General features: G+C 40.5%; 5 protein-coding genes across 6 annotated transcripts in view; 3 read left to right on the top strand and 2 right to left on the bottom strand.

Annotated features, from left to right (window-relative positions):
• The window catches only part of fndc5b (fibronectin type III domain containing 5b), a 13,614-nt gene extending 12,155 nt beyond the window's left edge, over positions 1 to 1,459 (top strand). The window contains exon 5 of the mRNA XM_029514645.1: positions 1,320 to 1,459. Coding sequence (XP_029370505.1) covers positions 1,320 to 1,459 — 140 coding nt within the window. The remainder of the gene's footprint in view (positions 1 to 1,319) is intronic.
• Positions 1,460 to 14,655: 13,196 nt separating this feature from the next.
• On the bottom strand, positions 14,656 to 26,847 carry ldlrap1a (low density lipoprotein receptor adaptor protein 1a). Its single transcript, XM_029514349.1, has 9 exons — positions 26,690 to 26,847; positions 21,417 to 21,559; positions 20,664 to 20,776; positions 20,465 to 20,579; positions 19,516 to 19,588; positions 19,160 to 19,255; positions 17,723 to 17,850; positions 17,151 to 17,185; positions 14,656 to 15,306 (listed from the first exon to the last, which is right to left on the bottom strand). The coding sequence occupies exons 1-9, from the start codon at positions 26,772 to 26,774 to the stop codon at positions 15,186 to 15,188; spliced, it is 909 nt and encodes a 302-aa protein (XP_029370209.1). The 5' UTR covers positions 26,775 to 26,847; the 3' UTR covers positions 14,656 to 15,185.
• A 920-nt stretch (positions 26,848 to 27,767) lies between these two features.
• On the bottom strand, positions 27,768 to 38,112 carry maco1a (macoilin 1a). 2 transcript variants are annotated; one of them, XM_029513846.1, is made up of 11 exons: positions 38,033 to 38,112; positions 36,871 to 37,012; positions 36,510 to 36,636; positions 36,215 to 36,338; positions 35,918 to 36,096; positions 33,875 to 34,418; positions 33,400 to 33,558; positions 32,650 to 32,832; positions 32,401 to 32,521; positions 32,089 to 32,263; positions 27,768 to 30,013 (listed from the first exon to the last, which is right to left on the bottom strand). In XM_029513846.1, the coding sequence occupies exons 1-11, from the start codon at positions 38,110 to 38,112 to the stop codon at positions 29,811 to 29,813; spliced, it is 2,037 nt and encodes a 678-aa protein (XP_029369706.1). In that variant the 3' UTR covers positions 27,768 to 29,810. The 2 variants fall into 2 exon arrangements, with proteins under 2 accessions (XP_029369706.1, XP_029369707.1); XM_029513847.1 differs by lacking the exons at positions 33,875 to 34,418; positions 35,918 to 36,096 and having other exon boundaries at positions 29,811 to 30,013.
• Positions 38,113 to 38,340: 228 nt separating this feature from the next.
• On the top strand, positions 38,341 to 41,115 carry srfbp1 (serum response factor binding protein 1). The gene is made up of 4 exons (XM_029514388.1): positions 38,341 to 38,409; positions 38,596 to 38,680; positions 38,811 to 39,269; positions 39,364 to 41,115. The coding sequence occupies exons 3-4, from the start codon at positions 38,811 to 38,813 to the stop codon at positions 40,612 to 40,614; spliced, it is 1,710 nt and encodes a 569-aa protein (XP_029370248.1). The 5' UTR covers positions 38,341 to 38,409; positions 38,596 to 38,680; the 3' UTR covers positions 40,615 to 41,115.
• Positions 41,116 to 46,183: 5,068 nt separating this feature from the next.
• On the top strand, positions 46,184 to 53,692 carry e2f3 (E2F transcription factor 3). Its single transcript, XM_029514190.1, has 7 exons — positions 46,184 to 46,313; positions 46,681 to 46,786; positions 48,396 to 48,624; positions 48,781 to 48,912; positions 49,185 to 49,299; positions 49,410 to 49,596; positions 50,530 to 53,692. Exons 2-7 carry the CDS (start codon positions 46,756 to 46,758, stop codon positions 50,793 to 50,795), a joined length of 960 nt encoding a protein of 319 aa, XP_029370050.1. The 5' UTR covers positions 46,184 to 46,313; positions 46,681 to 46,755; the 3' UTR covers positions 50,796 to 53,692.
• The last annotated feature ends 17,639 nt before the right edge of the window (positions 53,693 to 71,331 follow it).

The following is a 71,331-nucleotide window of genomic DNA, read 5'->3' as shown; positions in this document are numbered from 1 at the left end:
TGAAAGTGAAGGAGGCGAATTGTGTTTTGCAGCTTTTAATTGGGCCTGGGGGGCATTGTGAGGTATATCACAGTGAGATAAACATTCAAGCCCTTTGGTATCGCAGCAATCAGATGAGCAGGGGCTGACATAAGCAGAACAGTGAAGACTGAGGAGAGATCAGGCCAGATTCAGTCCTCAACATACTCCTCCACTGTCATGAATTATTCTTTCTCCCTTTTTATGCTTGTGTTTTTATCTCTCTTTGCATCTCTCTTCTCTCACTATATTTTTTTATCATTGTCACTGAAGGCGACCTTCACATGGCTATCTAGATATTAAATTCATATCTACATCTGCACACTTCACCACATCATGTCTCTCTTTCTCCCAGTGGAAATCTTTCTGCTTTATTGAAATATCAGAGGACAGATGCCCGAATCAGTCTATATATGCAGTTCAGGGGTAAAATTGTAATACAGCTTTTCTATGAGCAGTTTTTTATGAAACCTGCTTAAAAAAAACAAAAAAACAATTGACATTGGTATTACTTTCACAAAATCAGCTGAGTTTGTTGTTTTGGTTCCACTGAGAGGACCCATCCAGTCACGAGTCACGGAGCCTGAACTGCTAGCTGCTGTGCAGGCTGGTAAAATGCATCCATCAGGTTTCAGTCCAGAACTGGTGCATGTTTAAATGTCGGAGTCTACCTGTGAGACAGTTTGGGCTGGAGAGGATGTGTCTTTATTGAACGCAGCCTTTAGTCACTATGTTTGTGGTTTAACAACACGGTGCTGAGTGCGTTCACCTGGGTGTCATGCTGACATCATACAGAGAGCCTATGACTGCCATTGAGTCATTTGATGCAGAAGTGAATGTCAACTTTACCCTTCACATTAACAACAAAAGCCTAATGTTAGCACGTTTTTAGCCCAGTGTAAAAGGGAGTATAGTCAATATGGAATATCAGGACATCAAGAGCTTTGGATGTAAACAACCTTACCTTACTAATCTGGTCCATCCAAAAGCACTTTTGAATCATAATCAATATAGGTGTCTTGTTTGTAAAATCTACACTGTGCTTCTGATCTCCTGTTGCCTTTTTTGTCTTCAGGAGAACAGGCTAGGTGCTCTTCCATGTTTTGAGACCTACAGCTGTAGTTGTTTGTTCAGGGTACACACATAAACATGGCGTTGAGCTTATCATCAAACTCAGCAAGCATGTTGGCACCATACTTAAATGTCCTGATGGACCTTACCATGGAGGGTAGAAGGACAAGTGATCTTATCGACTGGTGTTCCCCAAACAGAATAATGGCCGTGTCCGTTTCTTTCTTTAGGGGTGATTGCCCTGTTTTGTCGTCAGTATGACATCATTAAAGACAATGAGCCCAACAACAACAAGGACAAAGCCAAGAACTCCTCAGAATGCAGTACCCCTGAGCATCCACAGGGGGGGCTACTACGCACCAATGTCTAAGACCAGCCCCCCATCGCCTTCTGCAATAACCTTCTCCTTGAACCTCAGGACAGGTGAGGAACAGGAAGTCTTCCTTTGCCGGTCTTATGTAACACCTCATGGATATACCGTATAAATTCTTTATTATGTCGCTGCAACACACAACCTGATGTGAAAACCTCATATTTATCAGATATGTGGGTGCCATAAGTGAAAATTGTTTCAGGCGCATGGGACACTTCTCAAGTTGAAAGTTTGCCATCCCAGCTCAGGTGTAGGAGGAATAAACAGGACAAATCAGAGACAGCAGTGAAAGCATTCTGCAGGCAGAAGCAGGCGCAGGCAAACAGACGAGCAGGTGAACCAGGCAGACGAAGCAAAGAGAAGACAAAAAAAAAAAAAAAAAAAAATGGGCAGTTTGTCAAAAACAAATGAGGCTGGAAAGCTTCAGTGTGAAGAGGACAATAGACAATGTGACAGGGTATGAGTGGAAGTCAATGGTATAAAAACTAAAAGCTGAATCAGGAGCCAGGTGGCTGAAAAGTGGGGTGATTAAAGGGCAAGGACTTCCATTTCACTTCAGCCTCCTCTTATGTGTCTTATCTGTCTATCTAATACCTCTTATATGTCAAGACAATGTGTGTGAAGTGTGTAGTTTAAACCCTTTGACTGGCTTCTTCTTTTAAAACAAGTCTGAAAAAATTGTGCTCTACTTGCGACTGACCTCACTCAATGACCTGTTGTAAGTGCAGTTGTGTGGCATGCAGCAGCTGTAGGCTCGCGGTTCAGCGATTGGTAAAGAATGCGCTCATTCTTTTTAACACAAAATAAGCACATTCACAATTATATAATGATATATCTTTGACCAAAGGAAGACTCCTGTTATTGTATTAAGCACAATGCCTTTGTGTCTTGCAGACCCTGAGACCAACAGAAAGCCATTTTCAGACACCATCGTACTGAAGAACAGATTAACCATCATAGGAACTCTGCTTGACGCAATGAGGAACTCTTGAAACACGTCGGACACAAATCCGAAGTTGTAGACTCGCAGGCAAAGAGTCAAACAGAAGAGGAACAAAACCATTTTCACTTTTGTTGTGACCAAAACTGGACTGTAGCCTGCTTTGTGCCAACTGTCCATACAGACGAGACATAAAATGGCTGCCGGTCAAAGCTTAAGAGGCTATGTTTCTTCTCAAAGGGAACTCCTCGATTCATACGTTCCAGTTACTCTCCATCTGTGGCATCAAATCCCAGGAATGGATCATCGAACATGAATGTCTGGGTGATTTTTTTTTTTTTTTTTGTCAACAGGTTAGTATCAGTGATGAGAGATGGCCAAGACGGCAGGAGTTGTCTGCCTCACAGGAATAGCTGGTCCTTAAGGTCCAGGTATCAGCACACAACAAAACAGGCTAAACTCTGTTTTAAAACAAGGACTTTCTCTTTTTCTATCTGTCCATCCATCATCACCTCCTTTCCATCCTAAATACAGCCCCCTGTGTAGCAGCTCATAACTCTCCTTGTGTCGCCATCTCTCTAATAAGCACATTGCCGTTTGGTGCTCCTCCTACTGCGATTGTTTGGGCCCTCACAATCCCAATCCTGATAATGGTGTCATTTTGATTATAGGTCAGACATACTGTACATTGGGTCTTGCCTCCTCCCTTTCTCTCTCTCTCTCTCTCTCTCTTTGGTATCACCTAAGCAAGTGCAAGTTTTTTTCTGTCTTTTCTCCAAATAAGGCTCTTGTCAAAATGGCGATAAAACAAGACAACAAAAAAAAAAAAAAAAAAAATTGGGTTTTTGTATGGCACGCCATATTACACCAGTATGAATCGGGCGATGCTGTCTGAAAACGCCACGATTCAGACAAAGTTACATTTCTCATCAAAGTGGTCCGGATCAAAATTTCATTACTTTCCTGTTCAAAGTCCAGAAGGTAGCGCTACCGTCTATAAAGAAAGGCTAAAATATGACCCATTTAGTTTCTGAGGCCTGCAGCAGGATGTGCAGGGAATAAGGATGGAGATATGCAAGGATATGCAATCCTAGAGAAACGTATCTACAGGGCAGAGTTTGGCTGGGTTTCCTCTCTGGTTTGGCTGAAGACCAGCAGAGATGCCAGGCTGCAGAAGGCGGCCAGCTGATCCATTCAGCTGAACGGACGAATGTAAACTATATTCACACATTCTCCCTCTTTGCAAAGCCATTAACATGCATCCTCAGCAGTCAGATGAAAATACAGTACACCAGAAAATCTAGGTGGAAATGCTGAATTTGATCATCCAGACAAGCAGCCTCATGTAGAGCTTTCACAAACTGCTGGTGCCAGCAAATGTGACACGGACATGATTGATATTATGATATTACATAAAAAAAACAGAATGCCTAGTTTCTCAGGCACAGCGCACCGCAGAGTATACAACCAGAATTTGATAAATGTGGTGTCTTTCCGCCTTTGAGGCAGCCTGGCAGTCCAACAGTTTTAATAAATATTTAAATAGACTGTCCACAGCAAGGGGATGGCTGTCCAGGGGTGAAAGCGAGGCATTTCATACACAAGGGCAGCACGGCGGCATAGTGGTCAGTACTGTTGCCCCACAACAAGCCTTTGTATGTTCTCCGGTTTCCTCCCTCCATCCAAAGACATCATGTTTGGGTTAACTGCTGACTATAAAGTGTCCGTAGGTCTGAGTGTGAGTGGTTGTTGGTCTCTGTCTGTCTCTGTGTGTTGGCCCTGTGATGGACTGGTGACCTGTCCAGGGTGCACCCCGCCCTCACCCAGAGTGAGCTGGGATTGGCTCCAGCACCCCCCATGATCCACAGGGAGATGAATGAATGAATGAATGAATTTCATACACAAAGGTAATTCAATGTGCTTTACATGCATACAGAGAAAAGTTAGAACAGTGACAATGAATAAATTCAAAGTCATAAAATAATTCGATTAAAATGATTAATGATTTAATGATTAGCTGGCTGGATAAGTCCAGAGAAGTACTGTGCAGGTGTCATGCATTAGCCAATGAGGTTTTTTTTTTTAATTACCTGGATTCAAAAGTTTTGATATTTGGTGCTGATTTAACCTTCACTGGCAGTTTGCTCCACTTGTTTGTAGCATAAAAACTAAACGCTGCTTCTCTGTGTTTAGTTTGCAAACTGTGATGAAACAGATTGATCTTCAGATATTCGATTCTTGTTACGAGTATTTTAATACATCCAAACGCTTTTTGGCTACATAGAAGTGTTTCTTTTTAAATACGTAAGGATTTGATTAAGCTGTGGTTATGTATTCCCTCAGAGGCCCCCAGGAAGCCAGAAAAAAATTGTTTTATTTTCAATTATCAATTATTAACAAAACCGGAGTAATTATAAATAAATGAAATTCAAAATAATTTTAATCAACACAATATATATATTGCAAATTAAACTGCTGTTTTTGTTTTTTCCTATTCATGCACCCACAGCTCTGTTGATCAGTCCCCAGTCTGGATGGACACTCATTCAGTCATTTAATTGAAACGACAGTACCCGGATGTTTCCAGTCGCACAACTGGGTTTGATATGAGTGTGACAGACCAGTCAGAGTAGTCAGAGAGTACTGAGAGACAGACTACCACGCTGATGAGTTGGGTATTTTTTTTTTTTTTTTTTTTTTGCAAGATTTGTAAAACAAAAGAAATCTAAATTAAGGCAGCAAAAAAATTATTCTGTGAGGAAATCGTTATTTTTCCAAAGCTTCAGTTCTGAAGCACATTGTGCCGTTAAAGGAGAAATAACCGCGTACATCTTCATAACCTGCTCACTTATACCGTTTATAGCACCTTATCAAGGATTTTATGTGAAGGAGCAAAGGACCATCAGAGTTATTCAGCTGAAGATAAAGCTTCATTATCTTCTTTTGGGCTTCCTGTTCAATTATGATGTGTTATCCACATAATTACAAATATATTAGACCCAAGCCTCTAGACACTGAGTCCCGCCAGTTGAGTTCACCAAAAAGTCAGGAAAATACTGCAGAGCTGAACTCAGCATAGTTGCAGCCATATTAGAGATAATGAGTGAATGTCTGAATGCCTGGCTGGTTGAGATGACTGCTAATCAGCACCACATACGGACGCATAAACACACACACCCACACACATGCACGCTGAATTTAAATGCTGCCTTGCTTATTTAAATGCTGTACTGAGAGAGGCAGCCATTACATCCTCATCTCAATCATCAACAGTGATCCCTCGCCCTGCCATCCATTTTTCATCCTCTCTTTCCTGTATCGGCCTCCCTCTTTCCTCCTCAATCTCCAGCCATCCTCATCCTGCTTATGACTTTCCCCTCACTTTCTGTCCCCCTGTCACAATGTTCATTTGCTCATATATCACGGCACCCTGCCTTGCTTCTCCCCTTCACCAGTCTTCCTCTCTGTCCTCCAGCCCCCCCACTCCTAGCTTCCCTCTCCCCTGTTTCTCATTATAGCCACTCTCAGACTCCCACTGCCCACCTCCCTCTCTCTCGCTCTCTGTGTGTGTCTTTGCATCAGCTCTCCTCTCTCTCGTTCGGCCCCCAGCCTGCTGCCTTTCCCTCACTTCTCTGCTCATTTATCACTTTTTGGTCTCAGACTGGCCAGGATGGACACTTTACCTGGTAAACAAGTGAGACAAAATAACGGGAGGGAGGAGGAGAGTAAAAGAATTAACAAACGGGATCTCTGAGCACAAAGGAAGGAGAAAGAAAAGAAGCATTATTACACCACTAAAGCCCACATGTGGTATTTAAGATGTTGTTTAAGATGGATGTTTTAGCTACAAAAAGGGGAAAGTGTGTGCGATTGATTAAACAGTGTGATTATCTGTTCTAACCAGGAAATGTAAATAGCAGCAGGTCGATCTAAATGTCTTAAAACCTACAGTAGTAATCCTCATTACTTCTACAGCCACAGAGTTTGTGATTAATCTGGTTGTGTAGTATCTTTTCATGATGGTGAGGCTAATCCTAAAATCCATGACAGTTTAGGATAATATTAGCATTATATATACCCAAAAACAGTATGAGCCAGTTACCTGAGCTCACAAAACAAATTAGAAGCGGCTACTTTCCGCATGAGTCAAAAAAAAAAACAAACTCCATACATTTAAAGGTCTGTCAGAGACAGAAATTTCCGACAGTTTGTTGAGATGATAGTAGCATAGTATAATTTAGTTTGTAAACCATGTTGTTATAGCTTTCTGTGTGCAAGTATTTTTAAGCTGCCAGAAATCACCTATAAATTCAGAGGCCCCATTTTTTACTGTACACTGTATTTGCGCTGTGGGAAAGGAAAGGAAAACCCTTAAACAAAATATCTATCCCTACTGATGTCCACAGATTCATTCATACAGTATTAGTCTCTCAAGCCGCAAGAAAGGGTGTAAAACAAGTATTTAGTATTTATTGAGTATTTATAAAGCAGAGAGATTAAAAGAAAGAGCACAGACTGAGTAATGACTCCTGTGTTGTCGTTGCCATTTAAAACATCTAACACTGAGAAAGCCAAAAAGAACCTGCACATTAATAAAGAGAAATTTAAAAGAGCGGACTGGGACATTTCCGAAGCATCATATGCTTCGGGATTGATGACAGAAGTGAGGCATCATGATAGAGAGCCGCAGAATTAAAGAAATACACATGGGAATTTTGAATGTGAAGCTTTTTCCAGTGTAGAAGGTTGCATCTGAGGAAAAGAGCTGGAAAGCGCTCATGCTTTTAATCCTTTTCTGATTCAAAAGACGATGGAATGAAAGCACTGCTCATTAAAGGCCGACACAGACTCTCCCTTTCAGTCCTCAACAAGATTATTTATAGCCATAATTTAATGTAGCCTGCCCCTCTTTTCAGATGGTCAGATAGCTTGAAAAATCCCTCTCTCCCCTCCCCACACATCTTTCTGACGTCACATTTGGACGGCATATGCTTCAGATATGCTTCCAACCATATCTAAAACTCTCTAAATTCAACTGTCATAGAGACCTGTTAATTGGCAGACAGTGCAGAGGTGAGGAACTCGCTCTTTTATCATCCTTCAAACCATTTCTGTCACCTTTTCTCATGCACAGCCAACCGCAGCAGCCAAACATTGGTGTGCCGCGGCCATATCTGCAGCCTCTCTGCGAAGGCCAGCATTTCTCTCTCTCAGTACTCACTCCTGTTTTTTTTTTTTTTTTTTTTTTGGGGGGGGGGGCGGTAAAAACCAAATGTTCCTCCATCTCACAGTAAAAACAGCTAATGTGAACACATTTTTTTGAAGATGATCTGAGGTGAAACAGCAATTAGAGCCACATTACTCAGAAAAATTGACTTTGGACGTTTGCGGTTTCTTTTTGACGTCATAACTTTGCTCTCTTTGCGATCGACCAAATGAAACACTGTTCGTGCTGGTTATCAAAGTGAATACAGCAGAATTTCACATTAAACTGTATTCACGGTGCTGTACGCCATCATATGAATTATTGAGCATAAACCTGATATACTGCGTGATAAATGTCCAAATGTGTTTTGCGACTGTAATAACATTGAACCTGAGGTGGTAGTTCCCCTTCACTGCTCTAATCCAAGCACAAACACAGACAAACTTAAACACTCACTATGCAGCAGATACATTCTCTGTCTGGCTGCAGTCCAAACGGAAACATGTGGGGTAAGCAGCAGAAGGCAGGTCTGGCCCAGACAGCTCTGTCTCTGTCTATCTGAGGCTGCAGGAGGCAACTTAACAGCTGCTCAAGGTGAACAACCAATGAGGCATGTGCGAATACGGAGCCTGAGCTAACAACAGGCAGACCAAGAGAGAGAGAGGGAAGGCAAGATGAGTCGGACAATACATAAAGCTGGGAGTGACAGACCCAGAGGGAGAGAGATCATGACGCCCACTAGAGTTTGCAGTGCCAAAGCTCCAAGTTGGTTCCAGTGCGGTGAGATACTGAACGTTAACACGGGGTAAGCCGGGGCAAGGAGGCTTAATTTGAGCTTTAGGGTTCAACAGCGGAGCACATTTGAAATGAAAGAAAGTCTGGAAATCATACAGGTTGTGAAAGCGTTAGACAGCTGCTAAATAATATCTGCTCAGTCATCAGTGCTCCACATTGTGCATGCGGGTTTTGGCAGCAAATGATATATGCTGCAGGAAAGGTTTTTTTTTTTTTTTTTCAAATGTTCTTAGCATCCGTGGATTTTTCAAATAAGTCATCCTCGCAGTCTGTGCAAAGTAAGATGCTTGTAGAATGTTTAAAACCCTCAATAAGACTTAAGTATTCATAATATGATAAATACTTCACCTTAACGCCATGAGCTTCTCAGTAACCCCAGCCTTAAAATCCAATTCCTGGTCCCATTATCTTCCCGGGCCAGCAGAAGGCTAACTATCAGCTGAAGTCATCCCGACCATTCCCACTGGTGTGCCTGTACTGGAGATGACCGGATAAGTGAGTACTGAGAATAATTACCCTAAGGTCCCACACATAGTAAAGAATGGGACTGTTTACTTATGGCAGATATTTGTACTTTATGTCGAAGCAAATAACCAAGAAGCATGGATTTACAGCAGAATAATGGAGTCAGTGTTTTATGTACCAACATGTCTGTGTTGTCCATTTTGATGTTCATGGGATAAAACCTGTTCATGAGGGCTAGCATGACTCTGCTATCGTTCACATCCATGGTATGTACACTAACAGCCAAAGCTTTTATAGAACACCTTCCTTATTCCAGCTTTCACTGAAATGGAATAACTTATTTCACCTGCAGTTTTGATGTAGCAATGATAGATAGTGAGCCTTGAAAGTAAAAAATAGAAACTACTCCTACATGTGTCCCAATTTTTCTTGATGACTTGTCTCTGTCCATCTAATGTGTTATTATGCAACACACTGCACTGCGGGACGGCGTGCTGTATATTACTGTCACAAAATTTTGAGGAAAAAAAACTGGCAAAGAATGAAGGCCATTAAGTGGGAATCGGTGGAACAGTTTTGGGATGAGCTTTCTGTAGTCAAGATTGTCTTGCAGTCCACTGTAGAAAGAGCAGCGTTCTCAGCTTCAAGATAAATTCAGATTCAATGTATTCTTTGTTTTCAAAACATCTTATCTTATCAAACATAGCTGGAACAACAGAGGTGTTCTGAAACCTTTGACTTGTAAGTGTGTATATATACAATTTCTATGAAAATATAAATGTCTAATTATGTATTAACACAGAAAAGAAATAAAATATTTTCAATGCACCATTTATGTGTAATGGAGTTGACTTTTAGTTCTATCTGTGCGTTCTCATTATGACGAAAAAACACGCAAACCATTAGGAGACAATTAATTACACCGATCTCATCTGACCTGTTAAAATCAATCACGATGTGGTTCTTGAACAGAAATCCCTCTTCTCCAAGCAACATTAACACTGGAGCTAAAATAGGAATGAATCGGCCAGTTGATCAGCAGACATTTTTATTTCGTATTTTCGTAACACAAAAAGCTGACCACTGCTGGCTCTGTCCAAAATTCAGAAATATGCCACACCAAATATCGCCTATTACCACACAGCGTACAATCCGTCTATTCCGGATATGAACAGTACAGATTATACAAAGGAGAACACTGACTTTTACAACTGTAAGGCTACTCTGTTTGAGCAACGCAGCAGTCATGGGGCAATTATATAACACATTTTCTCATTTCATTTGATATTGTGATTAAGTCGTAAATGCTCACAAACACGTCGACAAAGTGGCTTTTGGCCTATGTTTGGTTCTAACTAAACACTGGAATTGGCTTCACATATCAGCCCACGCCGACATCACTTCAGAGTTTGGTAAGAGAGGACGTGATCTCTTTGAATGCTAATGAAGGGTGTGGGTGGCCAGTGCTGGCCTCCAGCGTATGCGGTGTGACAAGGTTAGACTGCGATGGATGTGGCCCAGGCCTTCACACTCAAGGCTGGTTTATGGAGCTAGATCAGCAGGCGCTGTGCATCACACACACACACACACACACACACACACAATCACTTCCACCCATCCTGGGCATCTTGTCGAACCAAAAACATAAATTAGACTGGGACTCCAGAGAGTGCACAGCCGCAGGTGTTCACACACTCAGGTCCACATACGCACACACGGGCTAATGGTGTTATGTCAAATAAAGTAGTGATTCTTGCCTCATAATGAATGAGGAAAACAGCGAGAGCAGATGATGACTCGGTAGATTGTCAGACGAGCCTGATGGAGTCTAATGAGGCAAACACTCCTCTTTTCTTGTCTTTAGGCTTAGATGGCAGAAAGTTTAGATGGTGTGTGTCTTATGTGACATGAACGCCCTGAATCAAAACAAGGAAATAAAGAGACTCACAAACATTCTTCTGCATCAGTATGACTTTAAACTGAACTCCAATCCCTCTCTAAGTCTTTATTGTCCTCTTGATCTTTGTCTCTCTCTGCACTCAGTGCTGTTATCTGAAAATCCAGATGGAGGAACAATGCAAAATTAATGTCACCATTTCTCCACCCAACTGCTGCAATACATTACTGCTGGCAGGTCACATTATGCACGAAATTTATCAGATATTTGAATTAAGAGTGGCATCGACCGCAGCTACTATGGATTAATCATCTGTGAAACCAAAGCTGTGGATTAGTTTGCCTAAATGTTTATTCAATGCTGCGCCAGTTTTGCTGCAGTGCGAGTCTCAGCTATGCAATTGCACCGAGCATACACACACACATTAAAAGTTTGTGAGCATGTGTATGCATATGACATAACCAACGTATATCCTCTTTGACCCCTGCAAAGTCTGTTTACCAATGGGATTGTGCTGGTGAGTAAAAGCCAGAAATTTCTATCCATGTCACTTTCAGCCTGGGGGCTTATCGTTTGCAGGGAACAGGATTTTCCCTGCACAGCGTGCGTTGTTAGCTCCTGTTTCTAAGTAAGGCAGGTAGCCATTAAGTTTGACATTTTATGAAAACGAGTTTTGTTGAATTGCTTGCCAGGAGATGAAAAGATAGTACCTCGATCTGTTCTCTCCATAGCTTTTGAAATGGATAACTTAGCTTTGCTAGGGGGAAACACATGCAGAACAACGCATCAGATGGGGTTCTATTTTGAATGCATCCACAAACAGAAGGGAAAAAAAACAAAACAAAACAAAAAAAAAGCCAATACCAAACACTTTCAAAGATTTAGATTTTTATATTGATCTAATCTGTTAGCAGGCTATTAGAAACAGGAAACAGCTAGTCTTTTAAAGGAATCATAATAAAATAAAAACTAATATCCACAACATTTTTTTGGTAACTTGTTTTTACAGTTAGGTTATTGTATTCATCAAATACATAATGCTGAATTAGTGAGCTATAAGGTGCGTTCAGACAGAATGTGATTTGTGAAATCCTCCAGTTTGAACTGAAGTGAAGCTACGTAATGTAATAATTTTTCATCTGGTTCCCTGCATCGTCACAGACGGACATAGACTCTGGTTGAGCTCTGAGCTCACTCACAGACTCACACTTCAACAGTCACTGGCTAGATAGCTCACAGCTAATGCAGCATTGGCTGTAAATAAGCCTAGAGAAGCAGATACATGGGGAAATGTTCACACATTCTGCAGGGTTGAAAAATTAATAAATACATGCAAATTAAAAATGTAACCTTGAGACCAGCTTGGGCTAACTTCTCTCTGGCTTACAGATGGAGCTCTAACCTTAGCTAAGTTAAGATCTCCTGGATTTACAGTTAATGGATGGATATAATGTAAATAGTTTTGATACTCTAATTTGGCTCTCAGGCAAAAAAAGCTAATAATTTCCATTGGTGTGAAACTATTCCTTTGCACATACGTAGATTTCTGGTTTCACTTTCTTCTCCTCTGCCTCAGGCTCAACAAGAGGAGGAGGAACGCTGCTGGAACACTCTGAGGTTATTTGTTCTCTGTGTACTGATGTACTTAGGCTCGCAGCGAAAGCTTTTAACAGGCCACATGATTAAAGCCACGCACAGGGTGCCTGAATTTAAGATAAGTACTTCCTTTTCACAGGCTCTCAATGTCGTGAGACATTTTATATTCACCCCTTGTGTCAGATAAATAAATAAATAGAATACATAAAACCACTGTGTATTTTTTTTGGAGGATGCTTTGCTGCCTTTACCCATCCTGAGTCACTTGACCTTGACGCTCAAGACTCACTTCGGGTCTTAAGCCATTTTAAGTTTACGTGCTTACAGTATTTGTTCCCTTTCTAACAAAGAGGAGACATTTGCCTGGCTGGTTCTCAGTGTGCACGCCACCATCAAACTTAGAGAGGGGGGATTGGAGCTCCTTTTGAGGAAAGACTGTTAAATAATGCAGATGGTTAAGTAAGCTTGTCGGGACGAATTGTAAAAAAGCCCCTGCTTCACTGAGCCAGAGCCTGTTAGGGTGAGAAAGGGGGGAGACAGCGTGACTTTCAGCTCTCTAGAGTTCTCCCCACACATGGGTCGAATACAGAACGTGGCAGGGAACGTGCGTGTGGCGGTTAAATTCTAGCATGTCCTCGTCTGCTGCCATCATGTCCTCTCACTGGCTGTTTTTACGGTGGATCAGTCTGACCCAAAGCTTTGTGTGGCTTTTCCTCCCTGTGAAGACCTCTTACATACAGTCACATTTAATCACCCACACTGTCACTGTGAATGCAGGGCAGATTAGGAGCGTGGTGTATGGGACAGACTTGGACACATAACATCATTGTCTAATAATGAATACAAATGACTGACTATGTCCAGAACTGAAGATGCGACCTGCATCAGCTGCTGCTCCAGGCTCAAAGAGCACATGTCTCAGAAGGGGGGGGGGTTGACTTCTTGGTTGGTACCGGACTGCCCCCTACTGTCAGTGTCACCAAACTGGACATCCATGCCCAACTCCAGTAGTCAGAAAGAACACAATATATAACTTCAGTGCTAAAAAGTACCCCGGATTGAGGAATGAAACTGAAAATTAATTTAAAGAAAGTGCAACTTGGAGAACATACACCGATCCGCCATAACATTATGACCATCTGCCTCTTATTCCCCCACAAAACCACCAAAGGAAATCTGACCCATCAAGGCCTGGACTCCACGACACTGGTATTTCTGATTGTGATTGTGTGGTGGTGATGTACCACCAAGGTGGCTGCCAATAAGATGATGGATTGGACTGCTTGGACAACTGAGTGCTGTTCTGTCTGTAGTTAATGAATTACATGAAATGTGAAAAAAAAGTTTTTAATAATGAATATATTTTAATTCTATACAATGTTGATTTATTATAATATACAGTCACATGGCCACAGTGGAATGTGAGCAGGTCTGGGCTTGATTCAAGAGAATCTGTTACAATGCAGCAAAACAAAAAAGCAATACCTCTAATAAACCGACTCAAATGAACCTCTGGTAGAATTCATATAAATAGAATGACTAGAGATTATAGAAATAAAACAATATGCAGTTTGCATCCAAGATGGTGGAAGTCCGAATCATCACATTAGCGGTACATTAACTACTGATTGTCTTGCTCTTGTTAAGGCCTGTTGATGGTCTGCACATCAGTCTGAATGAAATCCTTCTCTGGTCTTCATCCATGAACACATCCAACAAAACACTGATTATTGCCCCAAAACTACAGAAAGAGTGCCATTTAAGTAAACAACAGACAAAAACAAACAAACAAACAAACAAAAAAAAAAAGAGTTAAATAACGTAACTCGGTAACAGTACACTTGCTTGTAAGGATGTTTGCAGTGTATTAACAGGAGAGACTCAGAAACCACTGAAGTTATTATTGCTTTGGTGTGTGGGGGCAGCAGCCCGTGCGGTGTCCACAAAGAAGGGAAGACTTATCCATGTGAAGAAGGCAACAATAAGGCGAAGCAGCCAAAAGTAATCTAAATTAGTTGCAATTGTCCACCAAGAATAGGAAATATATTGAAAATGATTGAGCAGAGTGAAAACAAATGTATTACACAATGCAACAATGCAGTATGTGATTAAACATGATGGTTTACTTTGTACATTCTGCGTTATATTAAGAAGTTGAATTAATATATTAGGATATCATCATTGTGATTATGCTTCATGTTGAAATTCTGTTATCTGAAGTTTTTTGACTTGATTTACACAAAGTAAAAAAAAAAAGAAAAAAGAAAAAAGAAAAAATATATGAAAATTGGAGAATACCTGAAAATACTGGTGGCAAAAAGCTGTGGGAAGAGGGGAGATGCCCATCCCATTAAAAATAGACTTGGCAACAACAAAAGATGTCTGTCAACCTTTGGCAACCTTGAGGGGATTTTGCTCACACCTGTATGTTTCAGACAAGGATTGCTTGTTTTCTGGTGACAACGGTGGATCTGCCTGTCAGGAGAATGGTACAGAAGATGTGATGCAGTGCACGCCGGAGTCAGCATAGGCTGAAATCTTGTTGCAAGAATAAACCCTATTACACCCCATTCTGTTTGTCTCCAGTGAAGGTCGTGGGACATTCTTATTGTTGTGCAAAAGAACAAGTGTTGCAGTGGAGGTTCAGACGACACCGCTGAACGTATTACCACCAACAGGTTCAGTGCCTTTTCCCTTATGGATTTACTGTATCCTTATCTATAATACATGCCAACACTGATGCCTTGGGAATTCATGTGAAGATATAGTCAGTAAGAACAGCTTCTTGCCTAGTTGTTGTCTCCCTCTGCTGTGATTGTGATGGTCAGAAGCCAAAGATATCGTCTGTGAATGGGCTGAGGCTGCATGGAGCGTTTCTGTTGGTGCTGTCCAAGTTAGTCACCCCAATGTCCAAGATCTGGGGGTTAGTACGCGACACTGCCAGTCTAAGACAGAGAAGGGAATTATGAAAACAGCTGTTTTTCTTTTTTTTATTGATTTAATAATTGAATATTGAAGTTTGTCAACAAATCGCACCAAGTTTAATGCATTTCCGTCTCATTTATATCCCAGAAACTCTTGGCACAGTAGTTTTCCCCAACAAATGCACAATTTACTTAATTCTGCTTTTGTTGAAGACCATGCTCAGACACAGGCTGATACAATTTGGAAGTGTTCTGTATTTATAGGTTTAATTGTCACATACAAAAGTAAAAATGTGTGAAACACAAGGGACATGCTTCTAATTCTTCTGAAGTATCTCAAAGACTAATATGAAAAATGAGGGTTAAAACAGAAATATGTAAAAAAAAAAAAAAAAAAAAAAAAAGGTAAAATGTCACATGAACAAATTTTCAGTGTACAGGGCAGTAAAAGGGATTCACTGGAATAAAGTAGCTGACATGTCTGCGGGTATATCCAGAGGGCAAGGCTCACCATTTTGCAGACAGATGTCTGTGCACTGGTTGCCAGACAATGAGTCCGTCATAATGAAAGACCAGGCTGACCAGTGACACAAATGGACTCACTCACTCAATGTGAATGTTCTACAGTGAAACCACAGACCTCAGAAAAATGAGATGTCCTTTTGTCACATGAGGGCTCATGTTAAGAGTGAGGGTTGGTGTGGAGGCAGTGCTCATCTTACTAACTGAGTGAAGATTCAAAGAAATAAGAATAAAAAGCAATCCAAATTTAGCCTCCAAGAACATGAATGACTAACATGCTTCTTCAGGGCCTAGTTTTTACAGACAACAGTACTGAACCTTTTTTCTACCACCCGTTTCTCTTCCTCAGTGAAATTCAAGCTCACGTTATATAGCGCTTGCTCCTTCACTCTTTCCACTGAGGTTTAGGTCATCTGGTGATTTGAGTGCTGACTGTGCTGCAGCTCAGCCCCTCAGATCTGGTTATATAAGTAAAACCTCAGTCTTTTACAGTTTGGTTTCCTCAGTTTGCCCTTTTCACGCTAAGATGTTAAAGACGTTAAAGTTTGGGTCAAGTCAACAGGACTGCTTCAAGACATTAAGACCATTTAAACGGTGGGACAAATGGTGTGATCTGCTGCTGAGTTCAAGTGATCCACTGTTCCACTTTTACACCGGTAACACAATAACTGCTCGACAAATCCCTCTGAGTCCCATTATTCCCACTGCAGATGATAGATTACACAAAAGGCTATCAGGAGGGTGGGGAAGCAATTTTTGGTGATGGTGAGATATTAAAAAGAGACATTTTTCATTTTGACTGAAATTCAATACTTTGAATCAGTTTCCTTTCTCAGTCAACAATTAATCCATCTGCGGGTAAATACAGGGCACAACTGAGTAAAATCACTGACCTGTAAACTGAGTTATCGGGTTTGGTGGTGAATGAATGGGATGGATTGAGGTTAGGTTAGTCAATTAGGACTACTACATTAACACGAGGCTCGTAACAGTGGACAGTGATACTGGACTTTACCTGGAAATGAACCATAGCTATCCAAAGCACAGCTGGAGACACAAACACACAGCAGGTTTGAGGACAGTTTAAAGCTCAGCTTTCGACCAAACTACGCGTCACTGATCATTTCATGTCACTTCTCCTGAGACCATTTGTCCTCACTTTGTACAAAAATCATTGATTGTAATATGCAGTACACACAATTCATCAGTAAGTGGCACTGTAGAGCCAAGCATCACACGAATGAACAGCAGTCAACTGAAACATTTGATCAGCCAGATAGGTGACCGGCTGTTTTAATCGATTTATTTGATATAAGAACAAAGCTCTAAAACAAATCTCTCACCTGGAGAAGGCGTCATCCAAACTGTCCTGTATTTCCTGGAAGAAAGAGAACCCTGATTTAATACAGAGTTATATACAGATGTGCATTTAGATTTTAGGGTTTTTTATGCTACATCAAAAATTAAAACCTGTTCAACATATTTCACCCTAATGTATTCTGGTATCTTCACAAGCTCACTTGAAAGTTAATATAAAATTTTCTGTTAAAAAGGAGACTTGAGAGATGAGAGGGAATAACCCTCATCACAGTTGATGGTCGAACCTAAAAGTCTCAGACACATTCTACCTCATGTGGCATGTGAACTCATGCTGTCCACAGCATCTCAGCTTTCAGTCACCCAAAAATATGTTGTTCTAAATCATTTTCACACCAGACACAAGTTGGTCTTGTCATTGGACTTGGATTACAAGTCTGAGGCTCTTAGAATAAAACCACAGAGGATGTCATGTGCATCCAGTGAAAGTGGAGCCACCATGAGTCTGCTGGATTTTGATGTCTTGTTACAGAGTGACAAAATTCACAAAGGACAAAGCACGCATCATGTCAAGAGTGTAATAACAGGAGCCTCTTACCCAGGCAGGGTTGCTATTGGTCACAGAGGGCCTATGGTTGTCTAGCTGATCTTCTTCTGCATTCCCATTGGTCTCCACTACTACATCCACACAGCCCTCAAGCTCCAAAAGGTTGTCTGTGGCAACATCTAAATGTGAGATGGGGGTGTAAAAAAAAAAAAAAAAAAAAAAATCACTCACAGCCTGTAACAGTCTTTAGGAATGGCAAACTGTCAAGAGTTGCTTCAGTCTGTGAACTAAGTGCCAACATATTATTAGCAACCAGTTCATTTTCCCACAACATTTAGTTCTTTTTTGCACATTGATATAATTCACACTTTACAAATATCATTATCACAACCTAAACTTCCTACCCCTGTGGTTCCTCATTCACATTAGCGCTGCGGTACGGTCCATATTCATTGCTGCACAACAAACAAAATACATCATCTTCTCAGACTAGGATCAGCTGAAACACATGTGCTTATCATGGCACTGCGGTAATTATGTAGTGTGGAAGCTCATGTTTCACCAAGTGCTGACAAAGAAGCATTTTTAGAAGCATGCTTTAATTATTATTATTTTGTTTTCCCTCACTTACAGCAATTGTATTTATAGAATTTACAAATAAAACAATTCCACCCTAATTTTTTGGGTTTCTAAATTCAGGAAGGAAGTATAAGAGGTCAGAGGGTTTTATAATGTTTTATGACTTTATGAGCAGGGCGATGGTAAACACCCTCACTGTTCTACATCAAGAGTTGTGAGAAGTGCATGTGAAGTCTGCACTTCACAAAAAAAAAAAAAAAAGAGTTACAAGAACTGGGAAGTGTAATGCTGCATTTGATGATGTTATGTAATAACTAATGAGAAGTTTTGCATTACTGCACTCGTAGAAACACAGCTTCTATTAGCCAGGCTAGAGGGAGACATGGCTTTATTGAGCAGTCTCTTGTGAGATTTCATAAAGAAGTTACTGGCCTGCAGAGGATATACTTGACTTTAATGTGTTTGAAAGAAAGATAAGGTGATGGTGACATTCAGAGACACATATCGTGACATTTTTTTCAGATGTTGTTGATAAAAGCTGAGGAAAAAATATAATGCGCTCCCCTTTCCTCTCACGTAGTCCCATCATGAGGTTGTCTTTTTTATTTTTTGCTGAAATATTTCCAGAACTATTGGACTCATTGGTGTCTAATTTGCTAATGAACGCATTTCTGTTTCCCTGAGAATCACCCTTTCATCATGACCCATCATCTGGTGACTGACTGTTGGCAAACATCCGCATGTTAACATGTTAAACTAAGATAGTGAACATAGTTAATGTTATACATGCTAGACATTAACATTCTGGCACTTTTGCGGTGAGCACGTTAGCAAGCATTGAAAACACTGTGCTGTGCTGTGCTTGAGTCCAGCTTGCCAGAGCCCTGGGAAGAGCACCTCGGTTTTTACCTGTCCCTTTCAGGCTCCCCAAGCTGTTAGATCTCTCTGAATGAGAACTGCTGCCGCCTTCTTCAGCTGAATCGGACTTCACACTTTTCGCTTTCCCTTAGGAAAAAAAAAAGAAGAAGGAAAAAAAAAAAAAAAAAAAAAGAGAAGTACAAGAGACAGGACACAGTCAGATTAGCTGTTTACTGTCAAAGTGCAGTAGATACCAACATCCTCAAATCAACAAGGCTGATTCAGTACAATCACTAGCAGTCACTGATAAAAATGACTCCTTCACTGACAGAGCCTGTGTGTGGGTGTTCTGGACATGGTGTCTGTGACATTTCTGGGACTTGAAGAGCAAAGAGTGTCGTTCCTACCTTCTTTAGCTACTTGCCAGAGTTCAAAAGCTACTGTGAAGGCCTGGGCCACTGTCAAAGCCACTGCCTGAGCCTGGAGAGCAGGAGAGAAATTCACTGTGTAACCGACCTCCACCAGAAAGACTGTATTCACCTCCACCATCAGTAACACTATAGACTGACTAAGAAGAGCGACGAGCATGAGCAATGGTTCAAACATATTGTTGGAGATATTGGAAGCTTTGGAGCCGTCATTTGAAATGAGACATTTTATTTTGCGAACCAATCGTATTTTTATGAGAGTGAACTGGTAGATCAGTAGGACAGTTATATTGGTCTATTTAAGCTAATTGCAGATAAATTGCTGCTTGAGCCAACACTGAAATCCCAGAGCACAGAGCAGAAAGAGCAGCACAGTAGCTGAGTGGCATGATCTGCAGCATGTGGTCAAACTTGATTTCATATTTATTTGTGAAGCAGTCTGTCAAATCTAAATAATTTCCCCCTCATCAGTATGACACTGTCAGCCCTAAGCCACAAAGCTAACTTGTGTCTGTCAGGGAAGGGCAGCTGGTGAGGATGTTAGTCATTCTAGCTGAATTTTTTTAAGAAATGGCATAATGGCATAATTAAGCATAATGTGTCTTTAACAAACAGACTTCCCTATAGCTTGCAAATAATTCAAATCAAGCTTATTTATGAAGAGATAGATAGATAGATAGATAGATCTCTCTCTCATGAGCTCTGCTGGATATCCCAGATTCAACCAAATGAATCAACCAAATGCACTGTTACCAACTGTGGTAGTTCAAACTAAAAGTTTATGTTGTTCATCCAACTGTTTTTAAAAAGTTTGAGCCACAGAACAGGGAACTTGCTGACGTTGGTTTGGTTCAAACTCATTGTGCTGGTAGTTAAACTAAAAAAAAAAAAAAAAAAGAGAGAGCACTGATACTGTAGTCAAACTCACCACTTTCTTCTTAGGGCAGAGGTAGGCGTGGCACTCCAGGGTCCCATTGAGGGTGTTTTGAGTGATAAAAGCAAAGACCTTCTCATGCAGTCTGTCCACTGTGCAGTAGGATATTCTGCAGGCCAGAGGTCACAGGTTAGGCAAATATCATAAAGTAGTTAACCCCATGCTGGAACAGCCAAACTGTCTATACACATACCTGTATATGGAGATATTTTCAAGCAGTTTATTGTTCAAGCTGTCGTGCAGCAGAATTCCCTCAGGGGAAACCTTAAGAGCAACTTTCTGAGGCTTCTTCCCACTGGCTTTGGCCTGTTACAAGAACAAATAGTGACAACAATATATACAGCAAGTTTGATTAGCAACATAAAATGCCACAAATGAGGAAAAACAAAGCAGTTCTGTTATTCTACACCATGCGGGAGTCTATACTATCATTCTCAGAGATGTTGCTTCTCGGGGTAGCAGAGTGTGGACCCCAGGTAGAAATGTCCCACAAGTGGTGTGGATGTCTTCTCCTGCTCAGTAACACAATCACAATTTTTTTGCTTTTCATTCATGATTGATGATGTAAATCTCAATGGGTGAATTTAAACCTACAACACGTCTCTGGGCTGGGACTTGCACTGACTGCATATTGAGTCGGTGACAAACAGGAATAGTGCACACGGCTTTCATGCAATGTAACTTGCTGATTATTTGTTAATAAAATAATATATAAAATCTTAGCAATATGAGACATTTTGCTAGTGTGACACTATGGATTTGTGTTAGGTTTCATTGTCATCAAAACGTCACATGTTGCTCACTGAGAATGAAAATGTAAGTAATCTGAACAACAATGGAAACATGTTTTGTGTCAGAAATCAAGTGATTTTAGTCCCTTTAATGTAAACTTTAAATATTTAGGAAAAGAGTAAAGCACAGCTCTGATTGTTAAACCAGCTCTCACTGTGGCAACAATCCTCTTCACAGCAGCAGCTGATAGGTCCTCTCCCCTGGGCTGGTCCACTAGGGTCATGCCAAGGTGCTGAAGGTTAAAGGTCATGCCCTCTAAGATGGTCTCTCGTGTGTCAGTCCAGTTCTCCGGAAGCTCTACACCCACAGAGCGAGAGGGAGAAACACATCTTTTAAGGAGAAAGCAGGTCAATGCATTGATCAACAGGATCAATTGCTGTCGCCCACATTCATGAAGTTAAAAACATCAAATAATACACAGATGCTGAGATTTGCATCTCTCTCCATTTCATGTTCCAAAATCAACATGAGTCTTGACAACGTTCAAGAGGCTTAGGAAAAACACAAGTCAGAGGAAATGTAAACAGCCTGTGTTGAACTTAAAGCTGAACCATTTCATCCGCTTGATGCCTAAAGTGGAGAGGCAAAACAGGGTATGTAGGTCAGAGGTACTGTCAATGTAAAGTAAATATTTCAGCTCCAAAACAACGACGTTGACAATAAAAGAGCAGAGTTTGGAGCAAGGAGACATGGACTCTGACATACTGTGATAACAGAAAAGTTTGGTTTTCCTTTTCTGAAAACAACAACTTATCTCCCACGAATTGGGCCACACAGATTTCTCAGAAGTCTCAACTTTTGTGCTAACCCCTACAGAAGAATTAAAGACAGCATACGGGAAGAAAAGAACGGGGAGTGTCACAACTGTAACTGCTGAAAGAACAGCTGCAGTTCTCTTATCGTTTCTGAGCGGTACTGCCTGACCCTGACACCGTGGCTGGGTTTACAGAGATTTTCTCAGAGGATGACAGGAGGGGAGAGGAGTAAGACAAGGCAAGAATGGAAAAACCAGTACCGCTGCATAGAAATTCATCCTCCCAGCATTTTGCTCCTCTGGGATGGAGCACATACCACATACTCATGCCGACACGTTTTCGCACACACGTGCACACTCACAATAAGTTAAGAGAGGAAAAGGAGGGGTGAGGATGTTGTGTATTTTGTCAAATGAGTATGACATTTAGGGTTTCAAGGCTGACAGAGGCATTCTTTGATTCTGGGATAAAAAAACCCAAGTGAAATTTGAAAAAAGCATTTCAAATTTGCTAAAAAGGAAACAGCATGAAAGGAGAATAAATGGCATCTCAGAACATAGAAGAGGTCCATCTACACTGAAGTGTGGAAGGCTTGAGGGGCAGGTATAGAATAGCACAGTGCTTTGCCAACATGTCTGGCACGACTGGCTGATGTTTGGCAGATAGAATGTTGACCATGTCTGACAACTTACATTAGCATGCTAAAATTCGCTAATCAGCACAAAAAGCAAGGCTCACCTCAGGCTGCTGGGAATGCTTTTAGTTTTGAAGTTAAGTATTCATAATTTCAAGCATTTGAGCTGAAGACGGGGCTCAATGAAATGCCAGAACTAGGACAATTCATAGTTGGTAGATGTCCATGTAGCGAACATGGGCATTTACCAAGTTTCATTAGAATCGAAAAGAAAAAAAAAGAAATTTTCAAACAAGGATCAAACAATGTTCACAGGAATGAATGCCAACACAAACTTTCACAGAGATTTATGCATTACCTGCTGGGATAATACACTTAGTTTGATAAGAACCAAATAAGAGACATTGGTATCTACAACAACACAATGTTGTCTCACAGTTTTGTGAGTAATGGAATGACGCCACAGGTTTGAACTTAACACAGCCAAGATGTTCTTCTCTGCTATTCTTGGGGATTGTCACAAACTGGCTCATTGAATGTATGAAGATGGCAATCCATGCACAGTTCGACTAAAAACAATACATCTATTATAAATAAAGAGCTTTTTGTATGTTGAATGTGCAAGAGTAAAAGGCTTGGAGGGATAGATCTCAGGAGAAATTATTAAAACAAGCAAACAAATCAAATTTAATTCAAATGACCTGCCTACACCACAGACACAAAAATAATTATTTTAAATGAAGCCAACAGATTTCGCAAGGTAGCTGATTATTGAAATTATTTAATTTTTAACTAACGCGAGCACACGAACACACACACACACCCCTCTCTAAAACACAGCTTAACATCAACATAAATCTTTCAATTTGAATTTAAATTTCAATTTAAATGCAAAACCACCCCCAAAAAAAAAAAAAAAAATAACTGATGGAGGTTTTCACAATCTGTTCTCACGCTGCACTACATTTACTGTGATCAAGCCATCACACTGAATCCCAGGCTCAGTTTACAGGCTTGTCTATGCTGAGAGAGAGATGGGAGGGTAAAAGAACCGGCACAGGTACCAGGCACTGCTCAGCCAGGGAATGTGGAGGGCTTTGTGATCAAAGGTCAGCAATAGCGACACATGACAGGTTACAGTTGTGTGCACGTGTGAACTGAGACCAACTAAACCCAGAGGACCGTGCTGCGAGTACAAGCTGACCACTCAGTCTGTAAGTGTAAAGAGTGTCAGTGTGTTAGATAACAGCAGGAAAATAACAACAACAAAAAAAAAAGAAAATAGAAAAGGAAAAACAAGAACATTTAAACATATAACTCCTCAGCTTTTCAGCAGTTCAATCCATCAAACCTGATTGTTGAGCTTCCATTTCACCATTCAAATTGTAAAAAAAAAAAAACAAAACAAAGAAAAAAAAACAAACCCTGATTGTGGTGTGAGCCTAACTCTGACAGGCAATACACGTCCTGGCACAGTTTGTGTGTCTGCACTGAACACTGAGTCACTGTGGAAACCACCGACTGCAGTTCTACAACTTCAGTCCACAACAGAACTCAAAGCTAAATAACCTTTTGTTCTTCTTTTCTCAACCCAACTTCTGCCATCATTTGACTTTTCTTTTAATCCCACGATGTGATCGATGCATGCACAGCCCCCGGCTGATGTTAGGGGGTTCTGCTGATGCAGAATGTAAACACGAGTGATAAATTAAGTTGGAAGTCTCTGCAGATGTTATTAAGTCAAACAAACTTTTCAGAGGCATTCGCCCCCAAGTTCACTCATCAGCCTTACACTGTTTGGACCAAACAAACATGTCAGTCTAATCAGGTGAGAGAAATTCCTCAATTCATCTGCTTTTCCCATTGCTACTTGCCATTTTTCTTAATTTTATAAAAACAAATTAGTTCTTCTTCCTACTGGCAATGTTTTTTCAAACTGTGACTTGTGCAACAGGCAGGAACCAGCTGGTAGACCTACATACACCACAAAGAACTCACCACACTAAGGCTGTGGACATCCTAGCTCTATGACCATAGGGGTTGGAGTTTAGTAGAAGCTGGCATTTTTAAAATGTGTTTTATCAGTGTGGGGCACTCTAAAGGCCCTGTTGGTCATGCCAGGTCACACGAAGGATCAATTGAGTCTGACAACAACGGCAGAACATAAGAGTGGAAAGAGACCAAGGGGGTCAGCCTTGCCAGCGAACAGGTTCCTAACTGAGGGGAAAAAAGATACAAACCAAGAGGGAATCCCAAGCTTTGGTGAAAAAGTGCTTCAAAACAGAGAGGAACTAATCCCATTCTGACAGTGATTTACTTTACCTTTCGCAGTCACCCACTTCCATTTGAAGAGACCCCTGATTAAAAAAAAAAGTCTCTGCTGCACACAAGCCCCCTCTGATTGGTGGCACTGGCAGCAGGCCGTGTAGGACAACCAAACCAGGCCAATAAGAAGGGGTGAGGAGCCAGGAGGCTGTTGCCATTTAAAAATGGAGGACTCTTCATGTAGTCGATATGACAACTAACTAAGCATATGAAGACCATCAATGCCTACAAGGCTCTCTCTCAGCCCCCAGGTGCCACAGCACTGACGGTTTTTCTGGCGACCGGGTGCCACAGCACTGACGGTTTTTCTGGCCCCAGGTGCCACAGCACTGATGGTTTTCTGGCCTGCTGCATTGACCCAACATTCCCAACTTGGTTCTGTGGGTCAAAGTCAGCCCTGGGAATCAGACACCGGTGATGTGGGTCAGCACTGGTCAAGAATGCGTGCTCTGCATGTTGAGAAGACCCATTAATCCATACTACAATACACTACTTCTATAATAAGTGGGTCACTAGCTGCAATGCCGCATTTCCAAGGAGCTTGTAATGCCACTAAACATCAGATCAAGGACCCTGTTAAACGTTATAAAGCTTATCAACTTCATTCTTGACTGTAAAGACCCTTGAGTGGACAGTCATTTGGATGGATTAACATCAGCTGTGGTTGTATTAAAAAGTGACCCCCCATCCATTAATCCATTAAGAAATATAATGTTGTTTAAGAGTCTATCTCAGATTCCTGAGACTTTATTTGCCAGGTGCACTACTACAGTTACATGGACAAATGTGGGATATTTACGTAACCCCCCCCGTACTTTGTCCCAAACCCTATATGTTTTAAAAAGGCCAGTCTGATGGAATCTCAAATAGGCCAGCTTGAGCTGCAGCCAGCGGGGGCCGTGCACCGACTGACCTGCAGCATTCCTGATGTGTCCTCTTGGTTACAGGCAGGGGAGCATTCAGGCTTTCTCCGCCACCCGGTCAGGATCAAGTGAGATTTAGTCTACAAAGTGGCGCTTCAGCAGCACAATGGGCACCAGAGTGGCCTCAAAAGGTGTTTCATGTTAATGTTGCAGTGTGTGCAAGCCCCTGTCCTGCTGAAGGGCCCTCAAGCAGGACACAACACTTACACAACACTTATTGGGACTTCTCATTTTGATCCTGACCTCTGCACTTCCTCAGGTGGCATTAGAGAACTGGGATTAACCACCAATCCAAAATACTGCAAAATAACTGCAGTGGCATAAATCAGTCACATAACACACACAAAAAAAAGCATCATGTTTTGTTAGCACAGTGGTTGATTCGATCTTTTTCTTTAGTCTGCCAACTTTCAAAATGACATTATCTCCGGAACATGACTGGAAAAAGGTTGCAGCGCTCAACAAAACAAGGAGCCACTTAATAAAACAGAAGGTAATCTCACCCACAGCGGGAACAAAGAGATAAGGTGAAGTTTAACGGTGAACTTTAGTTTGTTTCCAGGACAGTGTGAGACATAAAGTTGAAGACGTTAAAACTTCATCTTTGTGACTCCGCGGCGTGACAACGTTCGGGTGTGTGTCGCGTTTGTTAAAGCTGGCACTGCTATCCTGAGAATGTGCGATAAATGAAGTAAATCGGAAAGAGTCTACTTTCTGACACTGAGCGGAGGAAACGTCTCCTTCTCTTTTTGGGTTTTGTCGCTCCGTGTGTGTCCCAGTACTTTCTTACTTGTGTGTTTGCCGGTGCTCCACGGCTGCTTCGCCGCGCTCGGGCTGCGGATGATGGCTCTGCCGGCCGACTTTAGGGCATCCATGTCGGGTTGTCTCAACGTGCGGAGAGTCGCTGAAGTTGTCTGATCGAGTCGTCTCCGGGATATATGTTGTTGACCCGACTGCTGATGGGGAGGATGGACTTGTGATGCCTTCCAGTGCCGTCAGAAATACCGCGATTTACGAGCTCGGCTCACGTGAGCGAGCACCGGCAGAAAGGTAGTGCTGCATTTGGGTCACATGGGACATTAGGCATCTGAACATATATATATACAATCACACGAGAAATACAAAGTTGGTTTATATAGGATTAATCATGTTGAAGATGGATTAGTGAGTAATATATGAAACGCTAACCGACTTAAACCCCCCCCCCCCCAAAAAAAAAAAACAAAACAACAAAAAAAACAAAACAAAACAAAAACGTAAAACTTATCATGTTGCAATCACTTGAATCTGAGTTTTAAGCCCTTTTTTGTGGAGTTTTTAGACATTTCATTAAACTTGAATGCAACATGGTTGTACAAGTAGTGTTTGCCAATAAAACACATACTTTTTAAAAGTAGTTCTTGAGTGGAATTTCTATGAAGGTATGCTTGTATTTTCTTTCTTTAAGTTTCCGATGCCATATTTTTTCATAGGCAAGACTTTAGTAATGTGTGGTCTCCTTGAATTGAGCTGCTGAAAGTATTAACAATTATTTCAGCCTGTTGCAACACACACATAGACAACCACAAACCTAGATGACAAAGCAGCTCTACTGCATCAGTGTTTCCAAACCAAAGAGCAAATTAACAAATTCCTAAGAAATGTCCCCATTAAAGTTTTCACTTCCTTTTTTAAATTCTCACAATAAACAGCCCTCATTATAGCAGCAGGCATTATTGTGACATCATTTTAATAGAAAAAAAAATCTGTTAATAATGTGAATAATTATGTTTCTATGTTTTGCTAGAACCCGAAAAAAATAAAAATTAAAATAAATAAATAATCAAACTTCACACACACACACACACACACACAGGCTAAACAGCTTGTATTGCCACCAGCAAGACTTCCTTTAATAGTGATGGTCAAAGTGAAAAGTAACAACCACCATCACTTTGAGTAAAGAAAATAAACATGGTGGAACAATGGAAAGATAAAACAAAGAACTTTTCTAAGCCTTTTCCTCCTTCTACACAAACTTCTAAAAGCAACTCAAGAACTGAATTCACAATGCCAGAGTGATCCACAAGAAATACTTTTTTTTTCCCCCCAGGTAGGCAACATGACAGCACAACATGGTCAAATGGTTCAGGGATAACCTTTTCCCAACACAACACATTCACTGAAACCTTCCTGGTGGAAATGACAGGAAATCAACTCAATATGATGGGAAATATAAAAGGAGGTGCCAGTCAATAAAAAGTATGTAACAAATAAATAAATGTGTGAATAACACAATCGGTTCAACTGCGTAGTCATGATCAGCCCAGAATCTTGTAAACACAACACGGTCCGAAAAAGTTCTAATGACAAAAAAAAAAAAAAATTACAGCACTCTTCTTCAAACATTATGCTAGCTACATCGATCAAAGTATGGATGGAAACCCAACATCAACACTTGGCACTTCAGAACTGAAATGAAATAAAACAAAAAAACATTCCTCAGTAAGTTAATGTACATTGTTGTAAACAACTAAATGCCAACTCTAGGGCATGATAATAGACAATCAGTTTGGTAGGTATCTGGCATACCAAGACTGTGTCACTATAGAACGACATGTACCGTGCCATATCCAGAGTTATGTCTTCCCTTTAACTATGTAACATTGAGGTCAGTTCGCTGCAAAATGATTGGACGTGTCTGAGGCCACGCTTAATTGTTTAAGCTTTTAAATACGGAAGTGAATTGTTTAGACTGTGAGAAAAGCTTTGACCTGAAAAAAAATGAAAACCAGGCAAGTCGGAGCCAGAGAAACAGAAAGATAATGTGAGAAAGAAAACAACGCTTTTGAAGGTCAATGTTTTTAGATCCCAAGATTGCAAAGTATATGGTTTCTGCATCTGAAAAAGAGAAACTGCAAGGCACTGTAAAATCTGCAATTAATGGTAACGACTGGTTACCACGACATCATTAAATCTAGTGAACAATATGGCCTAACAGGTTCTAATTTGGTCCAGGGAGGGGAAAAGGAGTCTGCAGCAAACAGGCGAACATTATTGTCACATTTTTGGCAGTGCCAGGTCGAATCTATCAGCATCTTCTTTGTCTTTCTTTCTTTTTTTTTTTCTTTCTTTCTTTTTTTTTTTTTTAAACAAGGACAAAACATCAGCCTCATCCATTTACCGATAATGCTGGAGAATCAATTATTCCAGTATTAATGGAATCAATTATTTTGGAATATCTGAGGAATACAGCAAACGTTAACCTGTTCAATATCACTATTTTAAAAGAAATGTACATTGTCCTAACTGAACTGAAACATTACAAAACAAACCATCACTGATTTAAGCTAATGGTGATATGCAAACATGGAGTTTTACATTCATGTATCTCTCACAGGGGCTTTACAGGTGAGATTCACATGTGAACAGAAAACACATCTTCTGTCTTAATACAACCCATCATGAAATCCAATGTTTTTTTGTCAGCTTTTTTTTTTTTTTTTTTTTTTTTTAAATTAGAAGTCTGGGCGCCAGTTCACTGTAGAAGAAAATATGGTTGTGAAGAGAGGGTTATACTATACACCTAAATAAGACTGACATTAAGTGATGCATCATGGCTCTTAAGAAGACATTTGGCCAACAAATTGCGTCCTTTCTCCCCCTTCTAACAGATCACACTGTCTAATGGCTGAATCCCAAAACTCAACACAAACAACAACAAAGAAAAATACTGTACACAACCCCTTCAAAATGACAGTTCTAATAATAGAACCAAAAAAGAACCCAAGTACTTATATGTATGGAGGGGCTGTGTGCACTAAGTTGTGCAGGTGCAAAAACTGTCGGGGGCTGGTAAATTGAAAATAAAAATAAACCAGAGCTGAGAAAGAGAAAAAAGTTCTGTCTGACAAACAGCGTGGGTGTCAAAGTCACTTTTTGAGGGGCTGGTAGACTGAGGCGTTGGGGTCCAGGGAGGAGGGACTATTGTCCATGAACTTGGAGGAATAGTGTGGGGTGACAGAGCTGAGGTTGCTGCCATCAGAGGAGTAGGACAGGCTCGGCATCACTGCCATTACCTCTGCTATCTTCTGCTTCAGCTCTGCTATCTCCTGCTCTCTGTGATGGATCTGGCCTAGATGAGATAGAGGAAGGAGAGATCATATCATCACAATGTTTAGAGCCAAGCAATGGGATATTTGTTCTGAAAAGCCTGAATCCTTCTCAGCTCGATGGATCGTGTTCTGTAGCTAACTGTCGGCAGATTAAGACAGTTTACCTGAGTACACATTAGCATTTGTAAATGCAATATCGCTAAAATGCTGTATCCCATTACAGATATTTATCGTGATAAACAGTACTTATGGAAAATTAATTATATGAAAATCATATAAAATCTAATTTTGTTAAAATAGATCAGCAAATAGCATAATTGCCTCAAATAGGCCTGATATGTTAGAGTGACAGACACTGTGTAAACAGTAAATCTGACATATGAGCATTAGAATGTTGTCCATTTCAAAACCCAGTAGCTTGTGTTTTTCAGCCATTTACTTAGTTGCCAGTCACTCATTTTGAAGTTAATGGGGATAGTGTAGTATCATATCTGCCACAAAGAGAACGTTTTCATGGCAGATGTTTGACATGCCGTGGGAGGAAATGCATTGGTGCAGTTAATAACAATAATAAGTCACTGTCAAGGTTCAATGAGACGTATAACAGGCCTGAGCCATTGTTAGGAAGACTGAGTTCACCCGAGCTTTAACAGCCATGTCACCCCAAATTGCCTGCTCTATAGGACAAAACATGGTGATGAACACCTAATGGGCCTTTTTCACTGAAACCTGCTCAGAAAAGTGTAGTTTCAGGGTCAATGTCAAACTGTCATGACTGTTATGTAGACAAGGACAGAGCCACCACTAATGTTATTACTCTCACCTGAAGCTGTTGTGATATCAACATCATGAGCAGAGCATTAAAAATTCCACACTGATATCATGAAGACACAAAAGTTTTACTTCAGTAGAGTAATTGACTTTTTTCAAATGAATTTACTTGCTGGCTTGTTTTCTTTCTTTTTTACCACAATGAGTGTTAATGAGTTATTAACAATATTTCACATTTTCACAGCTCCACACTAATGTACGCAAGCTGGTAAAAATACTCAATTATTATAATTTGATCCAATGTGGCACAAGAAACAGGCAGAATGTCCAATAAATATTTTTTTTTTTTTTTTTGGGGGGGGGGGGGTTTAAATAGTTAGCAAGAGTGCAGTAAGTAAGGCTTTGAGGTGCAGTGGTAATGCCAGTTTTTCTGATCCTATTCTCAGGCAGGTAGAAGTTGAAATAACTTTGGGCGTTATGTTTCAGGACACACTCAGAACTAATTCAGAGGGATTAGGTTACAAACACGCAGGTTCTAATCAGTACTAGTTTCTGTCCTGTTGCAATTTCACTCAATTCCTAAGCGACTATGCACATTATACAGGTTGATGCTAACCTATATATGTATACCTCAATCTTTGTTTGCTGTCATTCTCAACTATTGCTTCTGGCTCCTACCGCTCTCTCTTTAGTCGCTACAGCTTTCCTTTCCCTTCCCTCTCTTGATGCCTCAGCTGCCACAGTATCACTGTTTGTAGCCAGGAAATATTCTCAGCCAACCACATGGGGTCACCCTGGACAGTTCAGCTTTCCCATGTGTTTTCTTAAGTGTCTAGGTAGTAATATGCTAATACCTTTGGAAGCGACCTCTCTGCTTCCTCAAGAGGAGCACCTTCAGAGCCTTTGAAAATATTTTTCAATATTCATGTGAGTAGATTTAAGGAGAAAACATTCAGCTTCAGAGGGCGAAAGGGAGAGTGAGGTAAGAGAGAGAGAGAGCATGTGAAAAGGAAAAGCTAAGCATGCCAATGAAATAAGATCCATTTGATGTAGCGGGAACAGAAAATGACTGTAGTGGTCATTGTTGATATTGTGCTGGGGTGCATAAATGAATCAGTGAATTGAAATCCTTCTCTCTTGAATACAATATGGGATGCAAACCTTTACCATGTTCTTGCACAACCCTCTGTTTTTGTGCTACCAAAATCCTCAAGTCTAGAGTTTTGAACCAAAGACATGGATTCAAAATTTTTTATTTGATATAGATATTGCTGATCTCCTGAAAGTGACAGTGATGTAAACAAATCGGTGCATCATCGTCTACCTTGCGCTATCTCCAGCTGTCTCTTGGCGTCACCCAGTGCAGAAAAGAGGTCCAGTTTGATCCTGGTCTCAGCACTGAGGCTGTTTTCCAGGTGCTGGGTCTTCTCTTGCATGGCTGAGAGTGCTGACATCAACACCTCTGTGTCCTTCTCATTCTCTTTATACTTCCTCAGCTCCTGTGTGTAACAGAACATTATTACAGTCAAGGTCTTTAAAGAACTTATTTTTCAATCTTTCCACAGACGCAGAGAGTATAGCTTTGATAACATGGAGCACTGTGTTAATAAATAGCAGTTGTGATATTCCATCTTACCTGACACTTGCCCTCTAGATCCCTGATCTGCTCTTCTTTAAGTTTCATGTCCATGCTGAGCTTCTTACACTCTGTCTCCAGCTCTCTGATCCGAACACGAAGAGAGTCAGTGGACTCCACTCTGTCAAACAGCGGAAAAAAAAACAAAAATCCAAAAGTGACAAAGGCAACAAGACGGAGGAACAAAACCTACATTTTCTGATCTCTTGGGATCAGAAGTAAACTTCATTATGCGCCACAAATTAATACCTTGTGGCAGCAGCTAATGCTACAGCTCTGGCCGCAGTCGCCTCCTCCATCTTCTTCCTCTTTCTCTCCTCAGCCAGTTGTTTCTCTGCCAGGGCCCGAGCCTCTTGCTCAGCCTTTAGCCTCTTCTCCAGCTGCGAGATGGTCTGCTTGTCCTTCTGCTTAGCCTGGACAGCACTATGAAGCCTGAGATGTAAGGAACAGACTAGTCATTTTGGATTTTTTTATTTTTATTTATTTTTTTTTTAGATTTTTCAGTAGAGACTGGTTCTTGTTTCTTTTTTTAATTAATTTATCAAATTTTTGAGCTTTTGAATTTGACTTTAATCATTATATTTTGATCATCCCTAAATTCTCTCTCTAGTGCCACCAGCTGGCCAAATATGTTGACTTTTCACGTGAAACACCTTATCCTGTATTGGATAGATTAAAAAGGAGATTATATTGGTCAGAGAAAAGTTCCATGCATTGCTCAACTCAAAACAGGGTTGTCAGACATCTTGATTATGTTGTGAGTGATACTTAAATTAAGGATCTGAAAGTTGGCTATGTAAATACATATACTGCTTTCAGTCTGTCAACACCACACTACCTTGTTTAAGGAGGACTTGGCTATTTGGACGATGGCCCAGGTTTACAGCATGCATTATTGAATGTCTCTTCACTAACCAGCTACTGTAGCTTCCTACAGTTTTTGCTATGAATCTAAGTAAATGTACTCATTGAGCAAACATGCAAGGCACATGCACACACTTGGTCTGCAACAGCTCGTTGTCCTGGCGGAGCTGGCCCAGTTCTGAGCGAAGGCTGCGGTCCTGGCTACTCAGAGAGGAAAGCTGAATGCGCAGCTCTGACTCCAACTGCCTGTTGGCCTGAAGATCTGCCTTTAGTCGCTTTACATCCTGCTCCAGCCTTTAATGCAAGAAGAACAAGAGAGCTACAATATCATCTGCTTGAAGACGGAGGAAATCATGATAACAGAGGCAAATATTTCATCCACACACAAACAAGTATTACATTATTGGGTTAAAAGTATCTCATGACTATTTAAGATGATGACTACAAAAGTTTGCAAAAACATATCTATATGTTTGTCGTTTGTCTTTCAATATAGAGTCAGAAAGACTGAGAAGACCATTACTGTGGTTGGATGGTTGCAAATGTCAACTATCAAGTGCATCGAGAACTCAGTAAGGACTGTGAGGATGGGTGTTTGAAACAGTCTTACCGTATTAGGGCATCTGGTTTGCCCAGCTGGTTGTTTGGGATGCAGTTCTCCACTGGGTCCTTCTGGCCTTTCCCTGTCCCCTTCTGCTTCTTCTCATTCTTGCTGGTTGAGGAGCCTGGTGGTACGCTGCCATTTGTAGAGCTGTGATTTCGTGGAGATGAATTGGTAATGCTGCCCCCGCCTCCACTGGCATTTTTATAGTTCTTCCCAGCACCCCCCATTTCCTCTTTTGAAGTAGAATGTGTGTTGGTGTCAGCATGTGTGTTTTCTCCTGCCAGGTCGTTGTTCAGTCTCTTAGCCCCAACGTAGTTCTCAATATATTCTGTCTCCTGTAGTTTGGAGTCCAGTGCATGTATAATACTGTTGTTATTGATTCCAATTGTGTTCTGTTTTTTCCCCTCGCGCTCTTTCGACGCACTGTCCTTGCCTTTTTCCCGGTACTCCAGTTCTGGTAATGGGACTGAGGTGCTTTTCTTTCCGGGCGGTGCTCCGTTTTGGGATATTACTGGAGGTTCCACCTCTGAGATCCCTTTAGCCAAAGCAGCTGGAAAAAGGCGAGCACAGGTAGTTTTAGGAAAAGTGCAAAATCATACTGGGCGGAATTGACCAAATTCCAAAGCCAAGTGGAAACACATTTGACCATAAACAGAAACTGAACGATGGCCTCTGACTGGTACAAAACTGACTGAAGAAAATATATTAACAGCCTAATGACAGCAGGCTAATGCCGGGACATGTTCCTATTTTCTAGAAACTGCAAAATACATGCAAACTAAATTACTTCAGGTTGCTTTTACACCTGGCCTTTACTTATTCAAGAGCACTTCTGTAGATTATATATGTTGCATGTTTTTAACAGTGTGTTGTGTGCAAATTACATACATTACAACTGTTCTTTCCAAAACAAATTTCCAATGATGTGGACAATTAGTCCAAGCAAAGTGGACCAAAAAGGCTTTTTTTTTTAACGGTTTCTGTGTATATATCTATACAATCATCTACTAAACAAGTATCAGTGTCAAAACACGAGTGCAGGGATTTTCCACCATCCATTGGAAAGTAAAAAAGGGTTAAAGCAGACATGTAGAGATTGCATCCTACTGTATTTTCTTCTGGAACTGCATTAGTTATTTTATCATTTAGATTAGTCATTAAACTGATGAGATGAGCAACGGGTAATTAATTCACAACTGTTCTGCTAACTGATTTAAGATGTCAAATGTTTCCCGAAAGATTTAATGATTTTGTTGTTTTATTATTACTTTTTGGAGTGTTCAAAACACCACATTAAAGACATCCCAACTGACTTGACATTAATTGAGAAAATCATAATTAAATTCTGCCCTAATTTTCAGAATTACGTTTAGAAAAAGGAGCAGCTACACAGTCAAGTGCACATTAAGACAAAGACCTCTTGTACACAAATGAATCCTATTTGCAGTCACAACTGATAATTCTCCTAACTACTATATAAGCTCTTTACAATAAGCTCTTTGGAAATCCCTGAGAGGGTTTTTAAAAACAGAAAAATGGTGAAGTGGAATATGGGCTGCTACAAGTCACCACAGTTTGATTTCCACATTTTGTCCACATGTACCTCTGCCTGAGAAAACTGTCAGAAAAATAGTAACATATGAACGACATCATGCCATTAAGCAAGCGTGAACTCAAAAATACAAGAAAGAAAATATGAACACAAATGAATTTTTTTTTTTCTTTGGACTTCACCAAATAAGCTTAACCACAAGAGTGAAAACAACTTTTGACTAACTGATTAATTACTTTGGCAATCTTCACTGAAACATACAACAAGAAAAACAAATGTGGCACAATGCCAGACATGCAAATGATGAGAAAACCGATTATTTTTCTCTGGATAGATGAATCCACCCAGCTGGATAATCAACCCAATAAGTTATTAGTATCAATCCAGTCATAATGCCGTCTCTGTCTGCAGAACATTTGTGACATTAATGCTCCTATAGGAATAGTATTATGTGTCACGTGTCATGTTTCCTGTTTGTGTGTGTGTGTGTGTCTCACCTTCCTCTGCCTCCCTCTCTTGTCTCTGCAGCATCTGCTGCTCTGGTGGTAAGGCCTGCTGTAGAAGCTGCATGTAGAATTCATTCTCTTTTTGCACTTCTTTCTGCTTCCTCAGTCGCATTTTGTAGCTAACGTAGCTCTTAAACCCAAAGCCCAGAGTCACAACTGGATATCCGATACTGAGATGGGAAGAGAAGCATGTGGTTAACTTATAGTAAGCATTTCATTATATTCTCGTGGATATTTTTGTGTTTCTCTGCGCATTGCTGAAAAAAGACTCAAGACTATGGCATTTACCAGTGAGCAGCAAACGGTCGACACAGGTCTACATGAAAGTTCTTCAGGTCTTTGAACCGTATGGCAGCTTCGATGTACACAAACAGGATCCACAGTGAAACAGTGGGCAAACAGACACCTCTCTCTGCATAAAAGTAGAATGAATAAATAGATAAATAAAACAGCTCTTTCAGGATTTTTGTTGAAGAAACTTGGCAGGCATGAATTCCTTTTGCACAGAGTCTTTAGGGTGAAAATGTCAATTTAACTGGCAGAGATATATATAAAGACAAATCCACATAAAACTTGGACTAACCTGTGTGCCAGACATACTGGACCCATACGTATGTGCTGGCGGCAAAAAACAGCCATTGGACGGGGATGAAAAGGAGGCAGATGATGTCTGATGTAAACGCCACACATACAAAGAAGACAGAGAAAGCCTAGGTGTGGGAGAAAAGAGGCTGACAATTAAATATCTTTAACCATAGGACACAGTGTCAAAGTGTAAAATAAGGGCATACAAGAGTGCACAAAGATTAGCATATGTACCATAAAACACATTCATTCATACCATTCTCCACATTTGGCTTTACTACGTGTGTCCTATTTCATATGAGCTTTTCTTTGCTCCACATAAGGTCATAAGGGTGATACATCTTCCATTAAGATCTTACCAGTCCCTGATATCTGAAGGAGTCGTAGACACTTCGAATGAAAAGCCAGAATGGCCACAGGTACTCAAACCTGAACTCCAACACAAAGTCAGCCAGCAGAACTAGCACCCACACTACGAGGAACTTCAGGTACAGGAAGGTACTGCAGGGGAGGACAAAAACAGAGTTATGGAGGGAAATGTGAAAGAGACATGGGGAGGGGGCAGAGAGGAAGTACTAAAGAAAGCTTTGTGAGGATTTAGATGCTATCATGACACCAGGTATAGACAACAAGTGTTTATAGGAACCACATTTGCAATGTGACTTTCATTGTTAGCGCAAAGTAACACCAGGTGAAAGGAAGATAAACACCAATTCAACAGGGAACATGCACATACATCCAGATAGCCTCAGTGTGTGTTTATCATTGCAACTGAAAAAGACAGTGCAGGCTGAGAGACATCTAGACAACTGCGAGAGGGCTTGAGTGGTGGAGTGGTGGATTGTGTGTGTACAGACTAGCATGTCTAGACATGTTACTTATTGAACAGCTGATTGTCAGCAGTCTGTGACCTGTGAGAAAAGGCAAGCCGCTTTCACGTCCAATTCCCTCACATGCTGAGCGCTGTCCAAATAGACCTATCTGCTCTAGCGGCTATCGTTTCATTGACGTGTGGAAAAATAAATAAATAAATAAATAAAAGGAAGCGTAGACTCAGCCAGACAAAGCACAGGTGAGAGCCCCGCCGTCGGCATCTCCACACACTCCGAAACGAGCGTCCCTGACGTTGTCATCTCAAGACAGAGATCGGATTTTATTCCTTTCCCCTCACAAGTCCGTGGCTCTCATTTTCTATTTAAGACGAAACATTTCGACTCGTCGGCACGCGTTAGGAGTCGTCCTAAATGCCCACAGAGAACCAGTGTCACCTCTGAATTGAATTTGGCCAGGACGTGAATTTAACCAACTGGCTCGGTGCAAATCATCAATGAGATGCCACACAAGTAACGTTAGGCCTATCTTTTTTCCCCAATATACGGGTATGTCCGACAAGCAGCACATAAAGCGAAGAACCACGGCGTGCTCGAATATGAATGTAACAGCGGCTGACATCCCCGTCCTGACATATGCAGAGAGGCGCCATTGTTATACAATACGGTCCCTCCAGACCCTTTTCTGTACCTGCTATATATACCCTCGGTGATTCGGTTCCGTTTTAACGGCCGTCGGAGTTTGCTGCAGTCCGCATTGCGCCGCTTCATTATCCCCCTGTTGATTCACTGGTGATACCGGTCTGATAACGGTGACTGGAAATGTCATTCGCTCATCCTAATCTGTACACTTCTTCAATTATCCACCATTGTTGTTGTTTTATGCACATGAAACAAAGAAATAAATAAAAACAGACCGCGGAAGGCCCTCCCCTTTTCACGACACCGCTGCGTCGTCTCGCCGTCCTCTGACGTCAAGCCGCATTCAGTGGCGTCAGAAACATGGCGACTCCCGACGAGTGGAGACGTCTCTCTCAGTTTTCAAGTTTTGGTGTAAAAATCTAAACGGTAGGTGTTATAACTGTGGCTGTGGATGTATTATTTAGTTTTTTGGTGCGCTAGTTTGTCATGTTTCGGCTAGGTCTGCTTAAAATTCACTTATTTCCCCTTCATTTTATGTGGTAAAATGTATCCATGCTTGCTCAACCACGTTTGTTTTGGCAGTCTCAAACTATATTTCTTCGTTCTCCGCAGAAAGCATCTTATCGCAGGCTTAAGATCGGCGACAACATAGCAAAACAGTTTGTGATTTCAGACCAACGTAATTTGGTGACTGTGGGTGAGAAAACACACAACCACACACGTATATATTACGCAGTGTATGAAATTTCTATACTTGATTGTGTAAGTATATTTTTATATATTTTTTCCTGCTGTGGACCCTGCTAATGAGAGCATGTTTCCAACAGATGATACTTACCAACGACAAGATGGAGAAACTGTTTTCATCTGCTGAGGAAAATGAGAGAATGGAGGAAGAGATTGAGGAAGAAAAGGGAGAGGAAGAGGAGGATGGAGGAAATGGTGATAATGATAAATACGAAAAGGGGGAAAATGACATTGAAAAGGATGACAGTGATGATAAAGAAAAGGAAGAACAGGTTGTAGATAAAACAGAGAAAAATGTTTTACTGCCTGTTCAGTCCGAAGACAAAAAAACAGATGACGTCCTGAACCTCAATAATGAGGTGGTGAAGATGAGAAAAGAGGTGAAGAGGGTGAGAGCTTTGATCATCAGGAAGCTGACACGGCACATTAGTGCCCTGAAGAAGAAGAAGGGGGAAGACAGCGATATTCAGAGGAATCACAGGAGAATGGCCAGACTGCTGGAGGAGATCAAAGCCATGAGGGTGCTGTCGCCAGACTTGGTAGGTTTTATTGCATCTAATAATGAATTATTCTTAAAATGGGGAAACATTTATTGAAATAGCTAAAAGGATTATTGATTTTTCCCTGTGTCAGGTGACCAAGACAGCCTTACAGAAGAAAATCAACTTTGAAGAGGTTTGCAAAAACCCTAAAGCTACTATTTCTGACCGAGCTGTGGCACGCATTGCAACACACCCTCAGTTTAACAAGAAGATTGAGAGCCTAAAAGCTGCTGTAAAAGCCTTCAAGGATGAGAGGATGAAAAGTCGAAAGCAGGGAGGAAAGGAAACAATTCCACCAAAAACTGTAAAGGTAAAACCACAGTCACCAGACAAAATCAATGAAAGTGGTAGTGAGAAGAAAGCAGTAGACGTTACAGTGGAGCTCAAGGAAATGTCAGACAACGAGGAAGAAGTTGGTTTCTTCAAAGACACTCAAGATGCAACTGTTACTCAACCTAAAAGGGTAACAACCAAAGCATCTAATTTAGCTCACACCATTAATGTTCAAAAGAAAGAAAGAGAACAACCGAAAGATGTAACACCAGCATCAAATGAAAACAGTGAAATCCAAAATGTTGAGACAAACAAACTTAAAAGTAAAAATGCAGCAAAGAAACTGGATTCTGTGGTGCATCAGAAAGAGGAAGAAGAGCAAGAGAGTGATTTAGAGTCAACAGATGAAGAAAAGGAGTACTTTGATGATAGCACAGAGGAGCGTTTCCACAAACAGTCCTCCCAGTCGGAAGAGAGTGATGATGACTTCTTTCTAGGAAAAGTGAGTAAATACAAGAAGAAGAAGTCAAAAAGTAAAGACGGAGAGAAAAAGGTTGATAAGGCGTGTACAGGGATAGGGGACTCTGACAAAGTGAAAACTGCAGCCAAGGCCCAGAGTGAACTTGAGCCCAAAGTGAAGTCGAAAGTGCCCCCTCTTCAGTCTATTTTCTATTCTTCTCTCTCCGGGTCTAAGCCTACTGGAGTTGGAGGTGCAGGTAGAGGGAAAGGTGGAGATAGATTTAGGGACCAAAAGAAACCAAAGAGTGGCAGTGGCCTAAATAGAAATTTTAGTAATGAATCAAAATTCCAAAAGCAGATCACAGAAACAGAGAAAGATCTTGGTTCCAAGTACAACAAGCCTTTCCCTGAAGGCAGGGGGAGGGGGAATGGGCGAGGGAGAGGTGGGATTATTAGGCAGAACAGTCGCACAGGTGGAGGTGCCTTTTCCTGTCAGGCACCACAGCAGGCATTGCATCCGTCATGGGAAGCCAGTAAGAAAAGAAAGGAGCAACAAGGGCAAATTTTGGCCTTCCAAGGGAAAAAGATCAAGTTTGATGATGACGACTGAAATTACTTTTTGTCAATCTTTGCTGTCTGTTTCTCTGGTTTAATATAAAGCTTCTCAGTTATGATGTGACAGTGTTTCAAAATGTGAAAGCTTCATTCCCATGGATGGAAAAACATAATATATTTCTTTGTTCTTTAGATGGGGATATTGAAATGCAATGATCTGCAGATATTCAGATTTAAATCGCTAAATGCACCTCCAAGGGAAACCACTTTTCCGTAATATGTTCACAAGTCTGCAACATTTCCTCACAACAGTAATTTGTACAGATGTGCTATTTGTTGTTAAAGGTTGAACGTGAAAATGTTTTTATTTTTACTTTTACACATTCTCATCACGTTTCACCAATCTGTCATCAATGTTTTGTCATGGTAGTTCATGTTTACATCATTTGAATCCGATGTATGGTCAAAGACAACAGTATCCCTTGGAAGAAAGATAACCTTTTTCTTGTTAAATGTTTTTTGTGTTCAATCTTATAAAGTTTAAATTTATACGTTATGTATACATTATGCCCAGTGGCCTTGTCTTATCTCCATAATAGATGCATACATAATTAGATTACAGTGCATTTATTGTTTTTTGAAAAAACAAGCATTACATTAAGAACCATGCCTGAGTATACTATTGTGTTAATAGTGTATGGTCATTGGTCGGTTAGCCGTATGACGCAAAAGGATCTACGTGGGGTTATGGCCAATAGCATCTTAGATGCATATCAGGTTTAAAACTGTCCCGGGGAGCCGGAGCTAAAGTCATACTTCATCATTTTGATCAGTATCGGCGGTAAACCTCAGTTAGATGAACAAATTAGTAAGAAATTAGCTTTTCTGGATCCACCGCAAAGATTACCGGCCTGTATTCGTTGATCCAGAGCGTATTTAAGCCCCGCCCATAGCTGAGGGATAGACCCGTAGACGCCGCATGGAGCGGGTTTGGCTGCTGTTGCGATACGTCAGCGTCGCCACCATTTTGGATGTGGCAAGGCTGAGTTGTGAACGAATACAAAAGTAAATGGACTTAATTTAATATAGCGCCTTTCTCCGAAGAAATTTACGTTAATGCCTCATTTATTCGTTCGCACGTGCACTACTATACTTGACAAACAGTTTGGGGCCAAAAACAATGTATTTGATCTTCTCAGATGATTAAAATAAGTTTATTTATCACACACACACACAAACAAACATATAGGCTATATAATGGAATAGGAATCGAGTGTGGCTTAAAAATAAAGAAACATCTAGAATCACATATTTTCGTCATTTCTCCAGGCTCGAGAAGTACATATTTTTGCCATTTTTCGGCGAACAAATTATAGTAATTTTTCACATACATAGGCTATGTATAACAAACAAACACACACACAATATACAGGCTATGTACACACAAGCTTGCATTGAACCCATCCCTCCGGAGAGCTACTTTCCACTGTTTCCTCCTGTTGCTATCTTTGGGAAACAAAAGTTAGCCAAGCAGTTAACAACAATCTTACTAAAATATTTGGGGCAAAATAATAAAATAAGAATGAAGACTTATCGTTTGACTGCGCTAATTAATTGTTTATGTTCTGAATAAGGGGTATCATACAAGATTGTTATTCCTCCTGTTCCTTTCCTACTATAGATGTGTAAACTGAGTTGTTAAATTATTAACTGTATATATTTTGATGAAAATAAATATATACTACCATGAGCAGAATAAATCAAATTAAATGAATGAATGAATGCGCGGGAATACGTTGTGTTTGCCACAACATTGGCAAATCATGCTCTCAAAACTATGCTAAAATTGCCAAAAAATGCAGTCTGTGGGCCAAATACTATTAAAAGTAATTGTTAAGTCTTACCTGTGGAAGGCAATTACCTCAGATTTGGTATGGGGTGTACAATGTTTGCTACAATTCCACGCAGCACAGGAATGCGGCGATGCTTGCCACATCCAATATGGTGGCGACGTTGACGTACAGCTCAGCACTCAGTTCAGCGTCTTCGTATTTATGTCTATGGGGACACAATCCGCTCTCCATTGACTACGAGAGCTCCGCGAGTTGATGTCACGCTACCTCAGAATGCAACGTAATTCACTGCGCCTCCAATTTGGCAGTAAAAAGAAGTTTTCAGCAGTGTTGCCCAAACATCCCCACCAACAACAGAAAAAAAACCCAACAACAACTAAACTCCACTGCTTTTTCATCTGTTAGCCTTAAGGACATCGGTTTGACTGCCTCAAAACAAAACGAGCCACAAGTGATCTGAAGAAAGCCACTTACAGCTTGTCACACACCAGTCAGAGCTGTCGATCATCTCGGTAAACTACCTTGAGCTACCTCGACTGATAAAGAAGTCAAAATGCTAAAACCAATAACTAGAGTAATGGTGCAACTGCCCCAAAGGCCTGATGCATTATTGGGGAGGTGCCCAGTATTCCCTTGTAATAGAAGAAAGATATTTACTGTTTTCTAGCAAACTATATATATATATATATATGTATGTACTGGTTTTTGGCGGGTTTAGGTTCTCTGTAACCATCATCATGGTTGACAATTGTTGTACACCAGGGTGCACTTATAGCCCTGCTAAAAACAAAGATAAATCATTTTACCGCATCCCTAAAGACCCAGACAAGATATAAGTGGCTCACCACTATAAAAAGGGTCTGGAGTAAGACAAAACAGACCAAAAAATGGGACCCCCCAGCCAATGGATTTTGCCTGTGCAGTGACCACTTTACATCAGGTAAGTTACGTTAGCTAATGTTACAGCATACAACGCTAGTATTTAGGCTATGATTACGAATTTTTGATCAGTTTAATACCTAATAACAAGTCCAACGTTTTGCTAAACTAGCTAGCTAATAAGCCAGATTGTGTTGTTGTTGGTTACAAAAATGCTGGAGCATTTTCCACTTGTAGGAAAAAAGAGTGACAATCCGCTGTCACCGGACTTTGCTCCTTCTAACTTCCACTGCCAAACATCTTCAGAGAGTAAGAAAAGATTGAGATTGGAACTTTTCAAGAGGAGACAGAAAACAAAGCTTCGACGCCTATCTGCTGCAGCAGTCCTTCCTTGGTGACGAACATTACGCACTGTTAGGGTTATGGTTCCCATCAACACATAACTAGACTTGGCTGTAGAGCACACAAAGTACACAAATACAGTATTTGAAAAGCTGTGAAACAGTGGTTGAATCAATGGCAAAATAATAAAACTTATTTTATTTTAATAATAAGACTCAATTCATTATAAGGTTGATTAAAGCTGGATTTGCTGCCACTGATGTTGTCCCGATACTGCAGGTGTTGGACGTCCTTTTCTGTGGAGACACTACTAAAAAGCACCCCAGGGGCATTATACGGTTCGGTGATATTTAATCTATTTAGTTTTTTTATGTAAAGACCAATTTCATCCGAATTTAGGTAAGAAGTGAATTCAGAAGTTAAAATCTGCAGCGCGAGCTTTTCAATTTTCTTACATTTACTGCCAAAATGGCGGTGTAAACACAAAAAGTCATGTGACACAATTCATTATAAGGTTGATTGAACTCTTAGTTATTTTAGATAAAAGAATTGTCTAACGTTTGGGCTTTTAAGACGTCATCGATTTCAGTTCAATTCAATCTTTATTGGCGGACTCTGGTCCATAAAAACATACACTATAGAAACAACAATAAATAAATAAATGTGTATCAGATATACATTCAGGAACATTTCACATGTAGGCATTTCAGCCATTGCCTCCTCGGTTTGGATGAGTGACAGAAACAGCTCATAGTGGGTTAGGAGAGTGCCCCTATGATACTGTTTGCAAGGTGTCTGTCAGCTTTATTACCATTCCAAAGTTAAAATAAGACGCTTCCTAATTGTTAAATGCTTTTCAGTTTTCCCTCGCTCAGCGTCATTAACCCCGCCCCTTTCTTCTACTTGTTTGTCGGTTTTATTGCCACCACACTGTCGCTCCTTCCTGTTAAATTACAACCTAACAGCAGCCGACAGAGGCTCGCCAGTGCTGTATGTTCTGTATAAATGTTTTTAATTACTTTTCCAAAGACGTTTAAACTTTGTCCATTGTTCATATCATACATATACCTCAAGATGTCATGCTGATACTATATAATGCATCATATGGCATGCTGAGTCCCCTGAACGATTATTATTATTTTTTTGTTGTTTTTACCAATTTTCCACTTGCAGTTACGTCACCCTTTATACACTCCATTTGTTCTTAAAATTTTTTTTTATCTGGTAACATTGTAACACAGATGCACCTTTATGTACAGCACAAGCATGTTGGATACTGCTTGTAATTAGTAACACTTAAAAACCCAAGGGCTCCCTTTATCATTTTTTTTTTTTTTACTTACCAACTAAATTTTAACTTTCCTACTTTAATGACCTATAACCTTTTACTTCTAAATTCAAGCAAAACTGAAGTTATTGTACTTGGACCTAAGCACCTTCGAGAAACCCTATCTAATCATCTAATGTGCTCATAGTTCCTGACTGTCCTAGTAGGCCACTCCGCCGTCTAGACGGAGGTTTAGATGTTGCTCCTAGAGTCTCCAAGAGTAAATTGGGAGGCAAATCTTTCAGTTATGAAGCTCCTCTTCTATGGAACCAACTTCCAGTATTGGTCCGGGGGGTCGGACTCCTTAGCAATTTTCAAGACCAGACTTAAAACTTTTCTATATGACAGAGCTTATGGTTAAGCTCTCACTCATGTGCCGACATACCAATAACCATGTTTCTCCAAAGTCCCTGTCTCTCCCAGTTTTAACCACTATGTACTAACTATGTTTTCCCCAAAGTCTTTATCTCTCCCAGTTCCTCTCCTCTCTCTCCCTGTCCTCATCCTGCCGGTGGTGAATCATCACCACCCCATGTTCCTGCAACGCCTGCTGCTCCCATATCTTCATGAACTTCATATGTTCCTGCCTGCACCTGTATTGAATATCCCGTCCTCCTCCTCTCATTCTGTCCCTACTCAATTCTTGCTGAATTGGTGACTATTCAGTACTAAGGATCCATATTTGTTGGAGTATTCCAGTTCAAAAACATAAACACAACTAAACTCATCTGCTGCTGTTTTTGGTCACCCGCCAAATTGAAGGAAAACCGGAAGTACTTTTACAAAATAAAGGTAAACTGACGCATCAGTGGGAAGAGATTACGGATGTCAAGAAATAATCACATTTTGGTGCAATGCAAAGTAATAATAATAATTAAAATTTCTTTTACTTAAAGTAATGATTATACAAAAATAAGCACGGTGAGCACGTTGGGCTTTAATGTGTTCTCGTTGTGAAAATGTCTTCCACTTATTTTATGTGCGAGTGAGAGATTAAGAGCTCCCCCAACTAAAACGAAAAGCTCAATAGGGGATCTGTTTCCCTCCGTCGCCATCAGACCTGCAGGACTGTGTATTCGTGTTTAACGAGAAACTGGAGCTGTTTGAACTGCATGCCATTTCAATAAAAGGCCCCCAAAAAAGAATGTTATGCTCTTACTCTGAAGGTGTGTTCTTGAGGCTCCGGTTCCTTCTGTATCTTTCCGGTAGCTTTCTGCGTGTTTTTTTTTTCTCCCTTGGTCTGGGGCAGTGAGGAACACCGCGCCTCGTCGGGACATACCATAGCCTACCTCGCTTCACAAGTGCCTAGCACACTGACATTTCAATTTGAGTTATTTCAGCGGGGATACACAGGTAAGAGAATGACTGCACGTTGCAATGTGTTCATTACAGCCAGAAGCAAACTGCTGAGGCCTTGGGTCAACATGGGAGGGGGGGATGGGGAGATGTTGCTCTTATTAGCTAAACACATTAGTGAGGGAAGCTAGCTTCTGTCCCCAAAGCAAGTGATAGCAAACTTAAGACTTCAAACTGATGTGAAGACACAAGTGAATAAGTGAATACAGTGAACCCATAGCAATTATACCATAAGCATTTATGCCATGAATTACAGGTTTTGATATGCAGATGCAACAAATTGTCTTTTTGTGTGATACTGAAATGCCAAGCATCTAAAGTGTATAATGCTTTTTAACAAACAAATTCCTTTTCTTCTGCCTAGAGAAGGCTGGAGCTGGAAGTCAGTGTGTCTGAGGACCTTCAAGATGGTGGCAGGACCACCACAGCCAATAAGCCAATGGCCTCCACGTCCCACGAAGGAAAAAAGAGTAAGTTGCTCTACTGTAATGATTTTTTTTTAATTATTTATTTTTTTATAGGATTGTCAGTGGATCAACATGCAAATCCTGCAAAGAGGTTTGTTAGTAACCAGAGTGCGTTTCTGCAATTAGATATATACATTTTGTTGCCGTCTGTATGAAGTGCGAACTGATGTAGTTTGAGATGATCATTGTGACAGGATGCTGAAGGTGGAAAACCATGCCCTAAAAAAGACACAGGTGGTCCACAGAATAGATCTCACTTAATTCCCAACCATATTCTCACTCTGTTTGAAATCGAACATTGGAGTATATCATAACAACTGTTGAGGTGGTGCCTCATGTCCCCACCAACCATTTCCTCATTTGTTGAGGTCCAAGAATGGCTAATGTTTGTGGTGCTGTAATGTAATAGGGATGTAACGGTTAACGGTAAAATGGTAAACCTTGATAAAAATAACGATTACCATTTTCATTTAAATATCACAATTATCATGGTACGTAACTGCAGTATGAAAAATGTGTGTTTCATCCTTCCCAGCTTATCACTAAGTTGCCACACAGATGCACCGTGTAGCGTTCAACATCCCTTTACACTTTATAAAAGTTCTAATCATGGCAGAAAGAGGAGATAACAGCTGTAAAGGCATTTCTCAGCCCTCTAAGAAAACAAAATTGGAGGTGTGGGTGTATTTTGGCTTTCCTAGGAATACTGAGGGCTTGCTAATGGAAGACAGCCACCCTGTATGCAGAACCTGCAGGAAAAAAGTTTCTGCGACAGGAGGCAATACATCGAACATGACGACTCATTTCCGTGACCATCATGCACAACTCTGTAGACAATGAAAGGTGTGTTGCTGAACCGCGACACTTTCATTCGCGATGAGACAGTGAAATGGTAAAAAGAAGACAGTGCCATGAACTTCATTTTCGTAATATTTTAGTTGACAGTGAGTGACTACGTGTATAATCCCATGCTATTAAATGGACGTTGGAAGCAACCAAGTACGAGCTAGCAGCTAGATCAGATCTGTTTAGCAATGACAACAGTCAAGTCAAAGTCAAACAGTGACGGAATGAACCACGTGTCTTTGGAAACCAAACATTGTTTTCCCTGTAACACTATGAATTATATAGCCAATCGTTTTCCACAAAAAGGCATTGATATTGTTATTTGATATGAATTGTAGCCTAACGGTATTAATAATTCATAACGAGGAGACGTGGGGCGGTCCATTTATTTTTTATTTTTATTTTTTTACAGTGTGGGGAAGAGAACTGCTGCTACGACTCCTTCACAAACACTTTTTTTTTTTTTTTTTACTCGTTAAGAGTTGAAAAAGTTGTGCTCATATTTTTGGCAAACACTTACTTTTTTGGAACAATTTCATTTATATTAAACACACTTTTAAAAATATTGTGATTATACCGGAAACTGTGATAATTTTGGTCACAATAACCGTGAGGTTAAATTTTCATATCGTTACATCCCTATAATGTAAATCAGCACACTGCCATGTTAGAATTTCTATAAATCATCTTAATCAAATGATTTCGAAATAACACATGTATATGTATGCATGTATTGAAATTCTAAATCCATTTTCTTTTTTTCCAGCATCCAAGCCACATTCTTTTAATTTTGAAAGGGCACGCTTTGAAACCTCACTGGGTTTCCTGACACGGAGATTCGCAGAGCTGATTAACCGCTCTTCTGATCGGGTGTTGGACTTAAACTTAGTCGCTCACGAGCTCAATGCTCCTAAGAGGCGACTCTACGATGTCACCAATGTCCTTGAGGGGATCCACCTCATAAAAAAGAAATCTAAAAACCACATTGAATGGTTGTAAGTATCTGTGGATGTCAGAGGTGTGTGTTTTTCTGAAAATACCTTGTCATACAATGCATGTACGTCATGACTGTGTTTGTATTTAGTCAAATCAAACAGAAAAGTGTTGTTTTTTTTTTTTATCCTGACTTGCTTTTTGACTGTCTGTCCCAGGGGTGGTCAAGTGAATATGAAACAAGGTCCAGAGCTCAGTGATCTCATTGAGGAGGAGAGGAAGCTGGATGAGCTAATCCAGACCTGCATTCTGCAGGTTCACCAGTTGTGTGAGGACCATCAGTGCCAGAGATATCCTTTTTTCCAAAACAATCCTGTTTGGGTTAGGGTTAGGTTGATATTTTTGCTCAAAACATTACTGAAATGCTCAATTTGTCAGTAAAATAATTGATAATGGATTTTTTTATGATTTCCAAATTTCCACTGAGTGTTTCTGCTTGATTCAATGCAATTTTAAACTTTGGTATGTGGTGTAAATAAGATCAATGAATTAGTCTCATAGTTTTATTTTTCCATTTGTAAACACACTAAGAAAGCTTATTGTCCATGACCTATTGAATAACATTTGCTTATTTGACATATGAGGATGTTCAAAGGATCCCCAGTCTCCAAGAACAGACTGTGATTGTGATCAAAGCCCCGGCAGAGACAAAACTTGAGGTCCCACACCCAAAGGAGGTACCGCCTTCATTCAATACACAATATCTCAAGAAACCATTTGCTGAAAGTTTTAGATATTGGCTATTTAGAGACCATTCAAAGCAGTCAATGTCTGCTTGTGTTTTTAGAGTCTCCAGGTCCACCTCTGCAGTACCCAGGGCCCCATTGAGGTATTTCTGTGCACAGATGACCCCATCCCCATGGACACCACAGATACCTCCATGGCCAATGATAGTCACTCAGACTCATCTGCCAGTGGGAAAGACTCAAACTCCCCCTCGACATACTCGTCCTTTGTCCAGGTAGCTGTCAAAGGTGAGTCTTAATCATAAAGGCTTAATGATTTCTTTCAAGTGGATTAGTAAAAGTGCATGTTATTGCCACAGAGACTGTGGTGGCTACCTTTGACCCTCATTCCATTCATGACCCTGGAAAATACTTTTCCATTGGCTCAAAAAAGACTCTGTAATTTCTCACTTTTAATGGCAATCAGAAAGATTACATGACTCTTCAGCGAAAGACGATATTTATTGTCCTCTGTGCTGATTCAGCGTTGATGGAAACAAGTTTATTTTCACATAATGTCCAGCTACACTGAGCTCAGGGATGACAGAGTGAGCCGCATCATTTGAATGAGTTTTAAGACACGCCGTCGGGCAATGCATAGGTGGTATTGCAGTGTGCTCCCTCTCTTCTCTGTGACAGTGTGTGTTCCCAGTAAGTGCATATAACAGCAGTGCTCTTTGCAGCGGTATTCACCTTCGGTCTGAACAGAGGCAAACTCCGCTGGTAGTGAGAAATGCATCAATTGGTTTTTATTAACAAGTTTACCTATGCTGAAAATATTGTGCTTGGTGGAAAAAGGTTGTCAGATTATCTACTTACTTCTAACCCAGCAGTTTGTTGGCTATATTGTGCTTCCAGTTTTTGAACCATCATTGCTCTTCTACTTTCCTCACCCTATGTCTCCCTATCCACTTTGCCCACCCCACGTCTCCGACCTGCATTCCCAACCTCACATTTCTTTACCCATGTTCCTCACCTCATGCATTCTTATCCGTATTCTCAACCCCATATCTCCTTACCTGCATTCCCAACCCCACGTGTCCTTACCCACATTCCCAATTTAATATCTCCTTACCTCCATTCCCAACCCCATGTATCCTTGCCCACATTCCTCATGCCATGTCTCCTTACTGACATTCCTCACCCCATGTCTCCTTACCCACACTCCCATTATCTTTCCAGACAATGCTAACAATACTTCTGCAATGAATAGAATCAACATCCCGCGGCCTGATCCAAAGCAACCTTCATCACGAGTTACTGTAACCTCCGTGTCCTCCATTCCCACCTCCCGCCAACCTCACTCTGAAGACCAACACAGCTTTGTCACCCTTGCTCCACCCCTTCATGGGCAGGACTACCTTCTGAGCCTGGCTGAGGATGAGGGCATCACTGACCTCTTCTCTGCTGACCTGGAGAAATTACCCACAGATGTGCCTCTACTTTAAAAAAGCCTTTTGTGGAAACCTTTAGAATGGACATCTTACACACAAACAGAAAGTCATGGGAAATTCTAATAAATGAACAAAGCTGCTTCTAAAAGAAATTGCCCTCTTGGACAGTATAACTGGGATTTACTAACACTCCGGTACACGAAGGAGAACGTAACCCCAAAAGACATCACTTTGGAGGATTATTATAACCAACATACATTTGAATATGAAGTGAGATCTTCCAACGACTTTTTCGTGCTGTTTTGGATATGGGCTAATATGCAAATTGTCAGAGGAGACCCTTTGTTTTAGAGCTTTAATCTGTTCTTTTCAAAGTTAAACCTGTCCTCTCAGAACACAGGATTTATTCTTGAGGCAACAGTGTTTTTCCAGAAGTGATGGTCCTGAAAGACATCATCAATCATAGTTTGAACACAGAAATTTTCACAACATTTCCGGAATATAGCATAAATAAACGTTTGGCATTATCAGTAGTTCATGTTTCCTGCATGGACAGCTGGTCCAAATCTCACCTGAGACATAGCTTTTTGTGTTGGACTTCTAGTGAAACATAGAGTTGCAGAAGTTTTTTTTTGTGCACACTAAAACTGTATGTTTTAATAATATTGTCTTTTTTTGTGCTAATTCTTGATTTTGTGCCCCAGCCACTCAACCAATGAGGATACTGTAAAATCACATCCTGTGCCTCATTTCAGAGGGTTGTTCCCTCTTCACCTTGCACTGATAGGGAAATAATCCACGTCTTGAGTTTCTTCCACGACTTGGGAAGCACTGATCCGCTTTTTACTTATCATATATCAACTCAGGTCAGCTCAAGTATCAACATGATAACAGAGATCCTGAATTCAAAATCACTATCCCTCACAGGACTGGAATTATTTCAGGTGCTTCGGCATGTCTAAATATTACAATATACACTGAATTTTATGATAATCAAAAATAATCATCTTATTCATATATTAAGGTATTGGATTAGTGCATTCCAGCCTGCCGTCAAGTGAAATCACAGCACAGTCTGGTTTTTGGTGTCATAGTTTTCTCAGGGCAACAGGGACTTTTTCTTGAGGCACAATTTATGTTAAAGGCTGATTTACTCACGATAGGAGTTTCCCAAAATTTGACACAACTTTGTGTCAATATTATTGTTTTCTCCATAACAATGTTGCAGCATTCCTTTTTACTAACAGCGAGAAATCTCCTTCACCAAAATGTTAAACATCTCAGCAAGGAACTATCTCAGATGTCAGTGCAACCTGCCTTTGCCATTGCTGCTGTAAGCATAAAATTTTCTATTGTTGATCCATTAAACCATGAGAAACATTGACTTCCTTAAGAAACCTTTAGTAATTAAATACAAAAACCCGTGCTCAGCTGTAGAGACATGTAAAGAGTCCTTGTCAGGCGATTTCATGCCTTGTGGTAGGAAATTAGGTAGGTACAATGTTAAGGGTGTAAAAATATAAACAGCTGCCTAGAACCAACCTTGAAGGGTGAAAAGAAAGCTGTTGGTGAATGGAGCGACTTACTGTGATGCTGATCCCTTACATGCTTACTTGAGCATCTCTTGTGAGTGCAGAAGATTGAGTGCCAATGTGAGTTAGGTCATAGCCTGAAATACAATGATAGAGTCATGGTCAGGTTACGCTTTTATCAATGGTCAGAAAGGATAAAGTCCCTCAGAAGTTATCTCCAAAACAATTTTAAGACAAACCTAAGACATGAAAAAAATTTATTTGTAACTTTTGGTGACTGGTTGCAAATTAGATTATTATTATTTTTTTTTAAACAGAAAAGCAAAATATCTGTTGGTTCCAGTGTTATTTTACATTTTTTTTTTTTTTACATCTAATAGTCAATGATTTATCAACCAAAACAAATCGTCAGTTTAATTCTTGATTTAAAAAATAATTTGGTATTGCCCTGCTGCCATTTTTGTAGTCAGCAGTCGATGACAAGATCTAAGCTGCTATGAGGCATGGAAGCGCTTATAGATGATTAAAGTAATACCTGCGTCTCATTTGCTATTGTCTTTTGTTTGAATCACACACCAGGGTAGTCTGTACATAGGTCTGAAGAAATAAATTGTTAAAGCAGCTTGAATTGATATCGCAAAAACTGATCAACACACTAAGATCTAATGAAAACTTGTTATGGTTCATTTTCTTAATGTGTTTTTCCTCATTTCACAACCAGTTTGTGCAAGTACTATGCAACAAAGTCATGCCTTAATGCATTTATGTGTCTGTAGGACTGAGAGTTAAATGGCTTATACACTGCCAGAGAAACATTTGGACACAGTTTCTCATTCAAACGAATAAGAAAGTGTGTCAAAACGTTTGAGTGGTAGTGTACGTCATGCAGCTATGATGAGAGTGAGAACTGTGTCCAACTGAAATAAATGGCGATATGCCTGATATCATCAGTCCATATGTTACATGCTCACTTACTTCTGCTCAATCCTACAATGCTTTGATCGTAGCTTCATTTTTATTTGAAAGTCCGTGCACATCTTTTTTTTTTTCCCACATGAAGGCATTGATAATTTTATATTAAGCTTTTTGAAATAATCACCAGCTTTACATCAGTTTAGGAAATCATACATTTTTTGAGTCCCTGTAAAGATTAATGTTCTCATTTGTCATGATAGGGACATTTCAGATGAAGTGTGAGCTTTTATCTTTATATGTATCACACTTATGTATTATACAACAATGCTACATTCACCTCAGGATTGAAACACTGTTTGACTGGTTATCACTGACACTGGTTTCTTTCTTTGAGATACAGATAACGTCGACATGAAGCTGTTTGTCTTCTTGGACCCACAGTAAAGGTCACGGTTTTGTATAAAAAAAAGATGTTTGAAGAATTTCAATTATTAAACATGTTTGTTAACAAAACGTATCTAGCATGGTTTCATCAGCTGTGATTAACTGTTCAATATTATAGAGGATTTTGAGGTTTCTTGCTCTTAAAATGCCTTTCCTAATAGATTTTGACAAGTGCGTTGCCTCATGAGTAAAAAAAAAAAAAAATTTTTGGCTGTTGATGGTGGCTTTCATTCAACACAGTAACTAAACACAGTCCATTTAGTTGTTGCTAATGATTTTTAGGAACAGTTTCAACATTTTCAAAACAATTCTTTTCATGGTTTTCTCCCTTTTCCTAAGTGGATCTTGGTTTGTCACCATATAAACTGAAATTACAGTTTTAAGTAATCTTATGGGATGTAATACTGTTCAGTTGCATAAAGAATCACTCCTTGGTGCTGATAGTTTTCCAGTATGTGCCCCCAAATTCAAATGATCACACAAATTCATGTTAGGGCAGCACAGCGGCATAGTGCTTAGTGCTGCTGTCTACAAAAGGAAGGTTGCTGGTTTGGGTCCTGCGCCTGGGGTCTTTCTGTGTGGAGTTTGCATGTTCTCCCCATGCCTGTGTGGGTTTCCTCCCACCATTCAAAGACGTGCATGTTTAGGTTAATGGGTGACTAAATGGTGTGAGTGCGAGTGGTTGTTGGTCTCTGGTCTTGGTTGTTGTGAATGACTAGCGACCTGTCCAGGGTGTACCCCGACCTCGCCCAGTGTGAGCTGGGATTGGGTCCAGCACCCCCATGACCCGGAAGAAGATGAATGAATGAAATTCAGCACCCTAAACCCAGTTGGCTCCACTGCACTATATGTGCAAACACTAGGAGGCAGTGTGATCACACAGTATCACTGATGCACACCGATGAGGCTGTGAGGTACACATCCCCTATGAGTAATTGACTTTTAATGAATTGGTCATCTAGTAGAAATTATATGCGGTCCAATCCACAGCTTATATTCTTCAACTGTTGACAGTCAAGCCACTGTCAAATAAATTCTAGGATGAAGGCATAGATTGCCTTTTGCAGTCACCCTGAAAGGACTTGAACTTGTAGCTCCTACGAAATATGAGCTCTTGCTGTTAGGGCCGTAGCGGGCCACAGCATGTTCTCCATCTCCTCAGCAAGGACAGAGGCCTTTCATGTAAGTAGTGTGACAGTTTTTTATTATTTTAATTTGCTGGTTTCGGACATGAATTACAGTTTATGCCAGCATGTTGAGGTGTCAGCGTGCATGCCATGCTATTTGCAACTTCCAGGGTTCGATTCTCGCCCAGGACCGAAGCTATAGGTCTGTATCTGTTTCCTGTTGGATTCTGTGTCACTTAATACTTGAAATAAAACAAATAATTGAATCTCCCCCCACCCAAAAAACGAAAGAACTACAGCTCATTAAATTTCAAAGTGCAGGCCGAGGTCGAGTAGTAGGGAAAAGGTTCCAAACTAGTTCTTATTGACACTGGCTGAGCTGACTGGAGACCATTGACAAAGAAATCAGACTTCCTTTGTTGCTGTTTTGAGGGCATTATAGACCCAGGAATGAAAAATGTAGTTAGCTTTTTTATTTTTATTTTATTTCATTGGCTTAAGTACGTTATAATAGACAGAAACCTACATAATTTCGAAAGCGACAAGATTATTCTATATTATTTTTACCAAATGTTTGTTTACGGACAGGACCCATTGTATGTAATGTGTAAGTGTACATATAGACACATTTGAAACTTTGTCTTCTGTCAATCTGGCTTTGAAACTCTGTAGCCCTGTTTCTCTTTGTCTGAGCCACAGCATCTTAGAAAAACACATCAGTGCTCTCAACATGATGATGTAATCTGTCGGGGGCCTTTAGCACCCAGACCTGTCCATAGATGGCAGTGTTGTACCTCAAAATGTCTCTTAAACCTTGTCAACCCAGTTCCCCACAAACAGTGGCACACTCACTTAGAGTTCATGGAGAGTCACTGGATCACTGCTATTATTGATTCATGTGTGTTTCGCTTGTTTTTTTTTTTTTTTTTGTTTGTTTTTTCTGTCCCTCTCTTTGCCACAAATATTTGCTCACGGGGAAGAAAAACAAAGTGAATATTGAATGGGGCGATATTGAATGAAGCCTGACGTCAGCTCACCTTCGTCTCAAGGGGGCTCAGTTAAAGATCAGCCAATATAGCTGTCAATCAGCCCATCAATCGGTCGATGATGCCTCATTTTTAAGTGCTTTTCCCTGTCACATGTGCGGTTTTTAAAGTAGCAAACAAATTACAAAGATGGCTGGGCTTAAAAGACGAGATAAGACAAAAATAGCCACACTCCTCTAGGGGGGAGGCTGGGAGGGATTTGGAGCAAATCAGACCCAACTCTGAAAGTCTAGGATGATAGTCTTGTTTAGGTGTTTCCCCTCTCACCAAAATGTAGCACCTTTTTTTTTTTTTTTTTTTTTTCTTCTTCCCCTGATCTCTCTTCAGTCAGGCTGTTCTCACTGCTGTAATGCTCTGGGGCTGGGAGTGAGTGAGTGAGTGAAAGAGAAAGAGAGAGCAAAAATGAGAGAGGGTTAAAGAGGGAGCATGATAGCAAGAGAGAGAGGGAGAGAGTGTACTACTCATAACTCATTGGCCCTTGTGAGCATGCCGTCTTTTTGCGTAACGCCTTTACAGCCAATCCGCTGCCTTGGCAATATTTTGGGTTTGTGAATGAAATGAATAGTGAGAGAGAGCAGGACAGGAGTAGTTTGATTCATCACCCACGGCTCATGATGTGCTGAGTATATTGAAGTGAAAGGTGCTCTTGTTTGTTGTGCAGTCAAACGAAGAAGGCTTCTGGATACAAAGATGATAACCGTGAAGCTACATGCAGAAAAACACCTGCAGGCCCATCTACCTGTCTTTGCCACAGTGCAAACCTGTGGCCTAATCAGGACTGATGCATGTTGATGCAGAAAAGCTGCTCGTGTCTTCGGATATGAATTCAGATGAAAGCATTTTTGTCTCAATATGTTCTATGTAATTTTTATCACACTATGAAATCATTCTGTTTCAGGTCTTCAGTGTTAATTACAGTTGTTGGCCTTCTTTCAGCAAAATGCTGAGCAATACCACTATATAGATAAAGATAAAAGAAAACTGGTTCCGTAATCCTCTTTATGACTGAAATACAAGACAAAGATTCTCATCAATGTTGGAAAGAATCTTATTTTTAAAGCAGATTAATTAGAAATTACTTTCCAGTACATTGACATTTACTCATTTGACAGATGCTTTTATTCAAAGTGAATTATGCGCGAAGGAGATCACTAAAGCATCCGTACAGGAGAGTGCCTTGGCACAAGTATAAAGTGCTACATCTATTTAATAGGTTCAAGGAGGTTGAATGGAGAAGTACATGCAAAGTGCATATTAAGAGTTAGTCATACATGTTATGCTTTTATAAGAGAAGGTGCTTTCTAGTTTTCAAAATCCTGTTGAAGACAGGGTGGGACTGCACTGAGACTGGATTGTGTATAGAGATGGCAATGCCAGTTGACATTCCTTTGAGGAACGCAGTGGCTGGAAAAACTGGCCAGCGCTCAGTGTCAGGACCTCATGTAATTGTAGACTGAAACTATGAGGTCAGCGGTCTCAGCACAGCAGTGGTGAGCTGTCACTCCACAGTATTGAACTTTGACGATATTAATCTTCTTCAGGTCATCAAACAGTGTCTTAGACGCCATCGTCACACATCTTTTCAGCAGTGAAACTGCAGGGGTGTCTGTTTCCAACAATCTTTGTACCTTCACATCCACTTCATCAAGTGACTGACTGTGTCCATTTGTGAAGTTTGGACTTCTCTCTCAACATCTCTTTTCTTACCTCCCTCATTTCATTCCATCACTTTGTATTTGCAATGCCACACCATAAATTTTACTTGCTGGGTGGTTAGAAAGTACATGGTCCATTTGAATGGCTATCTCTTCCCCTCTCTATGCAGGCTTTTTGCCAAAATCAATTTGTGTGCTCCTACCAACAACTCAGACTCTCCCTTTAGTCACTCATTTGTCACTATCATTAACAAGAAGCTCAAAAGTATAGAGCCGATCAACATCTTGGCCATCTGTAAAGTTGGGGCCTCAGAGGAGCTTGAATCACTTTCGGTTGCAGTTGAAGTGAAATGTGATCTGCTACATGTGGACAGCTGCACTAATTAAAACTTGAGTTCCTCTGTTCCTTCGGACAAGTGGAGTATGCAGTGAAAATGGCTCTGAAGGGAGTAGATGGGGAAATATTGAGGGATGTCGGCGCAACAGGCTGTTGTTTTGGGGTTTCTGGGTTTGCATGCATTTTTCTATTTTTAAAAGCAGATTGTTAGAGCTAAAATGGGCCATTAAGTTTCTCTTAAATTGGGGCGGTCATGGGTGCATAGTGTTTTTCATCTGAGAGCCTTTGTTGCTCATGGTTCCTGTCTCTCTTTCTTGTCAGACCCTCTAATCTAAGCCCAAGTCTCAAAATTGTCCCTCTTTCAAGGATGAATCACTTGAAAATGCATCTGTGCATCGTCGCCACATAGACAGTGCTAAAGTGTTGTTAAGGTTGTACCATTCACTTAGGAGACATACTTTTCTCATAACTGTCTGCAGACCCACACCTGCTCTGTAGAGCACTTATTTCTCTGAAAGAGAAAGGCCAAATCAAAGTAGATGGCGAAACAGCTTTAACAGCATTGTCTATTTTGGCACTCTCTTGCTATCAGTCCCCTCAATGGTGAGCTATGGTGAGACAGTTTCCGCTTGTTTAAGGGTGTGAAAAAGCATGTTAATGTCCACCAAAGTTGAACGCAACAATTGGGCTGAAGTAATTCCATTGAAACTAAACACATTTGTTGGAACATTTCACCATTTTAAATGCTGGAGTGACCTGGCCTTTAGACATTTTAAGAATCCGCAAGTTGTCAAACTAGAGAATCAAACCACTTTATGTAAAAGGAGGAACCTTCAAGACACATAAAAACAAAGTTTTAATTTCTTCTATCAAAAAACATCTACTCACTTCTCTTACGCTCTGTAGAGAGTTGGAGTGAGCTTTTTCCTTTTTCATTGCATTATATTATATGTCAGGCCTTTGGTGTACTCAGGGCATGTATAGAGAGAAGGCGCTTCTTCCCCACAGGAAATAGCTACTTTACAGTGGAATCAACATCACACCACAGCAGGTTCTCTCCCAGCACCTCATAGATCCAGTTCACTGATCTGTGTAGGGCTTTGAACAACTGCAACCTGTTAAAAATACCCTTGTATGCTCCACATTGTGTCAGTTCATAGTTTGCTAGTGCATTTAGATTAGGATCTCCTATTGACCTGTAGTCACACTGTGAGTACGAACATAAAATAAGCAGCGCTTCCAGTTGAAAAGATACATTTTAGAATCAAATGTCTAGTTTTTTGAGCAGGTTTAAGATTAGAAGTACCAGCATGGTGAGGAATTGAAATGTACCCAAAAAAGGATGACAAGCATTTTTCATCTGAAACAGTCTACGCTAGAGGTTGCCAGTTCTCGATGTCAACCTCCGTGTAATTGTCGGGAGAGGATAGAGAAGAATTAGTGAATTGCTCCTGTCTTCAGGAATCCATACTGTAGGTCACTTCATGGGCTGAGAATTAGAGGAAGTGATTTTCCTCTGTCGTACGGTCTTTAGGGGCTTGTCTGTGCAAAGGGCTGACCTCTTCACAGGAGGTTCTGGCTTTAAATACACCCTTTGCCAAGTGTTAATACACCTCAGCCCAGATTGCCATATTTCTATGTGGGCTTTGTACAGCAGGGTTGGATCTCAGGGGTGAATATATGGGGCATGGCTCCAGATGATGTAGGAGTTGGCTGGATCACACACAGCTGGGGCCTGACTTTGGTACATGTGAAGCGGTTGGAATGTAATGTCTACTTCTCTCTTGTTCTTTGGTTTGAGGTTTATATATTTCCGTCCCTTGCACTGGGCCGTGCTGTGTGGGTGTATAATGCCTCAGCTGTTGTGACGACAGCCTCCTGACCTGTCGTGAACCTCCTCAGCCGCTCTACCTCCCTCTCTAGTGGGTATTTACTTTCTTTAGTTCCACTTTAATACATCAAATATTTGTATAGACAAAACCAGTTGTGAACCCAAACCCATCAACTCCTACCCTTTAGCCAACCGAGACAAAGCCCGTCAGTTGTCATTTGCATGTAATTTGCATTAGATCCCCCTGTGACTGTTTGCAATGTCAGGAGGCCAAATTAACCAGTGTTCCGTTTTAGCCAGATTTGCATCTCATTTGCATCAGGGTTGCTTAACGAGGGTTACTTAGCTGAGTGACCCCCATGGAAACTCCTTACCTCACGCTCAGAGGAGGCAGATAGTGCGATCAGCTAATTTCATTAAGGGATGCGGCCGTTTGACTGAGAGAGTTCCTTTGGATGTAATCATTAAAAGGGATGAGGGCTTGCAAGCTGTTTGTAATCAGGCGGTTTTCACGTACATATGGACATTGTGTCATATTTACTGTAAGGATGAAAGATTAGGCATGGAGGGGGTGGCGGGCGGTATCAATCTCACTCAAGATCTTAGAGCAGGCACATTAATCATCCCATCTATGGAAAATCATCCTCATCAGACTCAGGGCAACAGTGTGCACACATGGTGATGATCACTCGATGCAGGAATGGACAGAAGGCTAGTTAGTGGCTGACTGAGCAGAAGCTCCACAGCCAATACTTCTTCATTGATCTTCAGAACTTGGCCTGGATGTTAGACGGTGTTTTGCCCTGCTAATGTGTTCATACGGCAGCGTCTGGCTATGTGAGAGTCCCAGCACACCAAGCTGCTTCACACAGGCCAAATTGTTTACATTTGGCATCCTCCCCAGGTCGATCAGTGTCTCCCCTTCCACAAAGGCTGTTATTTTTCGTTCCACTTCCATTTCTTTTTCTTGATCCCCTTTTTTTCATTGAAGGCAGGATACCTTTATGGGCAGATATATCCCTCCAATATTATGTGGTAGATTTCACTAAGGAGAATCAATTCTAGCTTTTCTTGTGGAATCAACCCACACTACAAACTAATACACAGACATCAACCTGAGCAATATATCATCCACAGAAATTTCATCATGTTGTTTGCTTGCTCCGAAAAGAAAAAAAAAAAGAAAAGAATTGAAAGTAAAAAATCAAATCTGAAATCCATGAGGAATTGTTGTAGTGTGGTGTTTTTCTACAAGGATTACCTCCAGGTTCACTGCAGCTTTTTCATGAGAAGAATGTTAGATTCAGCAAATTTCAATTAAATGTTTTTCTTCTCTTTTGCTCAAGGATACATCAAATGCTTTCATACATATTGTATACACTTGTTGGGCATGGTTCCAACAATGTTTTTGGTCTTGTTGAGTGCTTTTATTAGGAAAATGTGACTCCTGTTTTCTGTATGTGCACTAATCCCATTTATACAAGGGAATGAATATACCCTTGTTGGCTAAATCTGCAATTATTCCGTCTGTAAGCGGACTAGCCAGCACTCACACTCTCATTACCAGTGTTTAAGTGTTTAGTAGTGTGTGAGGTGCTTAACTGTGTGTACGTGCCTGTGTGCGCCTGCATAGACACACACACTGAGTGTGGCTGGTGGTAGGTCTAATGAGGGAGAAGGCCTTGAATGGTTCCTATGCTGTGATGCATTAAAGCTTAATAACCTGTCCTTTCAGCTCGCTCTTAAGAACATGCTCCACAGCTGATAATTGGAAAGATATTTGCCTTTTCTCTTGCTCTCTCTTGTCTCTTTTGTCTAATGGTCCCTTTGAGTTCAGTTGGGACTATTTTGTCCTTGAAAGATTATTCTTCCATTTTCCAAGTCATTTTTGGCTCCTTACTCAGAGCATAGTTTATGGATGAGGTGAAAGTGACATGTTTAGTTGTGAAGTAGTTGCCTTTCAAACATCTGTCACATTTCACCCAGGAGTGATGGCAAATGAATGGGAGTCATTCCAAGGTATTCAAAAGGAAACTATGCTATCAACATTTTTGCATTAATCACATTAAATCAGCGATGAACAGTACTTGAATGTAAAATCTCACATTACCTTGTATTAAAAAAACCCCCCAAAAAAAAACAAACTGGAATTACTGCCACCCAGTTATGCTACAGGGATTGTGGTCAGAATCTCAACAACGGTGTTAAATAATGATCTCTTTTGTATTATAATGTCACAGTGAAGTTGGCCTTTGATCATTTGGATATAATATATTAGTCAAATGATTGACATCTGAAGGATCTGAAGGAGCCTAAACCTACGAAAAGAATATTTTAAATTAATCAGAAACTGAAATACATGACACACGCAAAATTGAATTCATGTTGTGTTTCCACACTTATATCCTCAAACTTTATTCTTGCTGAAAAAAATGAAACTTCACTTATATAAACCACTACATAATAAATTAATGGGGTTAGTATGAAGATGAGTTCTATGAGCGTTGGAAAGAAATATAAAGGAGCAGATTCACTTGGTGACCATTGCAGAGTAATGCACCACTGCTGTGAACAGCCAGTCACTGATTGAACAATGCAGAATGAAAATGGCTTTTAACCTCATGATGACGTACTGTGGGGTTTGTCTAATGTGTATTCTGTTAAGTATGACCTGCGGTGGAGAGTGCCTGTTCAGATGTTCCTCGTGTGCCAGCATATCTGAACTGTTCATCAGCTGATATTATTTGGTCTTATTGTGAGCTTTTGAACAATTCAGAATACAGATCACTATTTTTTTTTTTTTTTTTTACGCAGCAGTGGAGCAGATCATGTTTGCATGTCCGTATGTAGTCTTTGCTGTTTTGAGTCTGCATAAGGACAGATTGTTGCACGTCAGTTAGCATATGCATTGGCGATATCTACATGCTAAGACTGCTCAAATTACCACTGGATAGTTTTGAGGAATGTTCTAACGAGCCTGTTTGTCTGTGTTGGACACTTGATAAATTAATGTGAAAAATAATAATAGAAAAAAGAGATTTGGATAAGCTTGACTTTTTTTTTTTTTTTTTTACTTTTTATGAGTTCCTGGATCAACCTAATCCTGTTTTTTTTTTAATCTCTGTGAGCAGGAGTCTGTTTAAGTTTATTGTAGTGACAGCAAAAGCCAGATACATTATGGGAAATAAGATGTTAAGCTGATCTGATTTTTCAAGGTTAAGACAAAGATGTCCAAGATTACTGCTCTAAAGAATGATCATATTAAGACTGAAACTTCCACATATACGGCAGTCCAAGCATCCTTTCAAATTCCTGTGATTAAGGTTTCTTTCATTATTGAGGTTTGCAGTGTTTTCGAAATGAATAGGGGAAAATTCAAGGTCTTCTTTGTGTTTATAATGCACAAAGTCTTTACTGTAATTAGCCGAGTTTGTACTGATTTACAACCTTGGGAGCATTCTGTGAAACCACTGAAAATGACAGCCACAAGGAAGTCTTGTGGACATCAACCAGACTTTTCCATTTTGGTTTGCTTATTTTATGGAGCACAATAGCAAATTTCCGGAATACTCCATTAATCCTTCAATAACAGTTTGTTTAATGTCACATGGGATGATTTGTGAAGAACGTACTGTATCAGTGTCCTCCTTGTGCAACTGTCAGACACTGAGCATTAACAGGAATTGGGCTAAATTTTACCACGAAGACCGACTGTCACACTTCTGATTCTCAGACTAGTCCCAGGCTAAACTACCGCGGGAATTTCGACATGAACATAAACTAGTTTATGCAGTATGCTTTGCTTACAACATACTGACTTGCAAATCACGCCTGTGCCATTCTATACTATATCCTATATGTGTTACCTCCCGACGTTCATGCCTTCAGCTGGATCCTAGGACCATTACTGATGAGAGTTAAGGTTAACATTCTTGCCAATCAGCACACAAACCCCTCTGCTGGCTTCTGGCGTCTTTATAAGTGGGCTTGCATATGTCCCTATGTGCTGTAGATGTAGATTAGAATATATAGAATAAAGGGCAACTTTGTGTGTTGACGCCCTGAGCAGTGTCAGTATGGCTCGCAGTAAGTGCCTAATGTGTGGTCACAGTTGGTGGAAGCTTGTCCACATTGCTGCTTTGCCACAGGGCTGAGGACAACAGCTCACCGCGTCCGCTTGATTAATGCGCTCTGACCCAGAAACTAGCTATCTGACCTCTTTACATTTTGCTTATAGAAAATCCCCTATGCTCTTTCTCTCTCTTACTCCCACACCTCATCCTCACTCTCCCTCTGTTGGTCTTCTGTCCTCTTCTGATGTGACTTTACACCCCGTACTCCTCCACTGTAAACTGTCACCATTTCTTTATTCTTTTTAAACATTTTTTTACTGTCACAATACTTACTGCCTGCGACCCAAATCTGAGCTTTTTAACTGACAAGACTGTGATTTTTAATGTCTTGACTGTCGTGCCGTTTTTGTGAATGGCTTTATTATTTCTTCTTCTGCTTTGTTTTTACACACAGTACAGGTGCGAAGTTGATTTATGAAGACACTTAATCTGCTGATTGGTTTCCCCTCATTAATTTGCAAGTTTAGATGATAGGTGGTGGAAGAGGACATTTCTCTGGCTTGATTTATTTCACTACTTTACTTTCATTGACATTTTATTAGAATTCATTGTATGGCAATTGTTTTTTATGTCCTTGGTACTTTTTTTGACTTATATACATATTTGGCCAAAATGTTAATTCGCTGTTGCTGGTGACTTGGTGGGAATGCTATAGATTCTCTCGCTGACTCCCGACGGTCATCTAATTGCTGTCACATGGCTCTTCCTAGTTTTCTGAGTTTTTTGAAAACATGTCTGTTACTGAATGACAGTAAGAATGGGGATATTTGTTCCCCGAATTCGTCCTTCAGTGCTCCTCTGAAGGCCACTGCTGTTTAACTGGGATACTTACTTTGTGCCTTAAAGGATAAACCACATGACAGACTCAAACTCAATTGCCTGTACAGCAAGATATGCATCGATGGGCAGCTTCATGGTAAATCCCCCTGCCTAGAGGTGGGTGTACACACCACTACACTTCTGATAGAGTTTTAATTATTAATTGCTATGGTTACAGGAATACACTCTACTGGGAGTTTGGGCAGGATAGTTATTCAACATCGCTATTGCTGCCAGGCCCCCTCCATTACTTGTTGCAGATGACGTTGTGGGAGCTAACAATGACTCAGCAGGTGTTGAAAAAAGCATAAAAACAACTGGGAGCATCATCAACTGGAATCCAAAAATCCATGTTAACCAACTCGCCTTCTCCTTCCTCGAATGCTGAACATTAAATAATAAATGTCTTAAAATGTAAACAATGCCTGGGGCTTATTGAAAAAACAAGACCAGGCAAGACATACAGTAAGCATGTCTTGTACACACACACACACACACGTATACATATTTATGTTATATAAACTACAGAACAAAACACATATATTTAAGTAATTATATTTTTCATAGATAAAGGATTAATAAACTGCAATTATTATTGAAAATATTATGTAGAAAACAGAGGAGAAAATCACCCTGTTTCTCTTCCACAGACACACACTTATACAACCACACCTCTCTTGCCCTCTCTCCCCCCTGCTCCTGTTATTGTGACTTATATAAGCTGTGTTACTGTTTTTGTTTGACCTCTCACTGTAGTGACAGTTAGTACTGTGAGAAGGCCGCCCAGTCCTGTTCCATCAGGCTCAACAGAAATGTGTGTGTGTTCATGTGCATAAGTGAAAGGCACTTTGAAATATTCAGCTCAAATAGCGCACATATTATTTCGGTAAAATATAAGTTGAGCAGAAGTGCATTTGCTCCTATGGGAAATTATGTTTGAGTAAAACATGAGAACCTCACCAAGGGAAAATACTTAAAAATTTATGGTACAGCACCAAAGTTTGTAAACGTGGTACTGTTAAACATATAGGAAAAATTTTGACTGCTGAAAATGGTTTCACATTCTTGTGTGTGTTTGCGCATTGTGCTATGAATGCTGTGAATGTGCTAACCTTGTGTTAGTAAAGAAGCAGTGTACACAAAACCCACTCAGGATACAAACTCTTCGCTCAAGTGTGAGTATTGGCCTCTGAGAGCTTGGAATTTATTGTGTGCACAGGTGAAAATGAGAAGTGTTATAAATACTCTAAGTAGACTAATCCACAAATTTAGACAGACAAGTGCAATGTTGGCTGCAAACTATATTTATAAATGTATATGGAAACTCACGTCCTTATTGTTGGGAGCTTCCTTTCCTTCTATTTCTTCATTTCATATATGAACCTCTGAACCAATGTTAATTCATCCCCATTTCATATTTATGTAAAAGATGTTTTTATGTTTCAATAAATAGACCTGCCTTAAGGATATGCGTCTCCTCCACCTTATGCTCAGACATTGCTAGGAACATACTTGAAACAAAGTTTGAATGCTTATGTATGGAACTGTGTGTATGTGTGTCAAATATCTGTGTGACAGTGTGTGTGTGTGCATGTCAACATGCATTTGTGGCCCTTCCGGACCCCCTGTCTGACCAATTCTAAATGTCATGCCCCCCACAGCGCAGCGCAGTAGTTGTTATGCAACTTTATCTCGACGACTCCAGCTCTTGCCGAGTCACCAAAGCTGGCTGCAGATCTGTCCTCGACAGCCCGTTGTTTTTATTATTTTTCTCTCTATCTGTGATTACTGACTACATTAGCAACTTAATTATACAACCTGACCTGAAACACTTGCAGAGAATCACATTGGTAACAGTGAAATGCAATCGCCAGCAAGCTCATCTTGAAAGGCTATGATAAACAAGCTGAAAAAAGCAGGCTAAACGATAGCTGCTTGTCTGTTTTTTAAGTTAGTCTGGTGTGTGATCTGTCCTCATTCTAATTGCCCTCTCACATGCCTGAGCTGAGGATTGCAATGTTTGATGCCTTTCAAGGCTCAGTTCTCTTAGTCCCCCCCCCTCTCTCTCTCTCTTTAGCGCTCTGTCTGTTTATAGCTATGTAACCAGTGGCCTGGTTGTTGGGTTCTTGTGCACTAAGTTCACCTCTCTCGCTCTCACCCTGAATGAGTCATTGCAGGATAATCAGGCGCAGAGCTTTACGAGGATAACTCAGCTCGACAGCACAGACATGCTTTAACCACCATCAAGATGCCGTCAAACAGACAGCCAATAGATGGAAGGAGCATTCAGAGAAAAAGGAAAGAGATTGATTAAAAAGCAGAGAAGAGGCGGATGGGTTTATTTTGTCTGTATGCACAAGATTTCCTTTCTTCTTGACTGACTTTGTATATGCATGCATGTCTTTGCATAAATAAGTCCGTGCATGGGTGTATGTGTGTGCATGTGTGAATGTGTCCCTCCCCCGCTGGTTTTGGTAGGTCATCGGGTGCAGTGAGTTGGCACATCAGGGTTTTCCCCAGGTTAGTGCCAAGGCCAGTGCCCAGGATAATTATGGTATTATTGCGTGTGTGTGTATGTGTTTATTTTACCAGAACATTCTCCTCTTCCCTTCATTCCCCTCACATTCCCGCTCTGCACCGTGTCTGAAGCCAGTGGTGCCATCTGTCAGTGCTGTGTGTGTGTGCGCGCACAAACAGCTTCAGAAGGAGAGACTATATTATGCAAATGAGAAAAAAACGAATGAGGGGGAAAAAAGCAGAGGGTGGCAGTGAGCGGAAGGGCGGAGAAGGGGGAGAAGGGGAGAGAAGGGGAGAGAAGGGGAATGGAAATGGCTCTGTGCGCGCACACGTGTGGGTGTTGGGGTGTATGTGTGTCTCACTGCAAGTGTGTACTTGTGTCTTTGAGTGTCTGCCTGAGAGTTGCAAAGTCAGCCATTAATTTGACCCCTTCCTGGCACAGTGATGTGTTGTGGTTTGACACTGTGTGTGAGTGTGTGTGTGAACTGGAAAGCGGCTGGTACCACCAGTTCCTTTACTGGAAACACACTGTGAGGCTGGAACCGTCCAAGTGCTAGTTGGTGAGCAGGGGTGGAAAGCACAACGGCAGCACTTCCAAAATATCCCACTCCTGTAAATATGATCTCCGAGTGAAAGATTACTTGATTAGAACTGAAGTTACTGACCTCAGATTGCAACAGAGGAGAGTTCATCATTGCACTATTATAACATTGGAGGTATATATGTATTTTCTTCTTTTTTTCTCTGCATTTTCTGCCGTTGTTAAAACCTGGTGCTCACATTAATCACAATACAGCTCAACCACAGACAGTTCAGTCAGAGATTCAGGTGTTATGCTAGTCACGGCTAATATAGCTTTGGGCTGCTTGCTTCAAGCAGATGTCTGTTAAACTCATCCAAATTCCACATCTAAGGAGACACATAAAGCTGAGTACGAGCGACATTATCCAGAAAAACTAAATTTACAAATGTTCATGACTATTTGAGAACAATTTATGTTCACAGATGCGATTGTCCAATCCAAAAACATCCAGACCAATTTTTCAAAACAGTTTTACCTATAAATATAGCTCAACTTGTATGAACATTTTACATATTTTTACGTTGAAATTCACGGTACCACTATTTAATTATATATTTCGTCATATTAGAATAATAATAAAATTCAGGAAGCTCCCTCCAGAGACACAAAAAGCTTTACAGATTTTTTTTTTGTGTGAGGTACTCCACACAACTACCCATTTTAACATCCTTATTTCACAAAATAAATTTTGATTTACATCATGTTTTTCTTATGAAAATCTATACCATATCATCACTCTCCTTGAACTATTGCCATCTTCTCTATCCTGTGAGGAGACCTGAACAACTTTCAGGACAAAATTGTCTAGCTGTGTAAAACCCTAAGTTCCATCTTCCCCAAACAACACAAACAGGACAAGAGGGCAAAGTCAGCTGGTTTTTGGTAAAATCTCCATCATAAACCACAAAGAAGAAAGAAAAAAAAAACAACAACAAACAAACAGGAATCAGCACAGCTGACCTGATATGACTGGGTCAGTAAATGACGTGTATGAAGAGCCTGCAAGCAATTTGAAATGTGGCAAAGAAAAAAAAATCTTAGGTCAAAACATACCTAGAGGCAAAATTACAAACTGCAAATAAAGAAAAAAAGCTCAGTTGGTTGCAGATGAGAAGCGTAATTGAAATTTATTACTTCCACCCTCGGGTCAGGCTCAGGCTACGTCACCGCAGCACAAGGCCTGTTTGTTGCTCCCAGTGGCAGAATGTGGTTTGAGCTCTGGTCCTGTCAAACTGAAAACATTTTACAGTAACTACTCAGAGTTTGCCACATCCGCTGGTGTTGTTGTCAGTGGACCATTAGCACTTTGTTGCTTCCCATTCTGCTTTTAGACCTGAGGGGCAAAAACATGAAAAGCAAACATTTTCCTTTTTGACATTTGCCATCAAAGGTCCTTTGCCTGAGCATTTTGGACGGTGAGCAGCTGGAACTAGATGTCTGAGATATCCAGGTGTTCATCCATTGTTTGGCAGATAATTTGTAGTTTAATGTATTTTTGTTGTAGAAAGCTAGAACAACCTAAAACAAGCAAAGAAATCTTTAATAGATGTGGTTTGAACAAGGATAATGAAAATAATGGACTTACCGACTTCAGTCATTTCAATCCATATGTGATGATGTTACGCAATGATCTCAACAATCATCAGTACACCAAAACAGGATGATGACAATCCAGCAGGTAGTCCCTGATAAATAATAAGAAATGCTGTTTTGTCTGTGGCTTTCAAAACCGCTATAAATCACCGTTGCAGAAATATAAACATAATGTTCTGATCTCGCAGTGCCGTGGTCAGGGTTTGGATGGGTTTGGGCACAGAAGAAAAACTTGGGAAAAGATCATGTTTGACTAAAAATAAGTTGTTGGTCAAGGTTGGATGGCATTCCCAACCCTCGTCAATCTGGCACACAGATATGCCCAGCTAAATTGCCACTGTGTACCAGTGGCGTCATAAATGATCTCGATCTTGACCAGTGAATTCAAGGGCAGGCTGTGGCTCTGGGGGTAGAATGTGTCGCCCACTATTTGGAAAGTAGTGGTTCGGACGTGTGGTTCAGTTCCCGGATTTCTGCAAGTTGACATGTCCTTGGCCAAGATACTGAACCCTTAACTGCCCCTAAGGTGTCATCAGAATGTGAAAGTGCGTGTTTGGTGGAAAGGTGATAAATGTGTAGGCTGGGTGAATGGGTGGCTGCGGGTTCCTTTGTAAACCGCTTTGAGAGCTCAATGACAGCGCTATTATGGGTGCAGTGCAGTTCATGTATTTCATATTAATGTTGAATCCAAGTGCAAAAGATCCTGCGGTTTCTATGCCAACACTTCCAAGCTCTACACAAATCAAATAAAATTTTATCTCATGATATTCAGTATTGTTGCACATAACACGATGCCACCTGCACTCCATTACAACAAGTTTCCTCACAGCCGTGGTCTGACGGGTAGATAAAACCAAGCAACCCTTTTCCTGACAATGTTACCCTTTTTCATTCTTTGGTCGGACAGACCTGATTCATAATTCTCAGGACTGCCAAAGGTCTTTGTCACTTGAACATAAACACATGTTCTTTGATTTGCAGGCTTTTGTTGAAATAACCAATGTTGCTGTTTTCCAAGGTTCTTTGCTGTTTTTCTTTTTCTTTTTTTTTTTTTTTGAGGCTATTCAGAGAGTTTATGTTGACACCTTAATGATACACAGCCACAAAAACACCTGAAGACATTAACATAGCATATATCCCAGCTGCACAATATTTTTAAAAGCTAATGAAAAGTACCTTGAAAAATCCACCAGATAAAAATCAGTGACAGCAAAGAAAGATTTATAAAAGTAAAGAATCAGCCACGAAAGCAAGGTCAAAGATAATTAAAAAGATAATTACATGAAAGCTACTGTGTAAAAATGAGTTAAGGGGGGGCTAATCTGAAATGATGCTACACATTTAACACCCACAGCTCTTGAAATAGCTCAATCTAAAGTTGGAGAACCCAACGCGTTCGATTTTAATCTGGATTTATATCACACAGCCTTTTTGTCTCCATGGAATCGGAAATCGTACTGTGTCCACAGTGGGAATGAGAAATAAATATGACTGTTCACAGATGTGGGGAAAAATAGATGTTGTGACAGAGATCTCATGGCATGACACATTCATTCTGTTACACAAAAGCCAAGAGGAAATAGTGTTATGTTGACGGTAAGGTTTGCTCAAAGGAGGTCAGCCTTTAGGGACATCGTTAGATGAGATTAGCAGCAACGCAGAGGTTATTTATTTTGTCCCATAGTTCAGATATGTCATCTTACTGCCCTCTGACCCTCGTTGTCTCCTTTGGCCCAATCCATTAAGTTGGATCTTGCGCGTCCCTATCCACAACTTCCATGCCTTTTCTGTGGCAATAAAAATGCTGATCATGTCCTCCACCGCCAACCCGCCGCACGCAATGTTTGTGTAGGAGTGAGCCTCGCTAGACTGTCTGCTGAATCTGCTGAATCTGCTGAACACACACGCTGACAACAGGCTGGAGTCTGAAATGCTGTTTTCATAGTAGGAGAGATTTCATTTCAGCCACTGCAATTTAAATAATTTCACTTGATTTAAGGAGGAAAATGCAGATTCTTTAAGTGTCTTCGTCTCAGTGGCGGATTTTCCCATTGCCTT

This window comes from Echeneis naucrates, chromosome 11 (genome assembly GCF_900963305.1).
Source record: "Echeneis naucrates chromosome 11, fEcheNa1.1, whole genome shotgun sequence".
NCBI classification, from domain to species: domain Eukaryota; kingdom Metazoa; phylum Chordata; class Actinopteri; order Carangiformes; family Echeneidae; genus Echeneis; species Echeneis naucrates.
This window is presented reverse-complemented; position numbering and strand designations above follow the sequence as displayed.

Excerpts from the sequence above, each read along its gene's own strand:
- srfbp1 (XM_029514388.1), top strand. The coding sequence starts at position 38,811 with ATGATACTTACCAACGACAAGATGGAGAAACTGTTTTCATCTGCTGAG. Across the intron at positions 39,270-39,363 it reads GGGTGCTGTCGCCAGACTTG|GTGACCAAGACAGCCTTACA; the intron begins GTAGGTTTTATT and ends TCCCTGTGTCAG.
- maco1a (XM_029513846.1), bottom strand. The coding sequence starts at position 38,112 with ATGAAGCGGCGCAATGCGGACTGCAGCAAACTCCGACGGCCGTTAAAA. Across the intron at positions 36,637-36,870 it reads CCTTCAGATATCAGGGACTG|GCTTTCTCTGTCTTCTTTGT; the intron begins GTAAGATCTTAA and ends TCCCACACCTAG. Across the intron at positions 32,833-33,399 it reads AACGAGCTGTTGCAGACCAA|GCTTCATAGTGCTGTCCAGG; the intron begins GTGTGTGCATGT and ends CTTACATCTCAG.
- ldlrap1a (XM_029514349.1), bottom strand. The coding sequence starts at position 26,774 with ATGGATGCCCTAAAGTCGGCCGGCAGAGCCATCATCCGCAGCCCGAGC. Across the intron at positions 19,256-19,515 it reads CTGGCAAGTAGCTAAAGAAG|GGAAAGCGAAAAGTGTGAAG; the intron begins GTAGGAACGACA and ends TTTTTTCCTAAG. Across the intron at positions 17,186-17,722 it reads CCAATAGCAACCCTGCCTGG|GAAATACAGGACAGTTTGGA; the intron begins GTAAGAGGCTCC and ends TCTTTCTTCCAG.
- e2f3 (XM_029514190.1), top strand. The coding sequence starts at position 46,756 with ATGGCCTCCACGTCCCACGAAGGAAAAAAGA. Across the intron at positions 48,913-49,184 it reads GAGGACCATCAGTGCCAGAG|ATTTGCTTATTTGACATATG; the intron begins ATATCCTTTTTT and ends CTATTGAATAAC. Across the intron at positions 49,597-50,529 it reads TGTCCAGGTAGCTGTCAAAG|ACAATGCTAACAATACTTCT; the intron begins GTGAGTCTTAAT and ends TTATCTTTCCAG.